The 70,578-nt window shown below is 34.2% G+C and overlaps 6 protein-coding genes across 9 annotated transcripts; 3 read left to right on the top strand and 3 right to left on the bottom strand.

The window, feature by feature from the left end:
* The first annotated feature begins 485 nt into the window (after positions 1-485).
* Positions 486-3,010, top strand: LOC109184015. The gene is made up of 4 exons (XM_019334045.1): positions 486-967; positions 1,056-1,170; positions 1,242-1,356; positions 1,507-3,010. The coding sequence occupies exons 1-4, from the start codon at positions 867-869 to the stop codon at positions 2,409-2,411; spliced, it is 1,236 nt and encodes a 411-aa protein (XP_019189590.1). The 5' UTR covers positions 486-866; the 3' UTR covers positions 2,412-3,010.
* An 18,462-nt stretch (positions 3,011-21,472) lies between these two features.
* Positions 21,473-23,161, bottom strand: LOC109184019 (cucumber peeling cupredoxin-like). The gene is made up of 2 exons (XM_019334052.1): positions 22,881-23,161; positions 21,473-21,841 (listed from the first exon to the last, which is right to left on the bottom strand). Exons 1-2 carry the CDS (start codon positions 23,056-23,058, stop codon positions 21,480-21,482), a joined length of 540 nt encoding a protein of 179 aa, XP_019189597.1. The 5' UTR covers positions 23,059-23,161; the 3' UTR covers positions 21,473-21,479.
* A 5,124-nt stretch (positions 23,162-28,285) lies between these two features.
* Positions 28,286-40,967, bottom strand: LOC109184016 (glucan endo-1,3-beta-glucosidase 11-like). Of its 2 annotated transcripts, XM_019334047.1 has the most exons (4): positions 40,963-40,967; positions 32,262-32,390; positions 30,379-31,418; positions 28,286-28,583 (listed from the first exon to the last, which is right to left on the bottom strand). In XM_019334047.1, the coding sequence occupies exons 2-4, from the start codon at positions 32,323-32,325 to the stop codon at positions 28,512-28,514; spliced, it is 1,176 nt and encodes a 391-aa protein (XP_019189592.1). In that variant the 5' UTR covers positions 32,326-32,390; positions 40,963-40,967; the 3' UTR covers positions 28,286-28,511. The 2 variants fall into 2 exon arrangements, with proteins under 2 accessions (XP_019189592.1, XP_019189591.1); XM_019334046.1 differs by lacking the exon at positions 40,963-40,967 and having other exon boundaries at positions 32,262-32,755.
* LOC109183950 (UDP-glycosyltransferase 78D2-like) lies at positions 34,252-54,126 on the top strand. Its single transcript, XM_019333978.1, has 4 exons — positions 34,252-34,767; positions 37,808-37,810; positions 45,481-45,484; positions 54,024-54,126. The coding sequence occupies exons 1-4, from the start codon at positions 34,287-34,289 to the stop codon at positions 54,124-54,126; spliced, it is 591 nt and encodes a 196-aa protein (XP_019189523.1). The 5' UTR covers positions 34,252-34,286.
* Positions 54,127-60,662: 6,536 nt separating this feature from the next.
* LOC109184018 (thylakoid lumenal 16.5 kDa protein, chloroplastic) lies at positions 60,663-63,203 on the top strand. Its single transcript, XM_019334051.1, has 4 exons — positions 60,663-61,165; positions 62,425-62,564; positions 62,718-62,790; positions 62,870-63,203. The coding sequence occupies exons 1-4, from the start codon at positions 60,793-60,795 to the stop codon at positions 62,977-62,979; spliced, it is 696 nt and encodes a 231-aa protein (XP_019189596.1). The 5' UTR covers positions 60,663-60,792; the 3' UTR covers positions 62,980-63,203.
* A 571-nt stretch (positions 63,204-63,774) lies between these two features.
* LOC109184017 (methyl-CpG-binding domain-containing protein 11-like) lies at positions 63,775-68,163 on the bottom strand. Of its 3 annotated transcripts, none has more exons than XM_019334049.1 (3): positions 67,985-68,163; positions 64,389-64,964; positions 63,775-64,292 (listed from the first exon to the last, which is right to left on the bottom strand). In XM_019334049.1, the coding sequence occupies exons 1-3, from the start codon at positions 68,069-68,071 to the stop codon at positions 64,179-64,181; spliced, it is 777 nt and encodes a 258-aa protein (XP_019189594.1). In that variant the 5' UTR covers positions 68,072-68,163; the 3' UTR covers positions 63,775-64,178. The 3 variants fall into 3 exon arrangements, 2 of the variants coding, with proteins under 2 accessions (XP_019189594.1, XP_019189593.1); XR_002054685.1 differs by lacking the exons at positions 63,775-64,292; positions 67,985-68,163 and adding exons at positions 65,623-66,006; positions 66,267-67,157 and having other exon boundaries at positions 64,877-64,964; XM_019334048.1 differs by having other exon boundaries at positions 63,775-64,964; positions 67,985-68,155.
* Between the last annotated feature and the right edge of the window lie 2,415 nt (positions 68,164-70,578).

The following is a 70,578-nucleotide window of genomic DNA, read 5'->3' as shown; positions in this document are numbered from 1 at the left end:
AATTAGAAAGATATAAAATAAAAAGTGTTTGTCATGCAAAAATAGTGTAATTAGAGCTGTCCCACTGTTACCGCTTTTAAAATATATTCTTACATAAATGAAGATAAATACAGATAACATGATATGAAATTATTATAATAATACGTAATAAAAGACGGGGATAATATGATCTAAATTTATTACCGAAAAAAGATGAGATTTGTCATTAAATTATGGCACCAGCCTCAAGCCATTATTATCCTAACTTGAAAGTGTGATGACCAAAACTTCCAAAGCTGCTTGACACCAAGACACACAACGTGAAGAGTGGGAAGAGAATGGACACATAGGTGAGCCCCCTTTTTACTTCCATAAGAGTAGCAGTTCTGTAGATGGTATGTGAGGGTGGGGTTTTGCCTTTTGTGGGAGGGAGTGGTGGGGCTTTTGCACACAATTTGAGGGATTAGCACATCGCTCTCCCTGCTGAAAACACCCACTACCCATTATTGTACTGCAAAAGCAACAAAGCAAGAAAGAGAAGAAAATAAAAATGAAATTTTTAATTTATTGATGTCAAAAAACCAAACAGTGGTAAAATAAAATGTAAAGAGAGAAGCATCCCATCCCTCTCCCCCAAACACTTTTCTCCCTCAAAAAGTACTTGTCTTGGTTGGGTGGGAGAGAGCTGCTGGGATTTTGAACCTCTGCCTCTTTTCATTTCACCCCCCCAGTTGTCCATGCAAAGATTGAGAGATTGCTTTCTTTGTAAAGGGGATTTTGTGTGTTGTGTTGTGATTGTGATTGTGTCTGTGTCATATGTAATGTAATTCTTGGATTTGTACTGTGTATAGCAGGAGAGAGGGGGGAGTTTTTGGTAGGTCAGAAAGATGCCCAGGCCAGGACCTAGACCATACGAGTGTGTGAAGAGAGCATGGCACAGTGATATGCACCAACCCATCCGAGGCTCAATCATACAGAAGATTTTCAGGTAATGGGGGGTTTGAGTTTCTGGTGGATTTTTGTTCTTGATTCTTCTTTTTTTAGGGTTTTTGAATGCCCACCATCTGTTTGATCAGAGCTGTACACGAGAGACACAGCGCTGCTACTAAGAAGAACACGGAATGGCAGATAAAGCTTCCAATTGTGGTGTTCAAAGCTGAGGAAATAATGTACTCCAAAGCTAATTCCGAGGTTAGTCTTCCTTTTTAACCTTTTTTTCTGTTTAATTCTTTTATGATGATTTGTGTTTTTAAATCAATCAGGCTGAATACATGGATCCCGACACGCTCTGGGATAGGGCTAACGAGGCCATTGATGTGATAATCCGGAGGGACGAGAGTACGGAGACTGGGCAGCTCTTGCCTCCTTGTGTTGAAGGTATTAGTTTTGCATCTTCATATAATTGTGTGCAAAGTTTTAAACTTTCTGGTTTTGGATTGTTTACCAGCTAGCTAACTAGCTAGCATATTGATTAAACGATTCGAGACCTGTAATATGCGTTTGTTTGTCATGGACTTTGGTGTTCAGCTGCTCTTGTTTTGGGTTGCGTTGCTGAAAGGACATCTCGGAGCCAGCGGAATTGTAAACCAAGAAATTACCTTAGCCCGAGAGCTCAGGAGCCTTGTCCTGTACCTCCCAAAGTTTTCAATCCAAGTTCAAATGAGCATAACCCAAATTCACTGTCTCCCCATTCTTCGAGTCAGCCAACATTTCGGAGACCAGCACATCTGAATTTGGTAACTTTGGCTTCAGAATCTAACAAGTCCGTAACGCCTAACATCAATAGTTTTAGTGCTTCGAGTGCTAGGAATCAAATTCTTCACGCGGAGGGTAACACTCCGGTAAACATGGGTTCAGTATATCCTTTGTATAACGGTACCAACTTGGAGCCAAAAGTCACCCAAACAGGCTTCCGTGAGCCTCAGAACAATGTGATTGTTGGCAAGCCTATTTACCCGTCAATTATGGGGCCTGCTGAAGTCAACTGTTTTCAGAGCTTATTCCCCAAATATATTATTGATAATCATGCTCAAGATGAAAGAGCAGTTCTCAGTGGAGGACCTCGGGAAGAATGTGATTTGTCGTTGAGGTTGGGTCAATCTTTAGACCATGGCTTGCATTTGGGAAAGGCTTCGGCTAGCGGTGGCCCTAACCTGAGGCCAAGTGATGATTCTAATGAAAGAGGCAAGTCCAAGGTTATATCTACCATTAATGACAGAGATTTTTGTTTCTTTAGAGCGGAATCTACGAATGATCCTTCTAGATTGCCTACAAGTTGGCGGAACCCAGAGGGTGAAGGTCAGGATATGGAGTCAATTCTTAGGAAGCGTAAAATGCCTTTTCATAACGCTGTTGATAATTCACAATTTTTCTCGCAAGAGGGTCGCACTTTCAACCATTTCACTGGTCAAATGAAAAGACCAGGTTTGTAGACAATCGGGATATGTTGTATTATAAAGTTTTTGAGGAAGAAAAATTTGAGATGCCATATACTTTCCATCAAAGTGCCCATTGCTGCTTCTGCATATACTCTGCTTAACTATGAAGATTTACGTTCTGTTAGTAAAGAGAAGGCAATAGTACTAAAAGAGAACAGAGACAACAAGAAAAGGATGCTTCTTATCAAATTAGGGGTTAATTTTACTGATCGTTACTGCACTAACTTATTTAACTGACAAGCTGAATTGGGTTTGGGAAGATGCCATTAGGGTGTGTTTTTTTGTTCAGAATATTGAGCTTCATTAAGTAATGCTAGAGAACATAAGCTGATAGTGTATTGAGGTTGTCTAATGATAAGAAAGAATTTGCTGAGACTGTTTGCTGAGATGCCCTGTGTTATGAAGTTCTATAAATTACCATACATCTTGTTTTGTGATTGAAGTACTCATACAATGAAAGTAACTTGTTCCTGTTTGTCATTGGAAAACTATTATATCGGTTGAACAATGAATCATGAATCTTCTGATGTAATTACACAGAGAATTTTCACATTGATTTTTTAATGACAAGGCAGATTGTGACTTTGTGAGTATACAGTTTTATCAGATTCTGATGTAATTAGATCTTGGTGCTTAGGTTTTGTTTTTTTAAAGTTTATGTTGAGAAGGAAATCTGATAATGCATCATTCACATGCATGCATTCATGATTTGCTGACTTACAAGTTGTACATTTTTCTTCTGACATAATATTATTTTATGTATTTGTATTTTTAGTTTGAAGTGAATATTCTTTTGAGTTCCCAAAATATGTAATGTGTCAGAAATGGCTATGGGCTTCTTGAATGTTCTTCCATTGCCTGTTGGTCCTCTTTGCTGTAAAACTAGAAATGTGAAAATTACTGAACTAGAAAACATGGACCACAATCTTGGGATTCTATTATTTTATTTATTTATATTGAAGAAATAGGATCCATACCTTAGCTAGGAGATGGTTGTTTGACATCCTTAGTGCTGATAAATTCTGTAATGGATCGAAGCTGGAGCTTATGGTAATTTGCATCTTCATATTGACAATTAGATACAAATGAACAGTTTATCTTTCTGTATTGCAAACTTCGGGTTTTTACTTTTGTGTCTAGATTATCAGTTTGGGTAGCTGAAACAGCTGCCAAAATCCTCCATTTACAGGTTATTAATTCGAACAAGATAGCCTTTCTGGATATCGAGACACTTTCAATCTGTCCTCATGTTTTAGGGTTCTCCTGTTTTATCATTAGTATTGTGCATAATGTGTTCTTTCTAGTTGATAAATTTTCATTCACAGGGTGTGGAGTATAACTTCTTGATTGTTTCAGCATGTTAAAGTAAGAAACCGAGAGGCCAATTTCTGATAGTGTTTCTTAGTACAACTTGGTTTTCCGTTAACCTTTGATTTTGAAGCTTGAGTGTTTGAATGCATGATGAGTTGTACCACCTTTCTTTCTCCAGAGAAAAGTTATGAATGCCTGTCCATATATTTCCAGTCCTAATTTAATGTGCTTTTGAGTTCCATAAATATATAATGTGCTTGAAATGGTAATTACCTTCTTTGAAGCCCTATCATTGTCTGTCAATCTTGTGATACATCTTGGCTATATATGCACCCTTTTCTTTCAGTCTTCCATTGATGCATGTAAGTTGTTGCATCATAGATACCCTTTGGTTTGGCTGAGGCAAAGGGCAATGGCCCTTTTGTTGTTCAATGTCCTCAAGCTACAAATGTGGATTCTCTTGACTAGCACGAAAGGATTAGAATCTCGAGGGCGCGTTTACTTCAATTCTTAGTTTCATGTCTTCCGATTTTTCTCTAGTTTTTCATTCTCCGCTCTCTAGTTTCTATTTTTGCAAGAAAATCTTGAACTTTTTCGGTTAGTAAGTTAGAAGATGATGCACCGCGACAATGTAGGGGTTTGACTGAAAAAGTTAGAATGGACTCGATTCGAGCCTCACACTGCTCCCACAGGGAACTTTGGGGGATCATTGGAAGACCTTGATCGATCAGAGGAGATGAAGACTTTTTTTCTTGTGCACAAAATGTATAGGCAAAGGTGAAAATTTAGAGATTGACTAGACATTTATTTTTTTCCACCAATTTTTTACTAGGGGCTTTGGAAGCTTAGGATTAATTAGTTTAACATAAGTTCGGAGGTTTAATGTGTAACAAAAAAAAAAAAAGAATTAGAAGATGATTATGGGATATGTATTGGTGATAATGAAGGTGGAAGATGGAGTTGTACAGTGCATTGAAGTGTTGCAGTTTGTGCTGACAATTTTACTAGTTAAAGCTTCCACTTCAACTAGAAAGCTACTATACAACCACCATGACACAGAATCCAAGATTTCAATTAACAATCTTGCTCAAGTAGATCATGGTTAATAAGAATTTCTTGCATTTTGCTCCATCAATTATAGGTAAAATTTTACTTTTGACCCTTGTGAAGGGTGGTCCCTCAATTACTTGAACTTAAAATGTGCCAACAATTTTTGATCTGTTGAGTATGACAACTTAGCAGTTTTGGTTGGACAGTTAGTATGGTAATCACAAGACTTCAAACCCTATAGGAGTTGCATGTTAGCCCGTCATCTTAGTTTGAGTCGGTCAACTGTGGACAACCTAGATTGGTTTATCACATTGTAGTCCTATTGGCTGACCTTTTTTGATTTGAGCTTATCAACTATGGATAACCTAAACTGATTTACCTCATTATGGTTATATTGTCCAACCTTCCTAGTTTGAATCGGTCAGGACAACCTAGATTAATTTATCTCATTGTGGTCCTACTGGCTGACTTTCTTGGTTTGAGTTGATTAGCTATGACGACAATCTAGACGTATTCATTTACCTCCTTGTAGTCATTTGTTAGCTAAAGTCACAAAGCAAACTTCATTCAAAGCGTACATTCAGATAATTGTTGCGGACTTACCTGTTGTGCATGCATCATCATCATGTGTTAATTAATTAGATAATTATTGTCATAAACCAACAAAACGTTGTAATCATGATAAGGCAATTAAACAAGGGCATTTTGTTTTCTTTCCATTTCCCACACCAACATGCCAGCTATATTTATATTACCTAGTTAGCTATAATTGCCATATAAGAGCAGGATCTCTAAGAACACTTTCACGGACTTCATGGACAAAACCATGGCCAACCAAGACTTGCACGTTGCAGTTTCTAATGTATGGAAATTGCAGACAAGACAAAAGCTTTGGCGTACATTCGTCAGCTTAGGCTTTTCTGAAAAAAATACTAAATATTAACATTATATTATGACCATCATTAATACATGTTAGTATAAGTTTGTATTTTGTATATACTGTGTGTTTAGATTAGTTGTACTATTCTATAGCCTATAGTTTAGGAACCTATTCTTATTGTATTATTGTATCAGGTTTCTGTTTGAATTGTATTATTTTTATTATTTTTTTTAAGGTCAAATGTTTTGTAGGACAATAATAAAAAAAAAATAAAAAATAAAAAATACACATGACATCCTAATCATCACAAACTTGTTGATAACCTACTAAAAATGCTAATTGTATTTCTTTACAGGTTTATGGATCAATTTGAAACTTATTCGAGTTCGGTGACTTAATTGCTATCCCTCAAATAGTTCAATACCCTATTTGTACATTTTTCCAATAAAAAATAAAAAATGGGAACAACATACGACGTCGGTTAACTTAATAACCGACATCATACACATTTTAATTTCTTTTTTATTTTTATATTTAATATACGACGTCGGTTTGTATTCAAACCGACGTCGTATAGTGTTATTTAAAAAAAAAAAACAATGAACTGATACAATGTTGGTTTTGATGATAACCGACGTCGTATCGGTTAATAAATTAAAAAAACAATTAACTGACAACATCGGTTATTCGAAATAATCGACGTCGTAGGTTTTTATTTTAAAACCCCTTCACTGCTCTTAGATCGAACGTCGCACAGCCACAAACCACCGCATAGCCTCTTATCCTCTCCGTCGCACAGCCACCACCGACGTTCTCATTTTCTCCCCTTCGTCTTCTTCTTCTCCCAAATCGAAGTTCGAACGCCCAACAACCACAGTCGCACAACCACCGTCGCACCGCCTTCCCGCTGCACGGCTACTCAATCGGCACACCTACATTGTAAGTTTTTTATATTTTTTAAGAACAAATTGCACTTTTGGTCCTGTGAGTGTTAGGGTATTGACAATTTGAGTACGTGACTTTCAAAAATCCCAATTTAAACCTTTAACTATGCATTTTTTGGCACATTTGGTCCTCCGGGCCAAATTGCCGGCCAATTTTGGCCGGAAAAACATAAATTGGTTCAAATTGTTTGTTGACGAGGGTAAAATTGTCATTTCACTCTCTTCTTCTTCATTCTCCCCCTTCTTCTTCGTTCTTCTTCTTCTTCATCCGGAAAAATGGAGGCTTATATTATTACTGAGCGGCGCCGGTGAGGAACGGGGTTGAGAGTTGAGATGATGATGATGAAATGCATTATTATTACTATTATTCCCAGTAATGGCTCTGGCACTCTCTTCTACTAATGCATCACAGAAAGCTCTGTGTGTGATAAAACTATCCCTCCTGCCATATCAAAACTAATATAATTGAACCCATTTTTGGTCAAGAAATTAGAAGAAAAGGGTGAAGAGTTAAAGATTAGAATACCTAGAAAAAAGGGTTCCACAGTCGCATCTATATTCCCTTGTTCTACAGGTTTTAGAGTGAGCCTTCCAATCAGACTGAACCGCATAGCGCTTAGAACATTTGTCACATTTCCACTTCTTCTCCCCATGTTTTCTGCAGAAATGCTTCTTAATCCCAGTGAGGTCTCCCAGGGCTCTAGATGGGTCATGGTGGACGCAGTTAGTTTCTGGGCAAACATGCATACACCTTCTTCCTCACAACATCCTTGCTGCTTCTCTGCTTCAACTTCAACATTCTTCGTTTTTCCGACAACGCATTGCCGACAACTAACGCATGAGGGTAAAATTGTCTGACCACTAAAGCATTGCCGACAACGCTGTTTCCTTCTCCTTTTTCCGGCCGCCGGTGAGCGAAGAAGAAGAAGAACGAAGAAGAAAGGGAGAATGAAGAAGAAGGGAGTGAAATGACAATTATACCCTCATCAGAAATTAATCCGAAGCATTAAATCTTTTTCCGGCCAAAATTGGCCGGCAATTTGGCCCGGAGGACCAAATCTACCAAAACTTGCATAGTTAAAGGTTTAAATTGGGAGTTTTAAAAGTCATGTACTCAAATTGTCAGTACCCTAATACTCACAGGACCAAAAGTGCAATTTGTTCTATTTTTTAATTATTATTTTAATTTTTGAATTTTTGGAGTTGACAATAATTATATTTGGAATTATTTATTAATGTATTTTGAATTTTAGGAATTATTAGGTATATATTTTGAATTTTATAAGTTATTGGGTATATATTTTGAATTTAAGAAATTATTGTATATATATTGTGTATTTTAGAATTATTATTATTATTATATTTTGAATTATTATTAATTTATTTTAAATTTTAGTAATTACTGTTAATATATTTGTATTTTAGGATTTATTGATATTATATTTCAAATTATTATTAATGTATTTCAAATTTTAGTAATTAATGTTAATATATTTATATTTTAAGATTTATTAATATTATATTTTGAATTATTATTAATTTATTTCGAATTTTAGGCATTATTGTGTATTTTAGGAATTATTATTAGGAATTGCTTACTAGGAATATAAATCAATAAATATTTTGTAAGAATTAAATAACATATTGACCAAAACATTAAATGAAATTTAATTTGATGAAATAATTTAAACGTGAAGATAAATGTAATATACGGGTTGTGAATTAATATACATGATGTTTCACCAACCCTTCATCACTAGCTAAGTTACTATGTAGTAATTTATTTTGTCCATCCACTTGTCTTTTGTATTCATTACTTAGTGTACAAAAAACTAATATTACTACCCAGTTTACTCTCACGACAACAATTTTAATTTTTACCTAACCAAACACATACTACACCTCTCTCATTATTTTTATTTTATGATAAGTAACGTTATTACTCTAAACTAGTATTTTCACCCGTGCGATGCACGGAATGAAATTGTTGTAATATATTAAGAATAATTAAATCGATAAAGAGTTAATTTCACCAGAGGTCGCTTATCTTTCCTGACAATTTCAAATTTAATCCTAGAATATAGTTATTAATTATTACGATTTATTCTATGTTATCATTTTTACGTTAATATTCTTACTATTATTATTAACACTTAATTACTTTTAAATATTATTTTTACCACTTATATTATTATTATTATTATTATTATTATTATTATTATTATTATTATTATTATTATTAGTTTCTTTTCAAGTTTTGTTAGTATATAATGGTCTTGAAGGCACACAATAATAATATAACCATAATTAAATATTCTTGTATTGTATTCCGTGAGTCACAATAATAACATAACAATAATTAAATATTCTTCAATTCTAGTATTCTTTTGGATTTCTATTACCATCATTAATTATTCCCTAATTTACCATAATTAAATAATTTGACCAATTATAAAGAGAGATTATTAAATAATGCACGGGAAAATTTCTTAATTAAAAAATTTAAAAATTCATTAATAAGACATAAGGTTCTCATAGTTTTTTCTTAGAAACTATTTAATAAAGCATTTTTTTTAGAAATTGATGGGACAAACCGCCTACGGCAGTTTGCGTTGGATAGATCTCGGAAAAATACGTGATTTTAAAAAAATATTTGTCCAAAACGGACAACCGAGTCAAAAGTTATGTCTTGCCGAACTTTTGACACATCACAACTTTAACCCAGAATTATTGTACCAATGGGAAAGTAGAAATCAATATATTTTATTGGGAAAAGAGATTTTTTAGGGATTGGGCGGGAAAGTTAAAATTCCACGATTTTGTTATTATATATAGTACAGATTAGATGTGCAAAGAGAATTGTATTACACTATTTTAAAATTTTAGAATATAATTTTTTCCCAGAATTATTGTACGAATGGGAAAGTATAAATCAATATATTTTATTGGGAAGAGAGATTTTTTAGGAATTGAGCGGGAAGTTAAAATTGCGGGATTTTGTTATTATATATAGTATAGATTAGATGTGCAAAGAGAATTGTATTACACTATTTTAAAATTTTAGAATAGAATTTTTACCCAGAATTATTGTACCAATGGGAAAGTAGAAATCAATATATTTTATTGGGAAGAGAGATTTTTTAGAAATTGGGCGGGAAAGTTAAAATTCCAGGATTTTGTTATTATATATAGTATAGATTAGATGTGCAAAAGGAATTGTATTACACTATTTTAAAATTTTAGAATAGAATTTTTACCCAGAATTATTGTACGAATGGGAAAGTATAAATCAATATATTTTATTGGGAAGAGAGATTTTTTAGGAATTGAGCGGGAAGTTAAAATTGCATGATTTTGTTATTATATATAGTATAGATAGTATAGATTAGATGTGCAAAGAGAATTGTATTACACTATTTTAAAAATTTAGAATAGAATTTTTACCTAGAATTATTGTACGAATGAGAAAGTAGAAATCAATATATTTTATTGGGAAAGAGATTTTTAGGAATTGAGCCGGAAGTTAAAATTGCAGGATTTTGTTATTATATATAGTATAGATAGAAGTACAAAGGGAATTGTATTACACTATTTAAAATTTTTAGAATAGAAGTTTTACCCAGAATTATTGTACCAATGGAAAAATAGAAATCAATATATTTTATTTCAAATTTTAGGCATTATTGTGTATTTTAGGAATTATTATTAGGAATTGCTTACTAGGAATATAAATCAATAAATATTTTGTAAGAATTAAATAACATATTGACCAAAACATTAAATGAAATTTAATTTGATGAAATAATTTAAACGTGAAGATAAATGTAATATACGGATTGTGAATTAATATACATGATGTTTCACCAACCCTTCATCACTAGCTAAGTTACTATGTAGTAATTTATTTTGTCCATCCACTTGTCTTTTGTATTCATTACTTTTTTTTTGAAAATTTTCTGCGGTGCTTCATTAGAAAAATGCTGAAATAATGTCTGGTGGGTGAGTATCCCAGTACATAGTATCAGGTTGCTGATAAGCCGTAGTGGCTAAAGCATGAGCTAAATAATTGTCCGATCTAGAAATATAATTAAAAGAACATGAGTGAAAATAAACGGCAATTTGCCTGCAGCTATCAATGGCATAGCCAACGTAAGAGCGAAACGCAGTGGTTGATGATGTAAGGTAGCGTTGTAGTGTCAAACAATCCGTGTAGATCTCAATATTCTGTTCACCTCGATCCTTTAGCCATGATAAAACTTCCTTACACGCCAAAGCCTCAGCCATAAGTGGTGACGTACAGGCCGGTAGCGGCGCGGTTAGTGCCGAGATATAGGTTCCATCTCCATCTAATAAAACGGCCCCTACAGTTGCATTCCCTGTCTCGTGTAGATATCCCGCATCGACCCTGCATCTTCTCACTGGCGGCACAGAGGATCCGGCGGCGTCGGCAGCACCGCGGCCGGCGGTGGGACTCGCCTGGGCAGCGTGGCGGTTTTCTGTCGGCAGCGTAGCAGTGGCAGTGGCAGCCACGGCTGGGCGGGACTGAGTCCATGCGGTCTTGGCTGCCGCTGCGGCTCTGAGTAGGGACCCCAGGCGTGGTAAAAACGCCTCCCAAACTGCACCATTTCGAGCTTTCCAAATATTGTATAGAATTGATGCTGCATATAACATTCCATCAGAATCTAAAATATTTAGAAGTTCCCCAAACCAAACATGAAAAATATCCGTGACAATATTGGGGATTGTAAGGTTGGATTGATCCCAAATGTTTCTTGCAAAATCACACAAGACTAATGCATGCATTGTATTCTCATGTGATATCCCACACATAGCACAATATGGGTTCACCTCCACCCTCTTTAAAAGCAAGTTCGTAGTTGTAGGCAAAATATCACAAATAGCTCTCCAGAGGAACATTTTCCACTTTGGTGGAATTTTTAGTCTCCATTACTTAGTGTACAAAAAAACTAATATTACTACCTAGTTTACTCTCACGACAACAATTTTAATTTTTACCTAACCAAACACATACTACACCTCTCTCATTATTTTTATTTTATGATAAGTAACGTTATTACTCTAAATTGTAAAACTATCTAGTCTACTCTCACAATAACAATTTTAATTTTTACCTAACCAAACACGTACTACACCTCTCACCTCTCTCATTATAAATTGTGTTGATATTATATTTTGATTTTTTTTTGAGTACTACGACTCTATTACATTGTAGTATCTGTTTGTCTATACTTTTTCAACCTATTGAAACACAAAGAGTGACCTCCCATATATGAGAGTCACTACATGCCATCAGAGCACAATGTGCTTGGCATTATATTTTGAATTATTATTAATTGAATTGTAAATTTTTTGAGAATGTTTGAAACAATATTGTTGTGAATTAATATTCATTTAGTATATTAATGTACAAATAAAACTTGTAGGTGATTAGTTTGATTCGAGGTTTGTTTATCGACGTGGACAAAACTTTGGTGAGGTAAGATCTTTATCTATTTATTTTCCTACGAACTTTTGACTTTTCCCTGTGCATTCGGTGATTGGTCACACCGTGATCTATGTTTATTTATATTTTCGGCTTTATCTTGTGTATCCGATAATTAACCACAACGTGGTCTATGTTTAAATTAGTTTTTTTTTTGAATGCTATTAAAAAATTTGTTTAGTTATTATTATATTATTATTATTTTAGATATTTGTTGAATCAATGTTAACAAAAGTTTAATTATGGTTAATATTATTTTAGATTGACTTGTTATGGATAAAAATGGGATGAATGCATCTCGGATTAGTAAGGAATATGAAGACGGAGTTAGAGAGTTTTTAGACTTTCAAAACGTCGTCTTCTGAATAATAATGAGAGGTTTTTTTGTCCTTGTAAAAAGTGTTGTAATCTAAGAAAATTAAGTGCAGATGACATATGGAGACGTTGGATATTTCTTGTTTGCGTTTCTTTATAAGGTAATAAGTTCTTTACTATTATTTGTTCATAGTATTTTTTATTTCATTTATCATAACTATTATATTAATAATATATATGATTGGTTGTATTTTTGAATAGGAGTCTTTATAACGAATTTGATTTGGCATCAAAGACCATGTATGACTTCTTAGATCCAAACTGGATTCAACCAAAATTGACAACAACGGATAGGGTATATAAATGTCACCATGCAATATGGGCAGAAACTTTGCTATTTAGCCACATATGTTTTAGAGTAAGTTTTAATTGTTTCAAATAAAAATAACTTATATATATATATAATATATTTCTATTATATATTATATTTACTTATAACTAATAAATTATTTATTTGTAGTGAACATTAGATGTTGATGGCAATTTGTCCTCTATTATATGAAATCTATTGGTTTGATTCCAATGGAGGCGAACCACGTGAAGACATTAAAGATATAGTTGAAATGTATGTTAAAACTTATATAAGTAATTAATAGTTATTATTAATAAAGTACGATGTCATAAAGCAAATTATGTATACTTATCTCTTATATTTATAGGTGTGTGAAAATGTTGAGTGGAAAGAAACCAACTCGTAAACCAAAATGGATTAAATGTTTGGTAAGTGATGAGTGTCGAATCTAACAAATAATAAATTACTTACTCTTATGAATTGCAATAGTAATGAGTAAGGTCATACCCACAGAGATTGGTTAAACTTATTTTTAACCAAAGATTTAATAAAGAATGAGATGAGAATTGAAAATTAAATAGCAACAATAAAAAGACAAACAATATGAAATATCAAATAATCAATAGCAACTAGTATCTAACTCAAGGCATAATATCAATTCAATTTTAACAAGACAAATCATTGATTTCCAAGAATAAATTATATTAACATTTAACAAGCTCTAATAACCTATCTTTCATTACTTTGTCGGTAATCAAAACAAGCTCTCTTTGATTATTTTGCCAGCTAATAAACAATCCTAAATAAGCTCTTAGGGGGCGTTTGGTTCAGGTTATATTACATAACCAAGGGAATGTGACAACATTCCCAAGCTTACCAAGCTTACATTCCTATGTTTGGTTCATATTCTCTCAGGGAATATAACATTCCCTCCATATAGGATTTTGAAGGGAATGTGATTCCCTTCATTTTCTTAGGTTATGTAAGATAACCTTGGATATTTATAAATTTTTCCATTTTAATTCTAATTATTTAAAGATATATATTTTATGTTAGCTTATTATATATATATATATATATATATATATATATATATATATATATAGATTTTGGATCTGGTGAGGTTACCTATGGCAGGCAAGGTGGTGAGGCTCGATCTTGTACGTCTATTTGGGTTGTTGGACAGATGAGATGGATGCTGCATTATGGGCACGTGCGTGTCTTTATGTGTGTGTGGAGGGACTTTGTTGTCTTTTTAGTTGTTTCTTTATTAGGTTGTACTAATTTATTAGCAGATTTTATGGGCTTTCCATTTCAACCGTATCTTCTTCTTCTTTTCGTTTTCTTCTCCCTAACCAGTCATCTACTGTGTTTCTTTCTCCATCACCTAGCGTTACACGGCGCTCCGATTTTCTCCTCTGTTTTTGTGTTCGGCATGGCGGGGTCTTCCGACCGGCGTTCCAAGCGGCTGAGGGCGGTGTCTTCCGGCGGCGTTCCAGGTATTGCTTCTGTGTTGTTGTGTTGCTTTTTGATGTGGGTCGCGTTTCCGGGGATGGGTTTGGGTTGGGTGTTTTTTTTTTTTTTTTTTTTTTTTTTTTTTGGTTTTTGGTTTTTGTTTGCAACCGCCGTGGAGGTTCTGTGCGGGGGGGGGGGGGGGGGGGGGGGGGGGGAGGGGGGAGGGGGGGTGATGGGTTGATGGGGGCATTGTGGGGCTTCAGAGGGTGTTGGCGTTTTTTTTTTTTTTCTTTTTCTTTTTCTTTCCTGTCAGTAGTCTGTCCGGGGTATGTGCGTTATATCATGTCGGCGTGTGCATATCGTTTCCATTTTGGAATATGAGCATATGGTCGGTAGGCGTTGGGTTTGTGCGTATTTGTTTTCTTGGTGCAATGTTAGTTTTATTTCTCAGTGTATCATTTTTTGTTTTTCACTAGTTGTGTATACATGTTTTGTTTTGTTTTTTTTTTTTTTTTAATTTTTTTTTTTTGTTTTTAAAAAGGCTTTAGTTTAGACGGTGGTTAGGGTGAGGTGGGCTTGCCGTGAGACGGGTGGTGTGTGCGGTATAAGAGTGCTGTGTGCAGTTTGTAAGTATGGTCTGTGCGTTTGGCTTATTTCGTTGTTTTATACGTTTTTGGTGTTGGGGGTGGGGTGGGGGGGGGGGTGTGTATGCGTTGTAGGGTTTTGGCGTGTGCAGTACGTTGTACATGCTATTATATGTGTTCACTGCTTTTTAATTTTTAACTTTGGAAGTGTAAAATAACCATTTAGTTATGTTTGTGTTTTTTTATTGTAAAAAAATGATGCTATGCTGTAATGTTTTCAAATTAATTATGCACTGACGCAAGGGGAAGCCTGTTCAAATTTAGCTTTCTCTTTAATTAATAATTATACACGTGTCGCATTTTGATCCCTTCAAATTTGAAAATTTAAGAAAACAAGTTTGCGTTGCGTTATGAAGGTTTTTATAGATTGGTTTTTTTTTTTTCTTTTTTTTTTCTTTTTTCGTACGTAAAGCTATTTTGGTTGGTGAATTTTAATTATAAATGTTGGTGTGTTGTTATTTTATATATTTATGGTGTGCTTTTCGTTGTTATGGCTTGTGCGATTGTGGTTTATATTATTATTATTATTAGTATTATTATTATTTTTTTTATTATTGTTATTTGTAAATATATTATTGTCCATGGACTACCTATGAAAGCTGTTTATTTTATTAATGTGTTATAAAGCATACCGTTTCATGTTCATGTTCTGTGTTTATTTTTATTTGCTACCTATGAAAGCTGTTTACTTATTCCTGTGTTATAAAGCATACCAGTTAATGGGGGTCTGTTTTAGTTAGTATGTGCATATAACGATCCCGGTTTGTGCAGTTGGGAATTATTGGGGGCCTGTTTTAGTTAGTATTATGCACTTCGTTTTTTCCTTTTGTGCAGTTTGGTCTTTTGGTCTGTACAGGTGGGTATTAGTTACTTGTTATTTTTTTTGCATGTGAATACATATTTATTTTGTGTTGCCTTGCCTTATTGTTCGTGTGTTTGGTTTCTTTTTTATTCTTTATGTCTGTTGCATTATCTTTGTTTCGTTGTTTTCATTGTAGCAGACGATTCTGATGTGTTTGTATCCCCGCCTGGTGCTGGTTCGACTGTTGTGCAAGTAGGTCAACAAGTTCCCCCCCCCCCCCCCCCCCCCCCCCCCCCCCCCAATTGTGATTTCACTACCTGCTCAAGTTCACCAACCTTGTGGAGGGGTGCAAATTGGCTGTGCACTGCACTAATATCCATTCTGCAATCTTTTTCTGGTTCCTTTTCACCGGTTGGCTATGCACTGCACTCACCTGTAACATATGTTTCGTATCCAGACAAACAACAAATCATGTAATTATGTTACGCTACAGTTGTTGAAATGCATGTTACTTTCATCAACTTTAATTTGCATAAATAATTTTTAGCAATTATAAAGTCAGTCGTTACTAATTGCTTAGTCGTAACATGCACGTGCTCACAAACTCAGTTGCCCAGCGTAAAGTCCTAACTTGCACATGGAAAAAACCTAGCATGCATGTTGTTACTTTCATCAACTTTAATTTGCATAAATAATTTGTAGCAATTACAAACTCAGTCGGGCCTGGAGGGGATGCGGGGGTTATAATCCCGTCTCTCAATACGCGTGGATCGCCCAAGCATTTGGTGTCTCAGTTTAAACACGACATGACATCATTAAATCATCACACTCATTTATCTTCCTTTGGGTTATTCATGCGTCTTTTTAAAAACAAAATCTCCAGACAAACATCAAATCATGTACATATGTTACGATACAATAGTTGAAATGCATGCTGTAACTTTCATGAACTTTAATTTCCCTAAATAATATGTGGCAACTACAAGGTCAGTCGTTAATAATTGCTAAGTCGTAACTTTCACAGGCTCACAAACTCAGTTGCACAGCCTGACGTTCTAACTTGCACATGGTAATAAACTAGTATGCACAGGCTCACAAACTCAGTTGCACAGCCTGAAGTTCTAACTTGCACATAGTAATAAACCAGCATGCACTGGCTGAAAATATAACGCTAATAGCCTTTTTGTGTCTTACTTGCTTAAGCTAAGTAATTCACTTGCAAAGGCTAGCCCTCAAACTTGCACAAGCATCAACCTAACTTGCATATTCAAATACAAAACTCCACCATGTTTTTCCCACCAATTTCTTGTTACCTAACCACATATCATATAAAAACACAATGTCTGATTGCCTATTCAACTTTTTTACCACTCAGTTGCACAACCTAAAGTTCTAACTCGCACATGGATAAAAACTAGCCTTCACAGGCTGAGAATATAATGCTAATAGCCTTTTGTGTCTTACTTGCTTAGGCTAAGCTAGCCATTCACTCGCAAAGGCTACCTCTCAAACTTGCACAAGCATCACCCTAACTTGCATATTCTAATACAAAACTCCACCATGTTTTTTCCCCCAATGTCTCGTTACCTAACCACATATCATATCAAAACACAATGTCTGATTGCCTATTCAACTTTTTGAAACTCGTGCGTTACATACTATACGTAATGTGACTTGTCTTAACCTCCTTCCTCATGCGCTAATTAGACACATGTGAAATTAAATGCACAGACTTCGGGTTTGCACCGCACAAACTTAATATATTATATGCACAGACATATGAAAAGCCAAAAAACAGTACTAAGACGGTCGCACATACCTATAACCGTTTGCCCCATCACTGTGGCCTTGAGAAACCACCTTGCACTGAGTTCCTGATTACGTATGCTTTCATTCAACTCTCACAATAATAATACTAATTTGTTGCCATTAATATATAATTCAATCCCATAATCAATTGATACTTTGCATGGAATTTATTCCAATTTATTTTTAACCATAAATAGCTCCAATATTACAATTACTTATTCACCCTTAGCTTATGCATAGACTACTACCTTAAATGCATAACAAATTTCTTTCAATCTCACCCCTTTATATGTAATGATTTAATGGATGAGATGAGGCCTCATGATCTCATCCATCTAGGTGACCTCATGGGATCCGGAGCATATATATATATATATATATATATATATATATATATATATATATATATATATATATATATATATATATATATATATATATATATATATATATACAAAAGCAGGTTTTGGATCTAAATTGATAATGAAATATAATATTTTTTAAAAAATACATACATACGACGTCGGTTAAGTGTATAACCGACGTCGTATGTATTTATTTATTAAAAAAAATTAACTTACCACGTCGGTTTATTTTTTTATTAAAAAGCGACGTGGTATAGTATTCTAAAAATTAAAAAATAAAAATAAAAACTAATATACAACGTCGGTTAATAATTGACGTTGTAAATTTATTTTTATAAAAAATAAAACTATACGACGTCGGTTATATATATATAAAAAAAAACAGACATCGTATAGTTTTATTTAAAAAAAATGTACATAACCGACGTCGTAGGTGATTTTTTAATAAATTAAAAAAATACTTTTCGATGTTGGTTTCTATTTAACCGACGTTGTATGTGTACTATACAACGTTTCTTTTTAACCGCCGTTAAAGGGTCCAAATAACCGACGTTAAAAGTCATTTCTGCACTAGTGCATGCTCCTTCCCCTTGGCCAGTTTGGGCTGGGACACAACGTGTAGCTTTGTAATAATAATAATATTAATAACAACAACAACAACAATAATAATTAAAAAATTGAATGAAAAAGAAGAGGAAGAAGAAGAAGCAAAGATGAATAATGAGAAGAAAAAAAGTTAGTTGTGGCAGAAATTCAAACTTTTAATCACTTTTTATTGGTGGTGGAAAATATCGAGACAATTTTCTTATTTTTTAAAGTGGTTAGAAATTTTTTTTAGTAATAACAATTACCTTGATGCCCATGTTAAAGACTACTGTCACAAAATTACCTTAATGTCCATGATGCATTAATTAATAAACCAAGTATTTAATTATTCAAAAAATTGTAGCCTGTAGATCAATCCAAAAAGACATTTTAGATTAGTCCACACTTCCTCACCTAATGATAGATCCTCATGGGATCCGGGACCTATATATATATATGAGATTAAATGCGGTAATAAGCTTTAGGTGTGGAGATGGGGTTTAATTTCAGCCATTGATCGAATCAAAACAATCCATATTGAACATAGATTATATTAACAAAACATAGTGGCAATTTTTTATTTTATGCATCTAGGTCAAATTTAAGGTGCGTAGTTTTCTTTCTTAAGGTACGTGTTTTTGAAGGTGCATGGTTTTTTTGCTCAAGTTGCATGGTTTCTGTGCTGTATGCTTAAGGTGCGTTGGTTGTTGAAACATAATGTGCGTCGGTCCAAAGCTTTAAGTGCGTGATTTTCCTTCTTAAGGTGCGTGGTCTGTGTGCTTAAGTGCGTCAGTTGTTGAAACTTAAGGTGCGTCGGCCTAAAATTTTAGGTGCGTTGTTTTCCTTCTTAAGGTGCATGATTTTCCTTCTTAAGATGTGTCATTTCTATAGTTTGTTTCTTTAATTGAAGACGTGCCTTTAAAAAAAAATTTCATTGATTTGAACCGTTGATTTAGATTTGATCAACGATTCAGATGTAACCGCATCTTCATATATACCCGGAACCTTCTTCGCATCTGATTTCGACCCTATATATATATATATATATATATATATATATATATATATATATATATATATATATATATATATATATATATATATATAATTCAACTTGCTTCCCAAATCATGAGTCCGACATGTATATGTAAGCTAAACAATGGGCGGCGATTTAGATATGGTTAAAAAGCAAGAAATTGTGTCATGGAGTGGTTATGACTTGGTAGGTTTTGATCAATTCAAAAAGTAATACTGTAGACTATATATAACGTTTTCTGGGTTTTAATTGGCCTTGAAATCTAATCTATTCAGATCTGATATCAGCATTTGTACTAAGTCAACTCCATTCATGAGCTTCACAATGTTTGGATAAACTATAGTTATCTTTTGTAGAAAATGTAGTTTGGAATATGTAGGTGTTGATCACACGCTTTCAAAAAGGTGTTGATCACACTATGATAGAGGGTACATTGGTCATTTCATTACTAAACAAAGTATAAAATAGGCACGGTAAAACTTAAGTGCATGTAAGACAGTGCCATTTATATCATGGATAAGGTACACATAACATTATGGACAATGGATTGAAATAACGAGTAACAGAACTCATACTCATTAGGTATAGAATTTTTATTTTTATTTTTATTTTTATTTATTTTTTTTTTATGAAAATAGAGAATCTAATTCATTAATCATAGACCGAAACGTTTACAATAAAGATCTACAGAATGGTAAAACATTCCTTACAGTCAGACATAGAAACAACTTCCCGCTACAGAAAACTTGATTGGCAGACTGTTTCACAAATTTAAAGCTGAATTCTTTAGAGAAACTTAAAGCTTCTTTAATGATTTGGTCAAACGTACACAAGACTGACACTGGTTGAATAGTCTTGCATACCACCTGAATATCTATTTTCATTCTGTTATTAATTGATCTAACAATATCTCCATCGGGCTGAACTTCATATCATAGTTCAGAGGAGTCTCTTTTTAATTATCATGTTTGTCACCCAGGATGAGATTCACATACGCCATGACCAGTTTTATCGTTTTCACGCTTTATGAAAATACAAAAATCACAAGACAAACACAGCTGCATAGTATTATGGATCCAGCTGTATTAAAAAGACAAGGTGCAGAATTCATACTTGTAAGGTATAAAATTTCATAACACAAGACACAAAAAATCATAACACAAGATACATATACATTTAAGGGTTTAATTGAAACATTTTTTTAGTTCGAGAGTCTAATTACATTTTGACATATAGTTGAAACTTGGATGGCTTATTTGATCATTATCCCAAAAAGTATCACAAAATAAAATTACACACATGCACACAATTTGTTTGAAAATTGCAAGTTGTTTATTTGAAAGGAGTTATTTGTTAATCTTGATATTAGAGATTTAGAGGTTCAAATTTTGAATTATATTAAATTAAGATTTTTAAATGTATATTTATTATTATATATAGAATGGACGAATGGGTTGGCCCACCACCTAGCGGGTTATGTTACATATTCTATAATCCGTTCAAAAATGGCCCAGCTTGGGCAAATTATTGTGACTATGGTCCACACAGTGTTATGTAGAGCATAACAAAATGTACATTTTTAATATACAAAATGTACATTATTCTTGTACTGAATATACATTATACAATATAATGTATGCTCAATACAAAAATAATGTACATTCCCTGAATACAATATACAAAATATAGTCAACACAATAATGATTGCCCAGCTCGCCCCACTTTCTCTCTCGCTAGTGATGGGCCGACTCGTATAAGTTTTCATGAGCCATTTTGACATCTCTAGTTAATAGGTCAGATTGAGAAACGCATCTAAGATAATATTTGTACTAGATCTAAGACACCGGCCTATGTCGTAATGGTACTTTAAAAGTGGGTTAACGTGACACTATAAAATGAAACGATGACTATTTATTCAATCAAATACATAATAGTATCAACGAACAATACATCAAAATGCACCACCCTAACACATAATCCACAAATCTCTCAACTCATCATCAGTCATCTATCACAACACTGCCAACAAAACTGGCAAAATTATTAGGCCGGAAAAAAAAGTTGCACTAGTGGCGGCAGACGGTGGCGGCGGAGGTGGGGGAGGAGACGAATTATTAGAGCCCGGAGAAGGGCTGGTTCCCGGCGGCGGCGGTGGCGATCCGTTATTATTATTAGTGGAACCAACGTTGACCGTCAGCTTTTGACCCTGGGAGCAATGGACTGTGCAAAAGAAGTAGTGGACGCCGGTAGAATTTAGTGGAATACTTGCCGGGCTGTTATTTTGGATGTTTGCATTTGCGGCGTTGCATGAGTCATAATCGTTCTTGTTGTTCACTGTAGCCACCGTGTGTAGTCCGGTGTTGAAATTGAATACTGCAAAAAAAAATGGTCGGAATTTTGCATATATTGTTAGAATTTTATATATTATCTATCCACACAAAATGAAAATAGTATCAGACATAATTATGTATAATATATCTTGTTATGAGGGAATCTATTGACACTCGTTTTGATAGCACAATTAGCATCAAATACAAAATAGTACTTCATCTGTCCTATTTTATCAGTCCTACCTTGATGGGTCAAACCAACTATTTTCTTTAGTATTTTTACTTTTTTAAATTTGATTTTTTAATGTTTAATTTAATAGTACTTTTAATTTAGTTTTTAAATATATAAATTTTTGTATACTAATATTAAATTTAATATTATAAAAAATTAAATTAAGAATTAATTCAATCAAGCTTCATTAATCAAACTAGACACATAAAATGAGACGGAAAAATGAGTACTAAGCAAAGAGTTTTTTGACTTTTCATGTAGAGTATAAAATTACAATGATTATATTATCATATATAAATATTTAGGCAATGACTAGTAGCTTCCCTTTTGGTGAATTAATTGTTTATTATCCCAAACATATTGTTGTTTATTTTATTTTATTTTTTCATTTCTTTGGGTGGCACTCGAGCAACAAAATCATGGAACTCCATATAAGCTATAGACAATTACACACACACATACATGTTAATCAAACATGAATTTGAGACAAACCACAATAGATCAAGTTTCCATCACTCGAGAAATGAAGACTGCAATTTTTATTTTAAAAAAAATTGAGAATATATTTTGCAAATATCGAAAGATAAGGGCTAAAATTACTAAAACTGCATAATTGTAGGACTGGAGACCACATTTTTTTCATTTAAAAATGGTATAACTGACTACAAAATAACATAAAAAATTTCACCTAATTTTTCACTTTAAAGATACTAAAATTGTAATTGTACGTAAATTGGATGTTCACAATTAATAAAACGTACAGCTAGCATGTTGTATGTATATGTCGGGACACTGATCAGATTGTAAGTATATAACGTGACAATGATAACGATATGATGTGTTTACATACCTAGAATATCTCCGGTGACAAACTGGTGCTGGTTGGCCCAAGCAGTGTAAGTAGAATCTCCATTAGAAGGTGTATTCCAGCCAGAACTATCCCCAACTGTGTATGATGTTGCATCTACATTACTTACAGCTGACAGAAACACTGTCATCACCACCAATAGTTCCATCATTTTAGCCATTATTTTTCAATGGTGTTCAAAAGGTTCAGGTCACCCCTGGGCTGTATTGTGGATGAGAAGATGATGAGGAAAGTGGTGAGGTCTGGAAATGGCTGATGGTTTTGCAGTCATATAAATAGATGAAAAGAAATTGAAGAGTCTCATGGAGTAGTTGGAACTTCCTTGTCAATTAGGCTAAAGTAGTGTAGGATTACTTGAAAAAAAGTTGTGTTTTTTTTGGGGGTTAGGTTGATTATGTTTGAGATCATGGACTGCAGTTTTTATATATGAATTAAAAGATGAGGTATCTCAATATATCACGTCAAATTATATTTTTAGTGTATTTTTATGTTCTACCCATGACTATTTGTGATGAATTGTGACCAAACCAATTTGGTTGATTCCTTATCATGTTTTAACCATCCATTATGTTTTTTATTAGAATCTGAATAATAGATACCAATGAAAGAAAACATTAACTATGCAATGACCGTTTTACCCTCGTCAAAAAACAATTCCAACCCAATTACGCTTTTCCGGTGAAAATTGGCCGGTTATTTGACCGGTAGAGCCAAATATGCTAACAATTGCATAGTTAAAGGACTAAGTTAAGAGTTTTGAAAGTCAAGTACTCAAATTACCAACACTCAAATAGTCACAGGACCAAAAGTGCAATTTGTTCTTATTTTAAGAGAAAATTTCAATTTTGGTCATATGACTATAGAGGTCTTGTTAATTTTAGTCCCTGACTTTTAAAAGTGTCAATTTAGTACCTTAACTATGCAATTTTTGTCAATTTTGGTCACTCCGGTCAAATTTCGCCGGAAAATTTTAATAATTAAAATAATGAGGATATTTTGATAATTTCACGTCTCTTTTCTCATCTACGGCGAATCCATCCCTTTCTCTCCCGTTTCCGGCGTTCTTTCTCCCTGTAAACCCTATCTTTAATATCATCAAGCATCATTTCCCCATCATCTTAGTTCATTACATTCACCAGAAACGGAAGAGGAAGGGATGGACTCGCCTAGGAAGAAGAAAAGAGACGTGAAATGATCAAAATACCCTCATTATTTTAACAATTAAAATTTTCCGACGGAATTTGCCAGCAATTTGGCCGGAGTGACCAAAATTTACAAAAATTGCATAGTTAAGGTACCAAATTGACACTTTTAAAAGTCAGGGACTGAAATTAACAAGACTCCTATAGTCATAGGACCAAAATTGAAATTTCCTACTTAATTTTTTTGTGTGTAAATGTTTAATAGTAATTTTGATGTAGTTTCTAAATATATAATTTCTATATACTAATACTAAACGTAATATTATGAAAAATTGAATTAAAAATAACTTTAGTCGAGTCTCGTTAATCGAATCAGACAAACAAAACGAGACGGGGGAGTATTAAGTATTTCAAGATATCACACCAAATTATATATCTTCTAGTGTATTTTCATGTTCTACTCATGAGTCATGACTATTCGTGACTTGACCAATTTAGCTAATTCTTTATTACGTTTTAACCATTCTGTTTCATATTAGAGTGTCAATTATTAAGTGATTTGAATAAAAATATACACAAATAAAAGAAAAAAATTAAGCATCTCAAAATATCACATCAGATTATATATCTTCTCGTATATTTTCATGTTTTACTCATCATGGCTATTTGTGACTTGGCAAATTTGGTTGATTCCTTATCACATTTTAACTCTTCTGTTTTTTATATATTAAGGTGTTAAATTGCTTTAAAAAAAAAGTGTTAAATTAATCGGTGATTCCAATAAAAAAATATGAACAAAATATTAGATTATAATTGGAAAATGCGTGGCATCCTAGGATACCTAACCAATGTTTCTTTTTCCTAATATAGTCATAAATAATTGTCAAACATAGACAGCAAGAGTGGAAAACAAACAAAAAATATATAGAAAAGAAAGATGGACTAACTAAAACATGTTGTTTCTTGTGTAGAATGATAACTTAGTTGAAGATGAAAAGTTTCCCCAGTTAATGTATATTGGCTTAGGCTTATCCACCCAACAACCCCACCTTCCTTCAAACAATTCAACAACTCATCCTTTATGTAATAATCCGCAAATTCCGTATGCAATAGAGATAAACTGTATTAAAAAAAAATCTTGCGTAACAAATTGAACTAAAAAGATGCTGACAAAAAATTAAACACATGACTTTTAGGTACGAGAATCATCTAAACAGTATATATTATTAATACAACAATTTTATACCGATGATACTAAACAAAATAAAATAAAAGGACTAACAAATGTATAGTCTGAAGCAGTATTGTAAACATCAGGCTAGGCAGTCACAAAGGCGTTAGGAGCCCTTAGGCCGCCGAGGCAATTTTAGGCCTAGGCGGTTTTTAGTTGGCTGACCGAGTCGACCGAATTAAGTGCTTAACTCAATCAAGTCGGGCACATGTACCTAACTCGACCGAGTTGGTGCCCAAGTTGGTCGAGTGGTTTTATTTTGCCTGCTAGGCTACTCCTCTTTTATTTTTCTCCAGTCATGTACTCAACTAACCATCTAACATATGCAGTTGACTAGTTCGGGGGATTAGAGCCGTCGAAACGGTCTCGCGAGGCGGGACGGGCCAAAACACACCAAAGCTCGTCCTCGTTGCGGGACGGGCTAGAAAGCCCGCCTCTTAGCGGGCTTGGAATGTGGCCGGCCTGCCCCGCCATGCCAAAGCCCGCTGGCGGGGCGGGTTAGCCCGCCAATCAATTTTTTCACTGTGTTAATTTAAAAAAAAAATCATTGTACAATATCCTTAAAAAAAAAAAAAAGAATCACTGTATAGACGTACAGTAACACTACCTAGTATTGTATTCCTATAAATCTATAATCCTATAAGTTATAACACACTAACACAATTACACAAACCAAAATAATATATATTAAATACTAAATATATATACAAAATATATATGTATTAGCAGGTCGCGGGCTAAACCCATGACCCGCCTAACCCGCCCCGCCTGGACCCGTGACCCAGGCGGGATGGGCTAAAATGCCCGCCTCCTGGCGGATCAAAATTTGAAGAACCCGTCCCCTACCTACGGCGGTACGGGACGGGTAGATCCGGCAGGTAAAACCCATTTTTGACGGCTCTACGGGGGATTATAAAAATCTAACAACTCCTAGCGCTAAGTGATAAAAGTGAAGAGGATATATTTAATCAGCCGCCTAGGCACCGCCTTGGTATTCTAGGCGCTAGGCGCCCCCGAACTTCTAACTAGCACCTAGTGCCTAGCGCCTTCTGCAACATTGGTCTGAAAATTGAATTTGATATAAATTAAAACTCATTGACTTTATTTATTTATTTATTTATTTATTTACTAGTGTATATAACTACGTACAAAATAGAAAGTTCTATTATGAATCTTTATACAACATTTATAGATTATAAGCTGAATATTCATTAAAATATTTTGTTGGATCGACCATGCTGGGAATCAATTGTTTTGAATATTGATATGTTTGAATTATGACTTTGATTAATATAATTTATCGTATATTATATTGTCAATAATGTTTGTAGCAAATATTAATTATTTGATGATTCGGAATGACCTACTAATTGCTAAAATAATTTTTAGTAAGCCCTTCTAAAAGAGGTGACCGAGTAAGTGAAATATGATTCACATATTAAAAAAATGTGTTGATTTAAAAAATAATAATATTAGAATCTTTATTACTGACATTTTTTTAAAGTTTCATTTTCCGATCAAAAAGAATTTCTTCAAATATCATTTCTGACAATGATTCTGAAAAAAAGCCATTTTAATCAAATCAAATAGGTTAGAAATGATCGAATCTGTCATACAAGATTTCCTTGGTAGAATTTACTTATTCAGTATAGTTTATGAATTATTATACAAAAGTGAGATTTATCCAATGCATACTCGTAGAAGGATTTCACTTGTCATAAAAAAAAAAGTTTTAAAAAATAGTTGAATAACATATAACAAAAATGTCACAAACTTTTAAAAAATAGAGTAAAATGTATTTAAAAAAAAAAAACTTTTTATATTATTAAAAATTATTTAGTTGCCAACGACACCATGCCATGCTTTCACTTATTTATTTTTAACAATGAACATGTACGCCATATCTTTGACTTTTTTATCCAAACAAAAAGAAGAGTTTTTATTTATCTATTTATTTATTTATTTTTGTGAATGAAGAAGGAGAGGCAGAGTTTCGAGTTAGCAGATTCTCCGAGTGACAGTCTCACCGCGTTCGCCAACAAAGTGTTACTAAGTCAATCGGAAGTCTTCTAAGAAAGTAGTTCCCCAATCTCCAGCATGTCCCATGTTGGTTAAGAAATCGGCACATTTGTTTCATTATCTAAAAACATGCATGACTCTAAGATGTGAGAACTTTGCAGCCAAAAACTTATAGTGTCGGATTAAGGAGGCACACTCTTCATCACCAATCCACTTATCTGACAAGACTTCCACCACAGCTTTGGAATCCACAATAATGTTCTCCAACCCCTTCTCATGAAACAACAAAAAGAAGAGTACAATATATCCAAATTAAAATTTAAATTTCACCCATATTTTCAAAAACACATCATCATATTTTATGATGAGTTCTACTATGGGGATTCTTAAATTCTACTCCATGAATTATACTTCCTAATGTGGCAAGCATGGATAGGACATTTTCATCTTATGATCCAGAAAGAGTTATCTATATCTAAGATTTGTTAGGAGTAAAAGTAATATTTTCCTTTTTACCAATTTTCAATTGTTACAATGGCCCTGTTTGGTAAAATGGCTGTTAGCTAATTGTGTTAAATAGAGAGTATAAATAGTTGATAAATTAGCTGATAATAGAAAAGTGTTTGGTAAATTAACTGTTAGGTGATAGCTGTTTGGTATAATTTCTTTTCTCAAAAAGCTAATTGAAAAAGTTGTTTGGAGTAGCTTTTTGAATTGTAGCCTTTTTGAAGTTGCAAAAAGCTAATTAACCAAACATTTATATTGATATTTTAACTAAATCAAATAATTAATAGTGATCAAATAAGCCAAAATTGGCCTGTAAGCAATTTTTTACCAAACATGGCCAATATCTTTTAAACTATTTATCATTTACTATTACTATGTTAGGAAAAGGGAGTTCAATAAATAAATAAGATTCGAGAGTGACTTCTTCACAATTCATCTTGTTGGTCCAAAAAAAGTTGTCTACATCCAAAGTGCATAGAGAAACATCATAGGAGAAAAAAAAGAGATTATTTCATATTGACAGATGTACATAGCTGAATGCATGAGTAAAGACAATCAGTCACCTCTATAAGTAAAAACCTGCATTCATGTATATCACTACCATCTATTCTGCCTGGATCTCTCATATCATCACCTCTCACAATTCCACTATAGAATTTCATTTCATTGTTAACTGGGTAACCTTAAACTAGAATGAGGACACCAAAATTGTTGTCATAACCATAGCAGCAGCAGTGAAGCCGAGGTTGCTAACAGCGAGAAACACAACCCTCGAGCTCTGAATCCCTGAAACATTGAATGTTTGCAGAACGGGTTAAGTTCATAACTCGACGTAGTGTAGAGAAGTAACAGAAGCTTAAAAAGATCAGTAATATAAACCGTTGTATCAGAAAGCAACATGACTATTTTGTTTCGAGAATAACAGAAGCTTAATGGTATATTTGGGGTGAAAGGTCAGCTATATATAGCGCTTAGAATCAATATCGGAAACACAAACCTATACCTAATGCCCCAAACGAATCGAACAGAACACTGAAAGAAATTATGAAGAACCCAACATTTAATCAATCCAGCTCTTCAAACCAAAAAAGCCTCCTAGAAACTTGAAAACTTCAACTCTTGAAATGAAATGGAAACGGAAACTAAAAAATAAGTTCACTAAGTTTCTAGCGATGTCAAGAGCCATCAAATAGGGAAAACTTACCTCAGCTCTTATTGCATAAGGCCACATAAGATATCCCGAGATATTTCACATTTTATCAACAAAAATGTAGGCTTAATTAACAGCACTTCTAAAAGGAAAATCTGTTGAGAATCTTCGTGGCATTAACACATCACACAACTTGCCAAGAAAGTATACTTAAATGTGTTTCCTGATACATTGAACTACACCAATGATAAAACGGAAGGAATCCCAATAACTTCTGCTAGTTAATTTCAAGGATTAGTTATAAAAAAGAAATATTTCTCTGCAAGACATGTCCGGGTTATCTTAAAATCACTTAAAGTTGAAGTTTCTACCTGATATTTCGATTATGTTAAATTCAAAAGATACTCCACAATAAAGAAATGGGGCAAACACGATTGGACCATAAATTATACTCGTAGCTAAACAAGTAAACAATTATTCATTTGACACTCCTCCTAAATGTGGTGATGTTAGGATTCATTACTAAATACTTATTCAGCTGATACTCCTCGATAAAGAATGAGGTAATGTTAGAGTTCATTAGAAGTCTTTTAAGTGAGGCATATCTAATGCAATGTATCTGTTAGATATGAATAGGCATGGAAGATAGACAAGCATGGAAATTACACCGGTCAACTCGCCTTAGTGAGTAGGTTCTGCCCTGGTATGTTTTGTGGAGTTTTGGGTTGTTGATATTCTGCACTTAGGGTTTGCGATTATTTCCTGGGTTGAACTTGAACATGGCAGAAGGGTATAATAGTCGAGGTGGAGGTGGTCGCCATCGAGGACGTGGTGGAGGAGAACGTGTAGGACCAAGGGTATGTTTCAATTGTGGAGAGCCAGGTCATTTCAGAAACCAATGTCCTAAACCACCCAGGCACCAAAGATTTGCTAACACAACCTCGGGGTCTGAAGGACATATAGTGGTTATGATAGATGAGGAGTTAGCAGTGTTCAATCAACTGAAGGTGTCTTCTTCTACGCAGTCTCCATCCCAGTTTCCATCCAATCAACCGCCTTTTTCTACAACCCTTGTCCAAACAGGTAATCCTGTTGCATGTGTTTCTTCTTCGTCTACACAGTGGGTCATTGACTCTGGAGCTAGTGACCATATGACAGGTAATTCTAATGTTTTCTCCATAACAACAGGCAAGTCAAGACATTATCTTAAAAGAATTTTCCATTAAATTTACACGGTTAGAAAAAAGCTCCATGCCCACTATGATACAACCATTAGTAAGTGCCCCATATATTAATCCAGTCATAATATCTCCTCCCCTCCCTCAATAAAGAAAGAAACATGCATGTACTTTACAAACAAAACCTAGCCTTTAATCTTGCAAGATTAGAGATAGCAGAATTAAAAGTCGAGAGACAAAATCGGCATCATACCTTCAAAGACAAAAGCGAAGACACTGCAGATGAATCTTCCAATCCATGAAAACCAATATCATAAGAGATGCTCCCATCAGCTTTGAACAACCCATAGTTCCTCTCAGATGTTGGGCCTGGCTTCGAATCCTCGTTAAACAGTGCAAAAATGTATGCCTTCAAAACATGTTTTGGCCTCATTGGAGTTCCTTTCCTCTTTGCAAGTCTTTTCCGCAAATTATAATTGAATGTCCTAGCATTGTCAGCTGTGGCAGCAGGTTCATTCTGGTCCCCACGAGACGCCCAGCCTGTCTCTGTTATTATAACTTCCATCTTTTTAAACCCAGCATCCTCCAGTGCTGCATAGGTCGCATCGATCTGTGCATCGAGCAAATTATCATAATGAAGATGAGTTGCATTATCATAAATCCCATCATTGGACTTAAAGAGAGCATAGTTAATATGAATCTTGTCTGGGTTGTATGTGTAGGCCAAGAATGGGTAGGCATTTAAACAGAACGGTGATCCTATCTCGGAGAAGAACTCCAAAAGTGGCTTCATGAGCTGGGAAACATCCTCTCTAAAAATACACGACGAGGGTGGGTATGAATTATTGAAAACGCCCTGCGAGTGTGCAGTTGTTATCTGAATATTATCGCTTATCCCTAGCTTCTTCGTGGCGTTGTGTATATTCTTTACAGCGTTCAACAAAGAAGTTGATAGTTCGTAATCACTCCCGGCCAAAATTTCATTGCCAACAGCAATCCCAACAATGTTTGTATCGGGCAGGAAAGCATTCACGTTATCTTTCACCCAATTCAGCGCGTGATCTGCATTAGCACTCACATCCTTCACTTCGCCATTAGTAAGCCCAACCACCAACTCAAGTCCAGTCCCCGTAAAGGCCTTGATGACACTGTGATCTGAATCATAAATTCTAACATTCTTAATCTTTGCTGCTCTAAGGAGTTTAACAACTTTATCTGGTGAAGGGATGTTATCCGCTAGTCTTCCATAATTAATCCCATAAGTTCCCGTGAACGCTCTTGCTGTTTGTTGAGCTGAAAATAAGGAAGACAGGAAGAACATACCATTATATCATCCCGTTACGAAATAAGCACCAGACATAAAATGATGCCAAAATGCTTCTTGATAAAAAAAGATACCAAAAAGGGCAATTAGACAAGATTTGCTTTCAAGGCAAGCAACACATACTAGAAATGTGCATCCATAGACAAAACAAATACCATTACACTAAAATAACTGGAATTTTTGCCTCCCCAAGATCCTAAAGTCACAAACTTTGAGTTGACCAATCAACCCAACCAAGAAAATTCACATTTGATACTTTGATGCATGAAAACTTTTAACATAAAAGATGAGGAATATATGTGTTTACTGATATAAGCTAAGAGATTTTTGGCTTTCACCATACAAGATGAGGAATGTTTTTACTAATAAAGAAGGTAGTTCACATCTCACAAGCTATACTTTAACCCAAGTTCTTTAATCAAGTGGTACTTCCCACAACAACAAAAGTTTCAGTAGCTCAAACCAACTTTAATTTCATCAAATTGGAGATAGCTAATTCTAAGTTAAAGTAGTAAGACATACAGAAAGTGAAGAATTTTCCTTTTTGGTTAAAATTCAAAAAGAAATCCCAAAATTTTGAATAGGCAAGAAAGGAAAACCCAAAGTCAATGAAGCAAAACAGTAATCACCCATGATCCAATACCAGTTTAGTTCACAGAATCATCACAGCAGTTGAGAATCAAACATGAAACCCATCAAAAGACAGAGTGAAGGAGATTTAAATTTTAAATTTTAAATTTTAAATTTTAAAACCATAGATTTGAAAGAGCAATGACCTATGAACTATCCAAAACACAGGCAGTAAAAGTTACCCTGATGGTTGAGGAGGATGAAGAGCAGAAGGATGGATCGGAGACACTTTAGCGGGATCCCCATCCCTCCGAAGCTAAAACGACGCCGTTGTGTCCCTCCGATGACACCCACGTTTTCTTTCTTTCTTTCTTGCTTTCTTTATCTCTGTCCACTACCCTCTGCCAAGATGATCATTAAAGCCAGGTACTTTACATGGCAAACGCAATAAATTTCCGGGTTTTCCTCAACACAAGTACAAGTGTAGCAAGGGCAAGGAAACAAAGAAAAGATAGAGAGTTTCTTCTTTTTATTCTCCCCCTCGAATTCTTGAATGTGGTGGTCCACGGCGGCAGAGAAGGGCGGTTTTGGGCCGGGGGTTTCTTGGGTTGGGTTTTAGGCGGTCGTTTTCCAGGGGAGGGTTTAGAATATGGAGTGAGAGAGCGTAAGAGGTGTAAAGATTCTGCCTTTGGAGTGTGAGAGTTATAAATAATAGTGTATGAGTGTTCTTGTTGAGAGTTCATTGGGTTAAGTTTGCTTTTGTCTCAGAGTGTGAACACATTGACTGCACCATCAAAGAAAGAGAGTTTGATTGGAAGTTTGGTATGTTGCCAAAATTGCTATCCTAATTCTTTCACAACTTCCTTAAGTTTATTGACTAATATAGATATCTAGTTTAAATATACTCCGTAATATTTTTCTTTTATTATTGTATTCAAAATTTAGAAATGATAGCGACTAGGGTCTAGGGTAATAATGGTTTAATTTTTTTTTGAAATTTCTTTTAGTATTATTGACGGATGATTTTATTGGGACCGGGTCCACTATAAATCCAGTATATAAATACAGAACGGGGTTAAGAAGGTAGTAGCTTTATGATCCAGGGTGCTAGGTTCAAAATAATACGTACAAAGCTCAAGATACAGGTCCAGAATGACGACAAGTACAAAGATCATGGCCCAAGGAATGGGCTAGCCCAAAATAATACGTACAAAGTCCGAGGTAAGTCCAAAATGACGGCCCAAGGAATGGGCTATGGTTAACTATGCCACTAATAGGAATTAAACCCAAGTAGAGGGGTTGAGAGTACGAGATCAAAACCGCTAGACCGCAGTGCGTGTCGTGTCTTTGTTGCCCTGTGTTAAGAATCCAAACCCCCTATTTATAGCATGCTCCCCCTATCTTCTGTCGTCCACGTGTACGCCATCGGATCGACACCCCCTGGCAAGCGCCACCTGTTCCACGTAGCACCGCTACACCCGCTATTTCCTCCAAGCCCCCTAGGCCGGCACACCCCACTTCCTGTGTTCATCGGAGCATACGTCCGCTCGGGAATCGCATCAGAACGTCGTGCTACCCCGCGCGAGGGCACTGGCAGTCACATACTGTCGCCCCCACGCGAGGGGGCGCTGAACCTGCGCGCCCTCGCCGACGACCTCCTCCGGCCACCGGCGCCGGCCACCTTCCTGGCGGTACCCCCACACCATCGACTTGCTCCCCCTTGGGTCCATCTACGGCCCCATAACTCTAACCCAACAAGTTTTTAACTCATGCCCAATATTGTCATCAGACTATTACAATGTAGTATCTATTCTATAATTTCTTAAACTACTGCATCCCAAAGAATCAATACACCAACACCGGGGTTTAATTATTTTTTTAATTTGAACTCAATGTATTTGAAATTATTCAAATATGTTTCATACCCAAATGAATACTATTCGTACTCATACTCGTCTCTAACCCATTTCACATTACCCATCAGATTTTCGGATATGTCCCAAACTCATTTGGTATATTTTGAACTAGAGAAAATTTCAATTTTGGTCACACGACTATAGGGGCTTTGTTAATTTCAGCACCTAACTTTCAAAAGTATCAATTTAGTACCTTGAGTATGTAATTTTTCTCAATTTTAGTCATTCCGGCCAATTTACTGATCAAATTCCACCGGAAAAATTAATAGGCACAAAACTGAGGGGCAAATAAGTCTTTTCCTGAGCACAAAACTTGTGTACAGCCGGAAAACCATTTCTCGCCGGAAAAAAATGGGCAGTTCAGAGTGCCATGTAGCGGTGCTAGCCTTCCCGTTCGCCACCCACGCGGCCCCTCTACTGAGCCTCGTGGAGCAGCTCTCCGCCGCCTTTCCAAGCGCACGGTTTTCTTTCTTCAACAATCACGACTCAAACTCCGGTCTGTTCAGAGGGCGGAACCCGGGCGCCGGGAACGTGAAGGCGTACGACGTGTGGGATGGGACTGTGGCAGGCGAGGCATTGGTCACCCACGAGGAGTTCATCATGGCGATGCCGGGTAATTACGTGAAGGCCATAGCGGAAGCGGAGGCGGAAACAGGGACCAAATTTGGGTGTTTCTTGACGGATGCGTTTCTGTGGTTCGGCGGTGACTTGGCGGCGGAAAGAGGCGGCGTTCCTTGGATCGTTCTTTGGACCGCCGGAGCTTGCTCAATTTCCGCTCACTTGTATACCGATTTTGTCCGTAGTTTAGTCGTCGCCACTCCAACCGCAAATGGTTTTCCGGCTGTACACAAGTTTTGTGCTCAGGAAAAGACTTATTTGCCCCTCAGTTTTGTGCCTATTAATTTTTCCGGTGGAATTTGATCAGTAAATTGGCCGGAATGACTAAAATTGAGAAAAATTACATACTCAAGGTACTAAATTGATACTTTTGAAAGTTAGGTGCTGAAATTAACAAAGCCCCTATAGTCGTGTGACCAAAATTGAAATTTTCTCTTTTGAACTATAAATAATATATAAAAAGAAAAATGACACTTTTAGGGGTCGTTTAACAAACTGGAAAAATGGAAAATTTTCTGGAAAAACAGAAAATTGGAGAAGTGGAAAAATGGAAAATGGAAAACTTGTTTACTAAAATCTATTCTCTAATTGCCTAACTCTTCTCCATTTTTCCACTTCATGTACATTTTTGGAGAAAGCAAATTTGGATATCTCCAAATGGAAGAATGGAAAAAAAAATGGGTGAACAGTAACTTTGGCCAATATGTCGTTGGTTCGAACCCTGTCTTGCTCTTTGTTTTGAATTTTTCTCCTTTAGCTTTCCGCCTCTTCACCTTCAGTTTCTTGACTTTCTTCCCAGTTCATAATAATATTATTAATGCTTCAGTTTTTCCCCTCTTTTTCAGATTATTATTATTATTATTATTATTATTATTATTGCTTCAGGTTTCCCCCTTCTTCAGAAGATTATTATTATTATTATTATTATTATTATTATTATTATTATTATTATTATTATTATTATTATTATTATTGTAGAAATGTAAAAATGATATATGAGATGATTGTATTTAATAAAAACAAAAAGTTAGAGAAATGAAGAACTAGAGGAATGGGGAATGAAAATTAGAAAATTGGAGAAATGGAAAACTGGAGAAATGGAGAAGGAAAATTGGAGAAATGGAGAAATGGAAAACTGGAAATGGAAAAACAGAGAAATGAAGTAAACGACCCCTTAGTCTTTCAATTATAGTAAAATAGCTTACTTAGCCCCTCAATTATTGGGGGCATCTACATTTAGTCTCTCAATTATATCTTGGTGGCCAACATAGTCCCTTAGTGTCAAAATTTGTTAAGGAAAATATCTTGGTAATAGATATAGTCCTTCAAATCTGTCATTCAAAGGACTATATATCCTCTATCGATATAATAATTGAAGGACTAACACTAGAGACTTCAATAATTGAAAGATTAAGTTATTTCATGCTAACTCGAGGGCTAAAAGTATAAATTTTTTTAATATAAAATAAGGAAAATGACACTTTTTCTCTCCAAGTTATATATTTATAGCATTTTTTCCTCCTCAATTATTTATGTAAGCACATTAGTCCCCTCAATTATTTTAAAAGTGGTAATTTTTCCCCATAATATATTAAATTGACGTTTCTACCCTTAAAGTAAACATTTTATTTATTTTACTTCTCCAACAAATTATTGCGTATATGTAGCGATTACCACAGTTCGGTTCGAACTGAACCAGACACTATAGCAAGCGAATTAAAAGTTTTCGGTTATGATTCAGATCTAGAACGCAATATTTGGATTTCAATTTATTAAATTTAAGAATAAAAAAAACTGGATCATGAACCGTGAACTGGCGGTTCCGAATCCGGTTCGCGATTTTGAACCGTCTTTATTTTAAAATAGTCTAAATTCAACAATAAATGTATTTTATTTTTTCAGTTCGGAACATGAACCGGTCATTCCGGTTCGCGATTTTAATAAACTCTAAATATTGTGTTTTGATTATAAATTGTAATTGGAATATTTTGGTTTGGTTGCTATAGTATCTGTTTGGTTTGAACCAAATTATAGTATTAATTTGTTGGAGAAGAAAAATAAATAAAATATTTATTTTAAGAGTAAATATGTCCATTTAACATTTCAGGGGGAAAAAGAGCCACTTCTATAATTTAGGGGGAAAAAGTGCTATAAGTATATAACTCGGGGGGGAAAAGTGTCATTTTCCCTATAAAATATTATATACAAACTATCATGTTTTGAGTTTTTAATGCTATCCAAACTTTTTATAGATACAGAGTATTTATTTATAGGGAAAAGTGTCAAATTAGCCTTCTAAGTCAAGTGGATACTGCAATTGGGTCCCCTAAGTGAAAAAAGCTCCATTCAAATCCCCTAAACCTGTAAAATTATTCAATTAAGTCCAATATGACTTGTTTAACATGTTAAATCGATATGGTGTTGACACGTGTCTTTCGTATTTTATGTTTTTAAATAAATACTTTTTATTTATTAAAAATATTATTTTTTATTAATTAATTAATTAATTAAAATAATAATAATACTTTTAAAATTTTTTAAAAAAAAAAAAAAAAAAACATCCACCTGACAGCCGGTGGTTGTCTTCTTTCTTCACGGACAGCCGTGACCGTCCGGCCACGGCCGTCTAAGGAAGACGGCCAGACGTCCATGGCCGCCTTCCTTAGACGACCGTGAAGAAGGAAGATAGTCACTAACTGTCCAGTGCAAACATCTGGTGGCTGTTTTTTTTTTTAATTGTTAATTATTATTACTATTTTAATTATTAATTTATAATAAATAATATTTTTAATAAATAAAAAACATTTGTTTTAAAAAATAAAATAAGAAGGACACGTGTCAACACCATATCGATTTAACTTGGTAAACAAGTCATATTGGACTTAATTGAACAATTTTACCGGTTTAGGGGATTTGAATGGAGTTTTTTTTCACTTAAGAGACCCAATTGCACTATCCACTTGACTTAGGAGGCCAATTTGACACTTTTCTCATATTTATATATCTGAACTCATTTTAAGGGTATTTATTAAAAATTATAGTTACTATTTGAGAATGTACATTAGATAAATTTTGTTCACAAGTAATAGGTATCAAATTATACAAGAATAAATCATACTATGAATGCTCTCTGTGGCATATTGATTGAGAAGTTGTTGGATGTTTGTCATCACTTGTTAAATTAAGAGATGCAATTGTGGGACCATTAAGTGCAATTATTATGCTTGACATGTTACCATTGCATAAGAAGTAAGGAAGTCATCTCTTCTTTCCACCATCTTTGTAAATTGTTCTAGTGAAGCAATAATTATTCTACCTTCTATTAATAATATAATTGTTTTTTCGAGTTTTAGTGAATTTGATTGCTTTTTAAAAGAAAATTTAGCTCAAATCTTTTTAAAATGATGTATCATTTCTAATTTTGTAATTGTATTAGAAGTATGTTTTATCAACTATTTACTCCAAATTCCTAGGTTTATATTATTCTGAATGAATTAGAACATATGTTAATCAAGAATAAAAATTAGAGTAAAAAATAAATGTATCAAAATAGGTTTGCGGTGATTAAGTATGTGGAGTATGATTCTCGTACCAAAATGTCATTAGTTTGATTTTTATCACACTTTTATTTATCATATTTATCGCATAAGATCTTTCTAATGTAATTGTGAATTTTTTTTTATCACAAAAGTAATATATATATATATATATATATATATATATATATATATATATATATATATATATATATATATATATATATATATATATATATATATATATATATATATATTCTATATGAATTTTAATTTTAATTAAAGGAATAAGATTTGAAATTACATATAGAATAGGGAAAGTGACACTTTTTTTCCCTGTGTTATTTACTAATAGCACATTTTCCCCCTGTGTTGTTTATGTAACCATTTTATCCCCTCAATTATTTTTGAAGTGGCTATTTTTTCCCCTCTATGTTAAGTAAGTGTTAGGGATGTTAAATATGAGGGTAAAAATGGCATTTCACTTATTATTATTATTATTATTATTATTATTAATGGACGACCCCACCCAACGCCCTAATATACTGCAGTACTCCACGCCTAAAATGCACAGTTATATTGCAAACCAAATTGGTTTGCAATATAACTGTGCATTTTAGGCGTGGAGTACTGCAGTATATTAGGGCGTTGGGTGGGGTCGTCCATTAATAATAATAATAATAATAATAATAATAATAATAATAATAATAATAAGTCCCACCCAACGCCCTAATATACTGCAGTACTCCACGACTAAAATGCAAAGTTATATTGCAAACCAAATTCATTACTAAATAATAATAATAATAATAATAATAATAATAATAATAATAATAATAATAATAAGTGAAATGTCATTTTTACTCTCATATTTAACATCCCTAACACTTATTTAACGGAGAGGGAGAAAATAGCTACTTTAAAAACAATTGAGGGGGATAAAGTGGTTACATAAACAACACAGGAAAAAAATGTGCTATTAGTAAACAACATAGGGGAAAAAGCGTCATTTTCCCTATAGAATAACTCATTTATTTATTAGTCACGTAACAAAGGGTCATATCATATGACATCAGAGCCTCAGAGGGATACAAATTTGAATGGTGGGCTTTGGGCGTGAGCTCAATTATCTAAGAAAGCGCGTGGGACCTATTCATTATATCAAAATAAAAACCAACAATAAACTTTGACCAGCCTCGCCTACCACTGTCGGATTTGGTACGGCATGACGAGGAAAGCCGTGTATCAGTGTACCCTACTACTAAGGGCTCGTTTGGTTCACGGAATGTTAGATTACCTTAGAGAATATTAGATTATTGGGAATGTTAGATTCCTGTGTTTGGTTAAAATTGAGGTATGTAATATAATCATGTTTGTTTTAGGGTTATCTTTTATACACACACTATAATATTCTTAACATATTTTTATATATTTTAATAAATTTAAAAATTAAAATAAATAAATAAGATAACGGTATCATATATAATTACATGATTTTAGAATATTAATTAAAATCTTGAACTTGAGAAACAAAATTATTTTATATGCTAACATAACATAATAAAAATAAAAAATATATAATTACAATATATAGAAAGGGAGGCAAATCCTCTTTCCAAACCAATGTGGGACAAAAGCTCACTCTTTCCCTTCATTTTCCAACTCAAATGGGTCTACTTTGAGAATCAATATCTCATTCACCCATTATCCGTTTTGAGCGTACAATATATCAATCTCTTCGTCTCACTATGAAGAACCCGAATCCACTTTGACCCGACCCAAATCGGAAGTGGACCCCACTGATAATTGTACCACAAAATAGCCACTTAACATGCCATTTTAAGCTATTTTTTCCAACAATCCCCCACATGAATGAAAAATTGATTTTCAGAGTATTTTGAAATCGGAAACAACTGTGTTCAAACGGTCGATCCCTGCATAGGATAGGTAGGGAGTCACTATACCCTTTGAACCTTCCCTTGTGAAGACATGTTTACTCTACTGGCTGTACGGTAGAACGCGATGTCTTTGAACCAACTGGTGTTTGTGTAGACGATGACATATCTCACACAGGAACCTCCCAACCATGCTCTGTTCTCACGAGTGTGCCCGTTTTGGTCGTGGGTCACCGTTCTTGGTTCTGCAAGAGTTTCTAAAGAATTGTGCCCACCAATTCTCCTTTGAAGCGACCCTCACTTCTCTCTTACATATGTGATTCTTTCTCGAGTTCCCGCATACCCAAGAATCATTAAAGCATCAACATGCTAGCCTCATGCGAGAGTCACTGTTTTAACGAGGAGTGGTAGGGAGTCCGAGACCCCCACAGTGATGCGCTCCGTTCCATAATTTAGTTGTCCCATTGAACCTAGGTGCCAGCTAGGTTGGGTATCCACTATAGAACTTTTTAGTCCAAGGGCATTAGACCCATTCCTCGTGCCAACTTCTCCACAACTTCTTTGCCTAACCCTTTGGTCAGCGGATCCGCTATATTGTCTTTTGACTTTACCTAGTCAATCGAGACAACACCAGTTGTGAGCAGTTGTCTAATGGTATTATGTCTCCGACGCATATGTCTAGACTTACCATTATACATATGACTCTGTACTCTCCCAATTGTGGCTTGACTATCGCAATGCACACATATTGGAGGTACTGGTCTTTCCCAATTAGGAATATCCTCTAGAAAATGGCGTAGCCATTCAGCCTCTTCACAACCTTTGTCCAAGGCTATCAGCACAAATTCCATCGTGGATCTAGCTATCACGGTTTGCTTAGAGGATTTCCACGCAACGGCTGCACCGGCTAGTGTAAATACGTAGCCACTCGTGGACTTAGAGTCCTTAATATCAGATATCCAGTTCGCGTCACTATACCCTTCAAGTACAGCGGGATATCTCACGTAGTGCAGTCCAAGATCACGAGTATACCTCAAGTATCTCATAACCTTTACTATTGCCTTCCAGTGCATAGCACTGGGGTTACTTGTATATCTACTGAGTTTACTAACCGCAAAGGCAATATCCGGCCTAGTATAGCTCATAAGATACATCAAACTACCAATAACCCGAGCATATTCTACTTGTGAAATACCTTCTCCGTGGTTCTTGGTTAGATGAACGTTTGTATCAAACGGTGTTCTAGCCAATTGACCATCATCCTTGTTAAATTTCTCAAGGATTTTGTCAATATAATGTGATTGGCTCAACACAAGACCATCAGGTCTTCTAATGATTCTAATCCCAAGGATTAAATCAGCCAAACCCATATCCTTCATGTCAAATCTCGCATTTAACATGTTTTTGGTAGACTTGATCATCCGATCATTACTACAAACGATGAGAATATCATCGACATATAAACAAAGAATGACGTAGCCGTCTATCGTTTCCTTAACGTAGACACATTTGTCACTTTCGTTTATTCTAAACCCGTTAGTTAACATCGCATGGTCAAACTTCTCGTGCCACTGCTTATGCACTTGTTTCAAACCATAGAGCGATTTAACCAACTTACACAATTTTCTTTCTTGGTCTGGAACCACAAACCCTTCGGGTTGTTCCATATAGATTTCCTCATCTAATTCGCCGTTTAGGAAAGAGGTTTTCACATCCATTTGGTGAACTTCCAAGTTCCGCAACGCGGCTATGGCAATTATCATCCTAATGGAGTTTATTCTCGTCACGGGAGAATACGTGTCGAAGTAATCAAGGCCCTCGCGTTGTCTGTAACCCTTGATTACAAGCCTAGCCTTATACTTCTCAATGGTACCGTCAGGTTTCATCTTCCTTTTAAAGACCCACTTGGATCCTAAGGATTTACTACCCGGAGGAAGATCAACAAGTTCCCAAGTGTGATTCTGTATAATAGAATCCACCTCACTTTTTATAGCCTCTTTCCACATTGGTCCTTCCGTAGAAGTCACGACTTCTACATATGTTCGAGACTCATTCTCTATCAAACAAGATAGAAAATCGGGTTCGTTTTCTAATAAAAAAGTTAGAGTACCCGAATCGTACTCTAACAAGTAAGTTAGAAAATCGGGACCGAATAATTTTCCAACTCTCGCCTGCTTACTACGTCCCGGCTCAAGCTCGGGTTCTTTCTCAGATTCCCCACAATCATTATCCATAGTTTTGTCAAACGTTCGTTTTGACGTACTTGGTCCCTCGTTGGACCTACAAGGAAATATATTTTCAAAGAAATATGCATTCCTTGATTCTATTATCGTGTTCTCATGTACGTCCAGATTATGAGACTCGTATACTAAGCACCGATAAGCACTACTATTATGTGCATAGACAATAAAGATACAGTCCACCGTCTTAGGACCTATCTTTACTCTCTTAGGTGTTGGCACCAAAACTTTGGCAAGACACCCCCACACTTTCAGGTACTGGTAGGAAGGTTTCCTACCGTTCCACAGCTCATAAGGAGTCTTATCGAGCATCTTGCGGGGTACCTTATTTAAAAGGTAATTACTTGTCAAAATCGCCTCATCCCACGCATCTTGAGGTAAGCCCGGACTTATAAGCATCGCATTCATCATGTATTTCAATGTACGATTCTTTCGTTCGGCAACACCGATAGATTGAGGTGAGTAAGGTGCCGTACGCTCGTGTATGATACCTACACTTGCACAGAAGTCACTAATCGGTGCTTCGTACTCACCACCTCTATCGCTTCTAACCTTCTTAATTCTCCGATTAAGTTGGTTTTCCACTTCATTCTTATAAAGAATGAATTTATCAACGGCTTCATCTTTGCTTTTAAGCAAATACACATAGCAGTATCGTGTGCTATCATTGATAAACGTGATAAATACTTATTACCACATCTCATTTGTATCGATCTAAAATTGCACAAATCGCTATGGATTAATTCTAGTGGTTCAGTTTCCCTTTCAATCGATTTGAAAGGTACTTTCGTTAGTTTTGCCTCAACACAAATTTCATACTTGTTATTTGTGTCAATTTGAAAGTTAGGAATATGGTCCATGCTAATTAATCTACGCATAGAATTAAAATTAACATGACCTAGTCTACCATGCCACAAATTGGAAGACTCAAGCAAGTAAACGGAATTAACTTTGCTTTTATTGATAACAAGAATTACACTGAGCTTAAAAATCCCATCAGTTACAAATCCTTTACCAACAAACATTCCTAACTTAGACAAAACAACCTTGTCTGACTCGAACACCATGCGAAAGCCATGCTTGTTCAACAGAGAGCCAGACACAAGATTCTTCCTCAGCTCCGGAACATATAGCACGTTGTTCAACGTCAGTTCCTTCCCGGAAGTCATCTTCAGAACCACCTTGCTCATGCCTTCCACAGCAGACTGAGCAGAGTTTCCCATCCACAACTTTTCACCATCAACGGTCTCAAAGGTGTTGAACATCTCTCGGTTGCAACATAAATGCCTAGTTGCACCCGTGTCGATGAACCATTCACGAGGGTTAGAGCCCACGATGTTCACCTTGGTCACCATAGCCGAAAGGCTAATCTCGACCTCCTTCTGGCTGCTATCTCCAACAACATTAGCTTCAGAACTCTTGTTCTTCTTCCTTGGAGCCTTGCATTCAGACGCTCTGTGGCCAGGCGTGCCACAATTGTAGCATTCGCCAAGAAACTTGTTCTTAGTAACACCACCTTTCGGACCTAGCTTTCGCTTGTCCTTCTTGTTCCTCTTGGAGCTTTTACCGTGCTCCACAACGTTGGCCTTAGCGCCAACAACGATAGGAACTTTCTTATCATTCGTCCTGTTCCCCTCCTCAATCCTGAGTCGCTGGATCAGGTCTTCCAGGTTCATCTCCTTTCGCTTATGCTTAAGGTAGTTCTTGAAGTCCTTCCAACCTGGAGGCAACAAGTAGATCACATATCCCACTTGGAAGGCTTCACTTAGCACCATTCCCTCGTCACGGATCTCGTCGAAGATTAATTGCAAATCTTCTACCTGACTTAGCACGAACTTTGAATCAACCATTTTGAAGTCGAGGAATCGGCCAACCACAAATTTCTTTGAGCCGGCATCCTCACTTTGGTATTTATGATCCAAAGCTTCCCACAACGCTTTTGATGTGCTAATCTTTCGATATACAACATATAGCGTGTCACACAATCCGTTCAGGATGTAGTTTCGGCAAAGGAAGTCCAAGTCCTTCCAATAGCCAACTGCCATCACGGATTGTGCATCTTGTTCCTTCAACTCAGGAACACTCTCGGACAAGAACATTGCCAAGCCGAGAGTTGCTAGGTAGAATAACATCTTTTGTTGCCACATCTTGAAGTTCGACCCAACACCGGTGAACTTCTCCGGCTTTTCAGCCGATCCACTCGGTACCGAAGGTACCCGAGTCATGGGAATATATCCCTCGGTGCTCCTACCGTCTTGTGAACCAATGTTCACTGGTGTAGCTTGGGAATTAGCAACATTGTTGCCGTTTCCTCCATTGTTGTCCGCAACAACATTATCCTCCCCATCGATTGGCAGTACGGGATGCTCCATTTTCTTCAAGGAAATTCGGAGAAGACCACCAACGGGAAAACAAGGAATAAAGTTTTAAGACTGTTGGAATCGTTGGTAGAAAACAAATAATAATCCAATAAAATAAGATTATTATTTTCCTGGAAAAAAAAAGTGAAGAAAAGATGGAGAATTTGGCTAGTGTTTGGTGTTGGTTTTTTTTTTGCAAGAGTCAAGCGATCACTCTTTCCTTAAAACCTTATTTGTCACCTCCCAAAAGTGCTAAGAGAGTTGTGGCCTAGACTTCCCAGGATAAAACTTGCTATGATTCAATGTTTGAGCACTCAAACAAGGAATCCGGCGAACAAAGCAAGATTATGAACACAGTAGGCTTAAGAAAGAGTAGAAGCAAAGAGTTTTGAGGCTGGAAAATAAACTTTCTTGTTGTTGTGTAAAATCTCTACTGCCCAACTCCTTCTTATATAGGGGTGGGAGATTAAATAGCTTTTAATAGGCACTTAAGGGCACCCCCCACCTTCCTGTAACAGCAACCATTAACATGTGTTTCAATTCAAAAAATTAAAATTGGAATTAATTCAAAGAATTAATTCCGTAACAGCTGAATTGACCACCCAACGGTCACAACAAGACAGGTTCGTGCAGGCCAAAACTGGAAGTTTCGACCACCAGGCCGAAACCTTCAATTACGGTGATGCATGTTGTGGCCGAAACCTGAAACTTAACTATGTTTCGGCCACTAAGCCGAGAATGTTCTTCTCGCGAAACCATCAGTTTCTTTCGTGCTCTCAGTGGATGTGTCGGAAAATTTCTGGACGACATTCATGCCGGCGCACACGAGCTCGAGCTTGAGTCAAGCCTTTTCGATCTCGTTTCTAGTTGGAAAACTACGAGCATAGAAAAGTGAGACGAGTTGGAACTTTTTTTTTTTTTTTTTTTTTTTTTTTTTTTTTTTTTTTGCGGTTGCCTCCTCAAAGGTTCCCCTCGGGTGCGGGGCCGGCTCATCAGACTGTCGGTATGGGGCCAGCTCATCAAATTGTTGGCGCGAGTTCGACTCATTAAAGTGCCTGTGTGGGGTCGGCCCATCAAAGTGGCAGCGCGGGGTCGGCTCATCAAAGTGCCAGCGCGGGGTCAGCTCATCAAAGTGCCGGCGCGGGATGGGGCTGGCTCATCAGACTGATAACGTGTAGAGCAAAGTACTGATAACGTGTTGTATACCACCTCCGATTCTCCTTACGAATATGTAGAGCAAAGTACTAATAACGTGTTGTATAATATAAACACAATAAGGAGAAGAAGGAATAGAGAATGGAGAGGGAAAACCAATCATCTTATTCATCTCCACATCATCATATAAGGTGTGTCCATTACAAAGGATATAAATATACATAATGAGCAATCAAAGCATCCGTTACATCCGTTACAAATGATGTCCACTAAATATGTTTATAACAAATTGAAGTTTTTTGTGGGCAAATTATGCTGTGCATCCGTATGCACCATGCATGGTGCATACGGATGCAAAAACGACGTCGTTTTAATAAAACGCGTGTCTCCCCTTAAAAAAAATCAGGTTCGATTCCCAGCAACAACATATGAACTATAATTCCATAATCGATGAACTATAATTCCATAATCGATGAACTATAATTACATAATCGATGAACTATAATTCCATAATCTAATCTATGAACTAAAAATTCCAGAATGAATGAACAAATTTCAGAATCGATGAACTACAGTTCCATAATCGATGAACTATAATTCCATAATCAATGAACTATAATTCCATAATCTATGAACTAAAATTCCAGAATGAATGAACAATATAATGTTGTTGATGGGAATCGAACCTGAATTTTTTTTTAAAGGGAAGACGCACGTTTTTTAATAAAACGACGTCGTTTTGGCATCCGTATGCATCATGCATGGTGCATACGGATGCACAGCATAACTATCGTTTTTTGTGAGTCTTTGGATGGGTTGGATGAGACAAAAGAGATAAAAATGAATTAAGATTAATTTAAATTTTTATGCTCCACGTAATAAATAAATAAATAAAAGACGGTCGTGCATTAGGATGGCCGCCAACCATGAAAACTTTTTGTTTTTTTGTTTTTGTTTTTGTTTTTGTTTGTTTTTTGTTTGTTTGTTTTTTTGTTTGTTTTTTTGTTTTTGTTTTTGTTTTTGTTTTTGTTTTTGTTTTTTTTTTTTTTTTTTTAATTTTCCTAACATGAGTCCCATTAAAACCCCAAAATGGGATTGAGCTATTAAGGTAGTTGTTATGCATAGATTATTTTCAGAGTTAATTTCATTTTTTTTTTTTTGTCTTAGATTTATAGGTGACAGTTCACTCAGTTTTATTTTTTTTTTTAATTTTTTAATCAGAACATCTATTTTGGTCCTAGTATTATTATGACATAACCAATTATGGTCCTCTATCAACAAAATCGTTGACATTTCATTAAATTGAAGGGACATTTTGAACTTTTAAGTACAAAATGGTTGACCCATTATATTTTTTATGTTTATTTTCTGAAAAAAATTCATAATTAAAGAGCGAAATGCCCTTGTATTTAACGAAATTTCAACATTTTTTTTATAGAGGACCAAAATTGGTCATGTCACAATAATACTATGTCAAAAAATGAATGTTCGGATAAATAAAAAAACTAACAGGGCGTTTGGTTGGAGGAAATTTAAATTCCCTTCCCACCTAATTCCAACGACCACTTAATTTCTTAGTTTGGTTGGAAGGAATTGCAATTTCCTCATTTTCATGGAATTAAAATCGCATGCCCCACCCCCCTCCCCCGAGATTTTAATTCCATGAATTTTAGGAAGAAAAAAGATAATCATGACACAAAATTACCCCTCACTTTTTTTTTTTTTAACTTAAAATTGATGCCGGCAACAATCATAGGCATTTTAGACTTTATACTACTTATTATTCCCTTTCAATTCCCATGTATACCAAACATTGGAATTAAAATTTTCAGTAATTATATTTCTATAAACCAAACACTGGAATTTAAATTCTCACTTTATTTCAAGTAATTCATCCCCCATGAAATTACAATTCCTTTTTCACGTAATTCTCCCTTCCAATCAAATGCCCCGTAAAAGTACGTAGATTGTCATCTATAAATCTAAAACCAAAAATGAAATTAAGTCGTTGAGCCAAGAATAGGATACTCTCTAATGACACTACGTTTCGCACTCTACTATATTTTATAACTTTTGACCATAATTTTTTCAAAAAAAAAAAAAAAAAATCAATTACAAATAATTTAAAATCGACCGATAGCGTGTTCTAATTTCGATCTCTTTTGTGGGATGTGAAAGCAATATGCACATACACAATAAAGTTGGATCAAGAAAGTACAATATATATATAGATCAAGAAAGTACAAAAAAAAAAAAAAATATATATATATATATATATATATATATATATATATATATAGAATAAAACAAAGGAATACACACATATATATGTATATAAAGGAATTTGATCACTGACACACCACATTGAAAGTCGAAACTTTGACAGAAAAGTTGTCAAAATAGATATAATGCTTAGTGACTACAACAATGTTTTTTTTTTTTTTTTTTTGAGAACAGTGACTACAACAATGTTGAAAGCTAAGTATGTTGTAAATTGTAATATACACATACAATCATCATCACAAAGATTCTTGGAGCTCCAGTTGGCACTTTTTTTTTTTTTTTTTTTTTTTTTTTTTTAATGACAATCCATATTTCTTAACTTCAACCGATTATATCATGGATCTCCATAAATCCACCTTAATGTCCATGAAGGAAGTACAATCGTTACGATGTACAACCCCACTGCATGGTGCACACGGTTGCAAAACGACGCCGTTTCATTTTAAAAAATAATAATCCTGTTCGGATTGTCGTTAACAGCGTTAGGCGGTTTCCTTTCGTATTCAAACAGTAGGATATATTCATAATTTTATAACTATATATCCAGAATTACATAACTATATATTCATAATTTGACAATAGTACATTTAGAAATAATAACTACACATTCATAATTTCATATCTATATATTCATAATTTCACAACTAGACATTCATAATTACATAACTCCATATTCAGAATTCTTAAAATGCTTGTTCACAGAGAACTATATCCATAATTGCATAACTACATATCCATTATTCCAAAACTATATATCCATAACTTCATACCTATATATCCATAACTTCATAACTATATATTCAGACTTGCATAACTATATATTTATAATTACACGTCGATTGGAGTTTTTGTAAAAAAAAAAATAATAATAAAAATTATTTGATTGGTCGAGTTAAACGGTGCTACTAATGGCACCGTTACTCCATCATAGTAAAACGATGTCATTTTGCATGGTGCATACGGTTGCACGGCATAATTTGCGAAGGAAGTAAATCCCTGTTGAGCATATAATATATAAACATAAATGTAAAATCCAACTATCATCTTAAACTTTTAGTTGAGATAGAACACATGCTTCAATTTGGTATCAGAGCCAACTCCATGCCAAAGGTCATGGATCGAATCTCCGCATCACCCGATAAAAAATAGACTGCGGTCCATGTGTTGTTTGGAACCCATCAAAAAGTAATCGGCCCACACATATGAGGAGGCATATTACGTTGAGCATATATAATATATAAAAATAAATGTGCAATCCAAGTATTAGCTTAGAGTTCTCCCACCATTTATACATCACTTCTACTCACAATAATTAAGTCTTTATTACCACTGCAAAACTAAATGTTGATTAGTCGAATACTTTATTTTAATACTAACAAAAGTTAAATTAAAGCAAGAAAGTATGGTTTTCAAAAAAAAAAACTAAAAAAAAAAAAAAGAAGAAAAACAAAAACAAGAAAGTATGTAACATACTTCAAAGGGGGGGTTTTTATCATCCAGGCTGGCTTTGATTACAATTTTTTCCCCTGCAGATAACCTTTTAGAGCTAAATATTCAATTTAAAGTACTAAACAATCTAATTAAGTAATTACTTCAAAAGTAACCAACATTATTAATGTGGAATTAATATATACACATAGGCTCTGTTTGGCAGAGCTTATTTAGGAGCTTATAACTTATTTTAAGCTACTAATAAGCTATAAGCTCTGTTTGGTAATGTTCCCAAAATAAGCTCCTAGTTTAAAATAAGAGCTTATTTTGGAACGCTACCTTAGGTAGCGTTTCAAAATAAGCTCCTAGCTTCCTAACTTTTTTTTCCATCTTTATCCTTATTATTTTAAAGAAATAACATAATTTACCCTTCTCAATTAAAACTCTTTTCTCTTCTCATTTATCCACAACTTTCACCGCAATTATTATTATTATTATTATTATTATTATTATTATTATTATTATTTTGAGATTTGCAACAATATTGCTACTCCATTATGAGATGCTAGATCAGGATTATGCTAATAGTTTTATTTCAAAATGTTATTTGTTTTAAAGACAAAATGTTAAATTTTAATATGTAAACAAACTAATTTAAATTTTAAGAAGATGTTCTTTTTAGTCTTTTTACATTTATCAGCTTATCAAAAAGCTAATTTTACCAAACACTTTCAAGCATAACAGCTCTTCAATTTTCAGCTCCGAGCTTATAGCTTTTCAGCTTTCAGCTCCTTTTCAGCTTTCGGCTCCTAGCTTATAGCTTTTCAGCTAGGTTTGCCAAACAGAGCCATAGGCTCGATTTGGCAAAGCTTATTTAGGAGCTTATAGCTTATTTTAAGCTACTAATAAGCTATAAGCTCGGTTTGGTAATGTTCCCAAAATAAGCTCCTAGCTTAAAATAAGAGCTTATTTTGAAATGCTACTTTAGGTAGCGTTTCAAAATAAGCTCCTAGCTTCCTAACTTTTTTTTTTCCATATTTATCCTTATTATTTTAAAATAATGACATAATTTACCCTTCCCAATTAAAACTCTTTTCTCTTCTCCTTTATCCGTAACTTTCACCGCAAATATTATTATTATTATTATTATTATTATTATTATTATTATTATTATTATTATTATTATTATTATTATTATTATTATTATTATTATGAGATTCACAACAATATTGCTACTTCATTATGAGATGCTAGATCATGATTATGTTAATAGTTTTATTTCAAAATGTTAATTTTTTAAAGACAAAATGTTAAATTTTAATATGTAAACAAACTAATTTAAATTTTATGAAGATGTCCTTTTTAGTCTTTTTACATTTATCAACTTATCAAAAAGCTAATTTTACCAAACACTTTCAATCATAACAGCTCTTTAGTTTTTAGCTCCGAGCTTATAGCTTTTCAGCTTTCAGCTCATTTTCAGCTTTCAGCTCTTAGCTTATAGCTTTTCAACTAGGTTTGCCAAACAGAGCCATAATGTAATATCGATGAAGATTAAATGAACCATGAAAAATTAAAAAATGTAATTCTAACCGGGCCATCATTAAGTACTAAAGCTTAACCAGAGGAAAAATAGAATTAGTTTTAGTATATATATATATATATATATATATATATATATATATATATATATATATATATATATCAAACTAATTTATTTTTATTCACTTGATCTAAAAATAAATTAAAATTTGATATGTTTAAATTAATTTGTCGTATAAAAAATAAATAATTTAAAGGTGTAAATTAGCTGCACCGAATTTCTAGATGAGGGAAATGTGTATTTATTACCTAAGGGTATGTACTGGTAAACATTACTCCTGTGTTATAATTTGCAAACCATATAGAAAAAGTAAATTTTAATAGAAAATTTATGTGGGTTAGACTTGTTGGAGAGGAATGACCTCTAATGTTAAGCAGATAGGACATTGAAAATAAGTGGATAACATATCTTTTTATATGTGATTGAATTGCAATAAATTAAAGTAGACCAAAATCCATTTGAGGAATGTACGTGGGATTACAGTATCGATCATGTTTCTCTTGCCTTAACATAGAAGGTACCGTTTTCAGATGCAGTGACAAAAGCAATCTCACAAATTTAAACTAATTGTTAATTATTGGCCTGTTTGATAAAATAATTAGCTTATAGACTAATATTAATTTAGTTTATTTGATCACTATTAGTTGTTTGACTTGGTTTAAAAATCAATATAAGTGTTTGGTTAATTAGCTTTTTGTACTCCAAAATGTTAAAATTCAAAAATTTACTCAAAATAACTTTTTCAATTAGGTTTTTGAGAAAAGAAATTATACCGAACAACTATCAGCTAACAGCTAATTTACCAAACATCTTTTTACAATCAACTAATATTATCAATTAGTTATACCCTCTAATTAACCCAATCAACTAACAGCTAACAACCATTTACCAAACAAGGCGATTGTATCATGCATGTAACAATTTAACATGCATGCAATCATAGATGAACCACGTAATAGATCAAATACTTCAAAACAATAATGTTGCTCCAAATTTTACTTCATAATTCATGGTGTTTATTTATAAGTAAAAATTTATTTATTAATCAAATATTTTTTAAAAAATCAAAACATGTAAGGAGGTAAAAATTAGTGGGTAAAATCATGAAGGGAATGTAACATTTCTCAATACTATGGTAGAGGTCGAATTTCCCAATTTGATTCTATTTAATAAATTAAGTTCCTTATTAAAGTTTTATACGGAGTAATAAATTAGAAAGGTTAAAAAGTTTCAACTTTCAATTATTTTATTTTATTTTACTTTTTTCCTTTTCTGGTGCCAAGGAATGGGAAGAAAGTGCAACATGACACTTTCAAAAGCATTTCATGCATATAATATATATATATATATATATATATATATATATATATATATATATATATATATATATTATTATAAGGAAGGGGGATACCCTACATATACACACTATTGCCTCAATTAAGGTTTGAACCTTACACCTCCCACTTAAGGGAGCAATCCGATACTAGTGGACTACAAGCCACTTGATCATGCATATAATATATAGAATCCTTAAACCTCCTCGCTTTAATTTATATTTTACTAAAAAAAGTAAGGAATATTTATACAAATCTAATAATAGCCGATAAAGCTAGGCACATAACCAAGTGGCTTGTGGTCTAGTGGTACCCGGTTGCTCTCTTAAGTGGGAAGTGATAGGTTCAAACTATACTTGGTTCATATTATTTTGATTTTAGTATTTTTTTTTATTATTACAATCTAACCTACACATAATATCTGTTCAACATGATAATGCCAACATCCTTTATTGACTATTCACAGTTATAGTGTTCATTTGCTTGAGCTAAATATTCCAATTTGTAATATATAAGTTTCAACCGAAACTTAAGTGCCCCTTATTGCTTATGTCTCGGTGGAGAATATAAATTGTGAGATGTGCTTTAACTATAGCTTTCAGTTCTTTAAAACAATGCCAAATCAATACCTATTTTTTAGTTCTTATAGGATCCAAACCTCGCACATTACAGCTGCTAGTCAAGCAAAATTTATGAACTTATTTTGAATTAAGTTAGTTGACCAGTTAAGTTATGTTCGAAGACATTAATTTATGTATTTCATTCGAACTAAATATTCAATTATTTTGAACCCAAACACAAAAAAAAAATATAATGAAAAACTTCAATAATTTTGATCTATATAATATTGCACATTAATTAGTCTCTGGCATGCCAAATCACTCCTGCTTAAAAAAAAAAAAAATTCATCTATAAAAATTAAAAGTTAATTAATATATAGAAAATAAAGTTACTGGAGATAATTAAAAATAATAACAATAAAATGAGAGGTCATGAAACTTTTGTTGGATGTCAGCAAAAGCAAAAGCAGTGTCATATATATATATATATATATATATATATATATATATATATATATATATATATATATATATGGATTGTTGCTGAAAAAGAAAGGAATTAGGGTCAAATAGGCCATTTAATTGTGCACTCAATTATAATTAGGTCATCGAATTAAAAAAAAATGTAATTGGGTCCTTAAACAACACAAACTCATGTAATTCAATCAAAAAATGACATGTTTACCTGGAAAGACGGTTACCGAATTTAAAAATATTTTTAAATAATTTTAAATAAAAAATCTAAAATTAAAAAAAAAAAATACTACGTCGTCTTCGCCGGAGACGAAGAAGTCTTCTTGTCTCCGGTAGAGACAAAGGTGGCTTCGTCTCAGGCCATCTCCATGGCCGGGGAGACGGCCCAAGACGAAGCCGCCACTTGTCTCCGCAGGCAACTCTCAGGGCGTCTCCATGGCTGAGGAGACGGCTCAAGACAAAGCCACCCCTTCGTCTCCGCCGGAGACGAAGTTTTTTTTTTTTTTTTAATTATTAAAAAAATATTTTTAAATCCGGTAACCGTCTTTTCAGGTAAACAAGTCAATTTGAATTGAATTGCATGAATTTGCGTTGTTCAGGGACCGAATTATATTCTTTTTGAGTTCGATGGCTCAATTGCAATTTGGTGCGCAGTTGAGTGGTCTATTTGACCCTGATTCCAAAAAGAAATATGATCTTTAAGAAAAAAAAAAGAGAACAAGAAAAAAAAAAAGACTTATAAATATACAACCATGCTCACTAAATATCCTTAAGTCAAAAACAAAATTGCAATAATAATAAATGTTTTCACCATAAATATCTATTTGTGGCAAATGATCGTAAGAAGGTAAATTAGTCTAGACTATCTTGTGCCCTAGTCGATAATCTTTTAACCCTAGCCGGTAAAGATTACAAGAAGGTAAATTAATTTAGATCACTTATACCTCACCTGCTTAAATAAAAAAAAAAAAGTTAATAAACAACTTGTATTGAGAGTCAAACTTAGAATTTGTGTTTATAAAACTATTTTTTTGATCAGTTTGATTGAGATTGCTCCATTACACGTTTAAATCTCTACTAAGTGGGGTTTGATTTAATTAGTCACTCATTTTATGTGAAACTGATACATTGATGTGTCGATACACGCATACCAGTCCCTTTTGTCACGTCATTCGTCAACATTATTGAGTACAAATCTAATTACTTACGTATTTAGGTGATTTGAGTTTATTTCACTACTGGTCCCTGATTATTATACATGAATCATATTTAGTTTTTAATATTAATTTTTGTTTTAAGTAGACTAATGATTATGTAACTTGTATCTCATTTGATTTTGTTGTCCAATTTATTAGCTAACTTTTACCAGAAGTGCTCATTTCGAAAGAACACTGCATTTGTTTCTTCAAGAAAGAGCACTTACAGAAAGGAGTACTGCATTTGCTTCTTCCGGAAGGAGCACTGCATTTATTTATTTACTTATTTCGAAAGGAACACTTCTGACAATAATAATTGGCGGACGGTATGACCAAATGTGATACAAATTACATAGCCATGCACCTAATTAAAAAAATTTAATAGTCAAGGACCAAATGTGATTCATGTATAATAGTCTGGGGACCAAAAATGAAATTTATTCTATCTAGTTTATTATTCATGAGTTAAATTAATTTTTTTACTGCTTACTTTCTAATTTTTTTTAAAAAAATTTTTAATTTAAAATTTTGTGTTTAACCGTATTTTCAATGTAATTTTAAAATATATAAATTTTATATATTAATACTAAATCAAATATTACAACAAAAATTGAATCGTAAATAACTTAAATTAAGTCTCATTAACTGAACTAAATGCATAAAATGAAACAGAGAGCGTAAAAAAATGAGCGGGTCTAGCGTGGTCTCTCCTCTAGTCCTAGTTACGTAAACATATGTTCATAATTTTATAATTTCACATTCTGAAGGTATAGTTATGAAGTTATGGATGTGTAGTTATGCAATTCTAAATGTATAGTTATTAAGTTATGGATGTATAGTTATGCATGCAATTCTGAATGTATAGTTATGAAGTTATGGATATGTAGTTATGCAATTCTGAATGTATAGTTATGAAATTATGGATGTATAGTTAAAATTATGCACAACATAACGCTCTATCCTTCTGATGTGTCACAGTCTTCTTCACTTTTTTTGATTAACACAATTAAATTTTGGCATGATATATATAACTTTCTTTATATTAATAATGGAATGTGTAATTTATAATGCGTTTTATATTCGAATTGTTTTATCAAATTAATTATGTTTCATATTTTGTTATAAATATTTTTATAAAATTTTAATATGTTTTATTTTTCGCTATATCCAACAATATTTATTGTTATACTTTTTAAGTATTTCATTTTTTTTAAACATTCTTTTTTATTTTAATTTTTTTTCCCTCACTAAAAAATTTTTCTGAATCCACCATTGAATCCATCCTTACTTCTTTGCCTCCCCTCAACATATTTTCTGGCTCCGTCCCTGCTTGTTAGACTCTATTATTAAACATACACACACGTGCCATATATATATATATATATATATATATATATATATATATATATATATATATATATATATATATATATATATATATATGGGTTCCCGTGTGATTGGCCTTTTCAGGTGCGGTTGTGCGGTTGCTTAAGTGCGTGGTTTATGCGCTTAAGGTGCGTTAGTATTGAAATTTAAAGTGCGTCAACTAAAGCTTTATGTGCGTGGTTTTCCTTGCGTTGTTTTCCATTCTAAGGTGCATGATTTGTATATTTAAGGTGCGTCAATTTTTGAAATTTAAAGTGCGTCATTTTAAAACTTTAGGTGAGTAGTTTGTGTTCTTAAAGTGCTTTGTTTGTATACTTAAGGTGCGTGGTTTGTGGATATATATAATATGATGGGTTTGAACTCCTGATATCATATTTAGACGATTTATGTCCCTACCATTTGAGCCAATGCTTTTCAATTAAAGACTTGAACATTGAATTCGAGATTTTATATATGAAAATCAAACTGCTCAAACCTATATAGCCTTGGTAGTGTGTATATATATGTGTACATACACACATATATATATAGAGAGAGAAAAGGAGTGGGAAGGGAGTAATGGATTCTCTTTTTGGGCATTGGCAAAGACACTGATCCACGCAAGGGGAATCTGCTTTTGACATGCATTCCAATTCTCACGGTTCAAATAAATTAAAGAGAATATATATATATATATATATATATATATATATATATATATATATATATATATATAGGGTAGGGTTCCAGTGAGAACACGTGCTTAGGTGAGAACATTAGAACACATCATGTATATCCATCTAATATTTTTTAATGGTATAAATTAGATTAAGTGTATGCGAACGCGCATTAAATGTGTGTAAACACACTTAGTCGCGTTTGCACACATTTAATGCGCGTTCACACACACTTAATCTAATCTAGACCATTAAAAAATATTAGATGGAAGTACACGATTTGTTCTCACATTCTCAACAAAGCCGGTGTTCTCATATGATCTTATATATATAGGGAAGGGATCAGGTGCGGGTGGTGTTTTCCGTGCGGTTGTGCGGGTGTGCTCACATTAAGCATTACACTGGCGCACCTTAAGTACACAACAGACGCACATTAAACACACAAACAAAATACATTCAGAACACAAACGCACGCACCTTAAGCACAAAACTTACGCACCTTAAGCACAACCCTCACGCACATTAAGCACAAAAAAAAAAAAAAAAAAAAAACACACGCACCTTAAGTTTTAACAACAACCACTACTGGAAATTATGGAATTTCTGACAACCTAAAAGTGATCTTAAATCAAGTCGAAAGCCTTATTCCGACCATTTTTGGTATCCGGAAAAATCTTTATTGCTATTTCTGACAACTTTTTACTTTCGACTTGATTTAAGATCACTTTCAGGTGGTTGGAAATTTCATAATTTCCAGCAGTGAACTCACATTAAGTACACACTCACGTACATTAAGTACAAAACTCACGCACCTTAAGCACAAAACTCATGCACTTTAAAATTTCAACAACTTACATTAAGTACACACTCATACACATTAAGCACATAACTCACGCACCCTTGGCACAAGACTCACGCACATTAAGTACAAAACTCACGTACATTAACCAACCGCACAACCTCACGGGAAGCATTCACCCGCACTGGAACTTAAACATATATATATATATATATATATATATATATATATATATATATATATATATATATATATATGTGTGTGTGTGTGTGTGTGTGTGTGTGTGTGTGTGTATATATGTCTGAAGGGAGTTTACGCGTGATTGAAGCATGATTTTAGTCAAAGTATGTCATACACAAGAATATAATTTATTAATTACATAATCTCAAGTAGTGATCACATATTTTCTTGTCAAAAAAAAAAAAAAAAAAAAGAAGGGGAGAGAACTACGTACCTTTGGAATGATTACCTAACATATGCGCTAACACTAGAGCATCCACATTAAAATTTTTTAGAATTTTTGGCAGAACAAAAAACTTGAGTGGGATTTTTAGACTAATTGACGGTAAGATTTTTAGTAAGATTTTACTCCTACAAATAACAATTTTTTGTTGGATGCAGCGAAAGGGAAAAGAAGTGCACTGTGCGTGTTTCTCTCATTTCTATCGCTCCTCTCTCTTACTTAGCATACAAAAAATTCATAAAAAACTTCAACAAATGAGATTGCTCTTACATTTACGAGATGAACTAGTCTTGTCCACGAGATAAACTAGTCTTCGTTTTTGTGTTTTGTTGGGTATACCCCCGTTTATTTTCCAAAAAAAAAATGAGATTGCTCTTACATCTCCTCCCTACTTAATTTGTACTCTGCAAATTCCTGAATTCCGTATAGATAGATCGTGGGCTGTCATAATTGAGAGGCCCACTTTGTTTAATGGGTCAAATAGCCCATTAACATTGTGGACATGCACTTTCATTCTGTTTACTCACTTTTAATTGCAATTTAATTCTTCTTTTTATTTTATTATTATTTCTTTTAAAAAACTTTGTATGAACAATATCTATTGCTAAGCACATTGTGCTAAGATATATTTTTGTAACTCTTTTTTTGGAAAGGTTACAGGATCAAACCCTGATGGTGAGATATTATAGAAAAAGTATATGTTCTATTGGGGTGGCCTAGTCACGGTTTTTTACAGCAATTATACTGTGGACATGGTCCAAAACGACAGACACTATAATGTATCTAAACTAATAATGTCTCACGTATTATTTTTATTGTATTAACAAATGAAACTGTAGTGTATACAAAATGAAACTGAATAACAATTTCACATATTTGAGTGTATATTGTCCAGCGAAACTGTAGTTATATCAAAATGATATTGTAGTTGTGTTGAAATGAAACTGCAATGTATTTGATGCTTGGACCACAATGCATTGTGGACTGCGGTCCACAGTATAATTTGCCCGGTTTTTATGATTCCTCCATTTTATTTGTTTACTTACATTGTATAAACTAGTATTTTTCCCGTGCGATGCACGAACACAATTTTGGAAGTATTGTTTTAATGTTATGATACTAAGTAGATATAATTTTATTAAACTACAAATATAACTATACAATGTTATATATATATATATATATATATATATATATATATATATATATATATATATATATATATATATATATATATATATATATATATATATAATTTAACTACAAAATGTAAAACTTATTCATTTTAAAAAGTTTATCTATGCAAGAACTATGTTATTTTTATATAGGGATTTCTCCTTTTTTTTTTTTTTTTTTTTTTTTACATATATATATATATATATATATATATAAAGTCCAATTATAATTGAGGTGTGGTTCAATTATAATTAACATTAAATACAAATCAAGATCTCTTTATACACGTAATATTATCGTTTAAAAGTTTCATCTAATTTTAGTATTTAATGAATTTATAATTTTGTATATACTTTTTAGCTTGTATCTTATATGTTGCATAAACCCAACAATCTTTTCATATATAAATATAAATAAATAAATAAATAAATAAATAAATAAATAAATAAATATATATATATATATATATATATATATATATATATATATATATATATATATATATATATATATATATATATATATATATATATATATATATGTAAACTTATTTTTGGGCATTACAAAAATAAATAAATAAAAATCAATTAACATTTTTTATAATATAATAAAAATAGAATTTTTAATATAACAAATGTTGGGTCAATACATGATTATATTTTTTTTATTTATAGCACAAAGCTAATTCAATACCTAAAATCCATTAAACCCATATTGACTATTTTTTTCCGCTAATATTATTGTTATTCTTTATAGTAAAGATTTATGGTTAATTAATGATTGTTATCTTTTATTTTTTATTTTTGAATCAATCGGAGGAAAGAAACCTCACAATACAAACCTAACCCAAAAGGTAGAAACTACATGGTTGGGAACCCCAAGCAATTATCCAAAGTCCAAATGATTGTTGGGTGTGTTTCGTTCGTGCAAGAAAATCGGAATCACAATGAGAATTTAATATTTGATAATGATAATGAGTTGTGGTGAATGTATTTTGTATATTTAGTAGTAAAGTGAAATTGCAACATTTTTACATGTCTAAATAATCGTGGTGAGTTCTATTAAATAACATAAATGTAATATTTTTCAGTGTACAAAATAAAAATAGTTATGAAAGAAGTGGTTGATGAATGGAGCAAGTTCAATCCATCACTTAAGGTCTTTTTAGTGCAATTTATCCTTCTGATGTGGTTTATGAGTTTCCCTCGAGATTCAAAAAAAAAAAAAAAAAAAAAAAAAGACTAGATAAAAATAGAAAATATTTAGTTCAAACTTCCCATAGTCAAAAGCAAAAATTTCTTTTATGGAAGAGTTCTATTACATGAATTCCCAAATTATACTCCCTCATTTGTACTCCCTAAGGTGGCAAACCAGGATTGGTTATTTTCAACATGTGGGTCCACAGAAAAGTGTCTACATCAAAAACATATGAGAGGGAGTACAAGTTGAGAGTATAAAATGGGAGTACACCAAGTATTTTCCTTTATGGAAGGTATAGAAGCTCCCTATTACGATCATAGATGACGAAAATGCCCTCATGCCACAAATCTCTTGAAACATGGAAATCCTGTAATCTTATCCTCTACACTCTCAAACTGCCACAACACCAAATTCTTTGCCACCAAAATAACAGAAAATAAACTAAGGCAAGACAAAAGATCAACCAAAAAAACTTCAAAAAATCAAAAAAAGATGGCAACTTTCTGTCTCTCAAATGCAAAATCCTTCCTCCCTTCACTCCAATCCTCTTTCCCATCTTCCCCTTCATCATCTTCACCATTATCAATTCATACCCAGAAGCCCAATTCAAGGAGACAGCTCATATGGTGCAAAGCTGTGAATGAATCGCATTTTCCCCCTCCAATTCTCATCTCCAAGAGAAGCCTGTACCTTAGCCTCACCACCACTTTGCTGCTCTCCTTGAGTGGCAGCCATGGCTGCTTTGATGCCAATGCTGCAATTCTTGAGGCTGATGATGATGAGGACTTGTTGCAGAAGGTGAAGCAGGACAGGAAGAAGAGGCTTGAGAGACAAGGGCTTATCAATTCCTCTGGTAAAGAGAGAGGTGAGAGTTCTTTCTTTTAAGGAAGATAAAGAGTAAACCCAAGAAAATGCATAGTTCATATGGAATTATGGAGATTTTGTTGTTTATACTAAGTTCTTGTTTGGATTTCAATAATTTCTTTTGTGGGTACAAATGCTGTAAGTCTGGGCTTGAATGTAGTAGATGTTTAGAAGGATAAACAAAATAACTTAAATGTCTTGTCTTAATTCATCTTAGTAATAGTTTAAACATTTAACCCAAGTGCAATGCTTAATTTGTAGTAGAATGTAGAAAAAAAAAATTGAACTTCTGATTGAGGTTTCAAGTTGGTTGCTGCAAATTTCTTGATTACTTGATTTCTGACCCTTTTAACCATGAAATGTTTGGCTAAGAATTTGAAAGTTTAGATTTTATCTGAGGAATGATGTATCCAATCAACATTTTACATTGTTCTCTCTCTCAGTATATGTTGGAAATGGTAAATAGTTCTTTCACTTCTTTGTTTTACTTTCCCTGATTGCTGCTGTATTATAAGCTAGGATTTCTAGTGTAAAGGCTATGAACAAAAGCACTTAGAATTTATGGTGGTTTGAGAAAATAAATTCACGCAAAGGGAACTCTTTGAAATTGCAATGATTTAGTTAACTTTGTAATTAGAAGACACCATGGCCAAAGGCCTTGTGGTCGAGCAGCATAACTGTGGCTATTTGAACCCCAGTGGGGGCATTGACTCTTTGTGCTTTAGTAGGTTGAGAAAGTATGTATGGACATATACTACAATGTAACAGAGTCAGTAGTACTCAAAAAAAAAAAAAAAAAAAAAAAGACACCATGAAAGAAACGAGACTATTTGTAGTAGTAGTAGTAGGAGGAGGGAAGCAATTTTGACACCCTGCTTGAATAAGGATTGGTTTAAGCACTATGATCTTTTAGTATAGGTTTGAAGAAATGATCTTCATTTTCTCTTTTTCGATGTTGTTGATATGTGCCCTCAATCTGGTGTAGAGGAACATTAGCTGCAAACTCCTAATTGATTGATTCTGGTCTAATATATGATCATATTAAACCAATGGAACCAGATTTAGAATGTTGTTCAAGAATATACTTCTTTCTCATTTTCAACATTGATCATATTTATGTCCTTTCTTCTATTGGAATATTAGCTGCTGATTCCTAATTGGTCGATTTGGTTTTCTGTATAGCTGATTAGCAGGATCTATGTTAATGTGTTTTTAGAAATGATACTGGAATTCATCTGATATTGCTAACTAGTTATGCAGGATACCTGCAAGATCTTGTCTACAAGCTGAGCAAAGTTGGCCAAGCCATTGAGAAAAATGATCTCCCAGCTGCAAGTGGTGTTCTCGGTCAAAATGTCGAGACAGATTGGGTTAAAAATGTTAATTCAGCCTTAACCAAGGTCTCTAGATCAATCACATTCTCGTTTCTTGCATGTGCTTCAAACTTTTTGCTGTCCTCTTGCTCTATCGAAAACAAGTCTTTCGGATTTTAGTTTCTTGTCCTTTTTTCTCCGAGGAATTTCTCACTTTTAAATGTTACTTTTCTCCAACAGTTCAGCATCAGCCCTGAGGAGAAGAGTGAGGTAGATGCTTTCAACTCATCGTTGGCTTCTCTAATTTCATCGGGTATGATGATTTCTTAAGACTATATTACGGGCATTTAGCATAAAGAGGCTTTAGTAACACGCAATATGATTTTCTGCAGTCATAAAGAACGACGTTGAAGCATCAAGAACATCGTTTGTAGCATCAGCAACTGCATTTGAGAAGTGGACAACCTTAACAGGTCTGGTTGGAGAGCTTAAAGGACTCTGAAGGGAAAAAGGAATGCTCATTTAGTATATCTAATGCGCCGAAGGCCATGGCTGACTCCAATTTTCCACTCGGATTTACTACATTGAGCTATGCATAGAATTAGTCTGCAGACAACAATGTTCAATGATCAGATTCTTGTTTACTACAGCTGAGTTTATCAGTATATTGTGTACCTCATTGTTTATCAAGGATATGGAGTAAATATTCTTTTGTTTTGAACTGAATATTCATTGTATTTCAAGTAAATATCCATCACAAAAGGCTCCCAAGAATGAGAATTCAAGAGTGGATCATGGAAGGTTAATGCAGCATCATTTTGGACACCCTGAATTCTGCTATAAGAAATGTATGATGACAAGGGAGCAACCTAACCAAGTTGGTCAGACTGTTGAATTGGTAATCATGAGATTTCAAATTCGACTTTTAGTAAGAACGGCCTATTGGCTTTCTTGATTTGACCTGGTTATATCGTGGACCAGGGTTCACAGTGGACCCTAGTCCACTACATAGAATTTGACTTCATAAGGTACATAATTTATGTTCATAATGCACAAAATTCATGTTCATTATATCGTGTTTATGTATGTGAATTATGAACATGAATTCTGTGCATTATGAACATGAATTCTGTGTTGGACCAGGGTTCACAGTGCGACCCTCCATGATATAACGATTGAGCTTAAGCTGGTTTATTTCCTTGTGGTCCTTTGCCAGCTAGGGTAATAAGGCAGGATTTACCCAGTGCACACCCTCAAACAGTGACTATGGGTTCCCCTCGTCATCGAAAAGAAAATGTATGACAAGATTCAGTAGGGCCATCTATTAACTTGTTTAGTTTTACATAATGAGTTCAGACATCATTTCTGCAACTTACAGGTCCCAGAGCATAACACAAGTTCTTTTACAACAACAAAGACACAATGTTAAGGACATATTCTATAGTTTCACATAAAGGCCTAAAGGGATTTCATGAACACTCAGACTATGTATCATTAACAACAACACTAGAATCATCACAAGTGTTATGGCTATGAAAAACTCAAATAGGTGCTCATGGACTGCATCTTTTGTGCTCCAGTGCGCCTAAGCACTACATATTTCACTTCCTGAACCATCATGAGCTTCTTGAAGTGAAATTTTGCGATGTTTAGGTGCTCTGGAGCACAACTTCCATGAGTGTTAATAGTTTATCGTGAAGGTCACCAACCAAAAAGACAACCAACTATTCCCTCGCTTGCTTCATTGTTCATCAAATTACTTTGTTCCTCCGCCTTTTTGGTTGTCTCACAAGTTTCCTGTTCGTGTTTCTCCTCTAACTCCTCGTGCTTGTTTTGATCAGCAGCACACGCCAATTTGTCGTTTTCCAATGTAGCATCATCCTCCTTGGCAACCTGAGCAGCGTTCTCGTCCTTCTGAGTTTCTTTAGCAACATCAGCTGCTTTCTCAACCTCGGCCATTTCTGCATTTCCCCAAGAATTGTTCACTTCGGGAGCATTTCCTTGTAAACCATCAACAATTTGGGTTTCGTTTTTCTCATCATCTGCATTACTCTTCAATACATCATTCTTAGATTCATCCTCCTTCTCAACATTGTTCTTGAGGTCTACATTTTCAGCAGCAACTTCAATTTCATCTTTTTTCTCGTCCTTCTCTCCCTCAACATCTTTTCCAGCAATTGCACCTGGAGGACCCTCGGGTTTCTCTTCAGCTTCGTTCTCATTGCCACCCGACTTCAATTTCCTACCTCGTTTTTTAGGAGGTTCACTGTCAGGAGGAGGAGGCGGAGCTGACTTCACCTTCCCACTGATTCTCGCGGATCTCCTAGGAGTTTCACCAGTTGCCCAGTCAAATTCAGATAACGGTGGACCACCGGGGTGTGATTTCAGATACTGTTTTAACTGGTTTCTGCTAGTGATCTCTTCCCCGGTAGGCGCAGTAAAAGTTATTTCACATTTCTTTGAAGCCCCTCCCTTTTTGTTTTTGAGCTGCATAAACAAGGAAGGATAAAAAAAGAGTGAAAAGATACATCATAACTGAATAGAAAAATCCAAACAGTCATATATAGTTAGAATACAAGAGCAAACAACACAATTAAACACTATAAGTTTACATAACATACTGCACAAATCAAAGTAACGCTAAGTATGATTGTGCCCAAAGCACATTTTTGGATTATGTTTCTGTAGGAGCACTCTATTAGTGCACATTGGCAAAACAGACCATTATGTTAGCGAGTATACCAAGATCAATATCGAGCTCGAATATGAAGAATGCATTATATATTTCCCTCTTTCCTCAATTACAGAAGCATTTAAACAATGCCCGAAGAAGTATACGAGATTACAGATTAAAATGTGCACCACAAGGCGGAATTGCATGTTAGCAAGTCTCAATAACTAAAAGCACCTAAAGGGCACGTAGAAATGATATCCTTAACCTTAGTGCGGAAATCCTAAACCTTCCAGCCAATTCTGAAACACGGAACACAGCTAGGAAAAGAACAATCATCAAAAGGTGACACTCAAAGATTATGGTTGGTTCCATTAAACAATAAAAGGCACGCATTTGATAAAAAAAAAAAAAATAGCAAGTGATGAATTTCAAGGTTATTGTGAGATCATGGGAGTGCAAAGAAGTCCATACCTATTTGGGAGGCTGACTCACCAGCAGATGAAAATGCTCATTTGGGACACCAGGAGAATTCCACTTATTGAGCTTGATTGGGCACCAAATAGTATAAGCAATGGTTGAAGAAGATAGGAACACCTTCACAAAGGGACTTTAGGCCTTTTGGTCACCATGCATTAAATAAATCAAAGAGGAAGAAAGAGTGCATTCTGCGAGGACGTCAATGTTTTGAAAGTATGCTTTCAAAAGCTTAATTTGAATGAATTATCAAAATTTGGTACAAAAAGGGGTTGGTTGCAATGAATCTAAAAAGAGGTTCCAGTGCTGGGTTTTGTAATAAATAAAGCAGTCGAGAAAATATTAAATGCAAATGCAACATCCTTTAAGAGCAGAATTAACCTATTCTGCCCCCACGGGCTTAGCTCACTGGTTCAGTATGCAATATTTGGGAGAAGAGACTAAGGTTTGAACCTCGGCAGCGGTAGTGTGGGGATTATGCCCAAAGTGGGCAGATCCCTCGTGCGCACCGGCATTTGACCCTCTCTGCTGACCCATTGAGTCACCGTGATTTACATCCTCCCAAATGCTCTGTCGGGTCGGGGTGTATGGGGCCCTTGGGGTTGGGGATTCCAACCTTTTGGGAGAGGAGAAGAATTAACCTATTCTAGGAAATTGCAAACAATATCATGACCCAGAATGCAGAGAAAATAAGAAACTTTTTTTAAACAGCCATGGCACTCAGCAATGACGTAAATGTTTGTTCCTTGTAACAGGGATGAAAAAGGGACTGTGGAAAGATTTACTAAAATGCGCCTGTTACAGTTTTTAGCTGCAAATTTACCCTTTTCACATACCTAAGATGAAATTTCATCTTCTCTTGTTGGTTTCGGTAGCTGCCTTAGGTTATGGGAAACTCATATATTTTCAGCTTAATAGTAGTAGTCAACAATAAAATAGGAAGAGAGCAGAGAATAATATGTATTATGGATACTTAGTTAACTTTCCATTTCACCAGAAGAATTTGTCCACAACCATCACTTATTCAAACTCGCTTTCTAACAAAATTCACTTCCTTATTGGTCCAGCACAAGGCAATCTTATCATATCATCATATCCATATTCTTTTATTCACACATTATTTGCATGCAAGAAAGCAGCATTCTGTTGACCCTAGACTTAAACCCGATGTATTTTAGTTGTTTGTCATCATCTCACTTTGTTATATAGACTATCCTGCAAATCAAGAAATGAATAACAAATATGGATGGCAATGTATTGTGGGGTTTTGCAGTGCTCCAATATATAGCCAAAACATTGTTGTTAGACTTCGACTACAGAGTCAGAAACTTCTACCACAGCCAATGTTCATAAACTGCCCAGTTTCCAAATATGTCAACAGATTACTCTTTATAGAAGCATTTCATAAATATGCCAACAGATTAATCTATATAGTTCTTTGGATGGCACCAAATTTGGTCGTTTTTAAGATATATAATCGCCTCAGCTGATTCAATACTGCAATGACAAATGTATAGAGCAAGTATAGAATGTTATGCCTTGGCTTTTAAGTTTTAAACTACCTCAGTAACTCCACATAGTTCTATATCAACAGAAGGAGCACACAGTTGCCAGTAAAAATATAATGACAAATTAACTAATAGAAAAGAAGTCGGTGAGCTCAACTTAATTTGAAAACTGTCAGATGAAATCAAGCATCCATTTCATCGAAAGTACTAAACTCGTAAAACAGTTGTGATGTTGTGCACTCAGAGGCAAACATGAATTGAAATATCCATCACATCTAACTCAACTATTCAAAAATGAAAATTAGCCATCTCATTATCCATGGTGGATATGTGAATATTTGCATTAGAGCTCGAGTCGAGAACATTTTAGTTCATGATCATAAAAACTCTTATATGCAGCAATTTGAGCATGAAGTATAGTACAATAACTGAGCAACAATTGAGTCTCCAAACCTCCATTAAGGGAACTATGTAACTCTTGACCTCACCTTCAAAATCTCCTTTTCTCACAACATAACCAAACCAAAACTAAAAATTATTTTTTATAAAAACCCTGAAAACTTCAAAATTACATAAAATTAAAGACTACCCAATATCTAATTCCCAAGACCCAAAACCAAAAATTCAAACTTGCAAAATTCTAGAAAATTAGACTTCAAGAAAGAACAATCTAAGCTCAAAACTATAGAATTACACTATGCCAAGAACTTATTTTACCCAGTTACTACAAATCAAGCTAATACTACACTAAACTCTTCCAAAATTAATCAAAGTTTTCACACATGAGCAAGAAAAAGTGAAAGCTTAAGAAAATTGTCAAAAAAAGAAAGGGAAAAAGGGGGAAAAGTTACCATTTTTTTCCATCCAGGAGGAGCAGGCAGTTCCAAGGACACAGCTTCTTCATTCTTCTCATCAGAGGTCGCCATTTTTGGCACCATACAAAGATCTTCAGAAGCTCAACGCTTTCACGCAAGTAAACTAAACCAACTAATCAACCAACCTCACCGACTTTTTAAATATTCATTAAATTGGATAAATAACAAATATAAATGGATGAGTTTACGTGTCCTCTCCGTCGCGTCGCATACACTAATCTCATAAAATTTTATCTTAAAACATTAAAAAATAAATAGTTTTTTTTTTTTTAACCATAAAATGAAGGACAAGAGTGGAAGCTTATAAGCTGGAATAAACCGCCACAAGGGTGGCTGAAAATAAACATCGATGCATCCCTGTGCTCATCCTCCAGTCAAGCTAAGTGTGGCGGAATCATCAGGAATGATCAAGGAGATTATGTTAAGGGCTTCACATACTCAGTCGGAGCATGCTCAGTGGACGCTGCCGAAGCCTGGGCGCTTCTCAAAGGTGTCCAACTCGCAATCTCCTTGAATATGGAGAGGGTCTGCTTCGAGAGTGATTCTATGAGTATAGTCAACGCAATTAATCACAATGGGTTGGTAGGTAATACCGCAAGGAACATAGTTCATGCATGCAACCGAGAGCTCACAAACATTGCCAACTGGGTAGTTTCCTATGCTCCTAGGGATCAAAACCGCGCTGCAGATTGTATGGCCAAACTGCGGGACTGCCCATCAGGATTGAAGATCTATGAGACCATACCGGACGAGCTATGGTCTATCCTGGAAGAAGAGAAAGTTGGGCTACCTGTTTGGAGGCAAATGGACAGCCCATCCATGTAACTTTTGGGTTTCCCCCTTCCTTAGTTTCTAAAAAAAAAATGAAGGACAAGAGTACAAGACACTAATCCAGTGAATTTTACTTTTATACAAAATGGCTAAGCTATATTTTCACAAATAAGGTTTCAAAAAATATTTTCACAAATAATGATTTTTTTTTTTTTGTTTTTTTTGAAAGAGTAATGTTAGTTTCATTTTTTCTATTAAATTATTTTTTTAGTACAATAAAAATTTAAAAGAAAAAGGACAAAAAACAGTGTATTATTGAAATTCGATTTTATATTTTAGAGACAAGAAGTTGGTTTGCTCGTGAAATAATAATTTTTTTTTGAAAGTTACTGGCTCTATTACATTGTAGTATCTGTTCATATATTTTCTCGAGGCTTGAACTCATAATCTTCCAAATGGAAGTCCAACCCGGGTACCATTAGACCACATAGTCCCGATTTTCGGATAATTTAATTTGTCACATATAAATATGTAATGTTTGCAAATTTTCAATTGTCTGATACTTTTAACTAGGACCTAGGGGTGTAAACGAGTCGAGTCGAGCCGAGCTCGAGCATGGGTTGACTCGAGCTCGATAAGCATAGTTCGACTTGAGCTCGAGCTCGGCTCAACAATTTTTCGAGCAGCTCGATTGTTCGAGCTCGATCTTGAAATCAAGTTCGAGTTCGAGCTCGAGTTCGATTTTAATCTCGAGTTTGACCTATTTGAATTCATATTTCAATTAATAATAAATATTATTTTATCCATACATAAATAATAAAAACTTTAAAAATTCAAAAGTCCAAATTTCGGTAGTGGCATATGATCTGATGCTCCTCCTTATCGGCAGAAGTGGCGTCTCCAGGGAGGCACTGAGAAATTTAGGTATCGGGTATGCAAACGCAATAGATTTAGGGTTTTCCTACTTTGCGAGTTTTAAGTATATACATACATACATACATATATATATATATATATATATATATATATATATATATATATATATATATATATATATATATATATTTATTTATTTATTTATTTATTTATTTATTTATTTATTTAATTATAACTCGCGAGCGGCTCGACGAGCCACGAGCCTAGAATATTTGAGCTCGAGCTCGGCTCGTTTACTAAACGAGCCGCTCGAACCGAGCTTTGACCGAGCGGCTTGTGAACCGCTCGCGAGCCGCTCGCCTCATTTACACCCCTACTTTTAACTTAGTTGGATAATTGACTTAATAACTATTTCGTATAAGCTTCTAAATTTGATTCTCTGTGAGAGATGTTCTATTTATTGATCTTCTTAGTTTAATCCAATAAGCTATGAGCAATCTCGACACCTTCACTTAGCGACTTATCACTACATTAAGTAGCAATTAAAATTATGTTTCAATAAATACCAACAAGAAATAGTGGGGGAAGGGGGAGCCCTGGATTGATTGGAGGGAATTACAATTTCTTCAAACCAAATAATAGAATTGTGAGTTCAATTGAAATTAGTAGAATTTGAATTGCCATTTTATGGCAAATTATGTTGTGCATCTGTGTGCACCATGCATGGTGCACACAGATGCAAAAACGACGTCGTTTTATTAAAAATGCGCGTCTCACTTAAAAAAAAAAAATCAGTTTCGATTCCCAGCAACAACATTATATTGTTCATAATTTGAACTATTTATTCAGAATCAATGAACTAAAATTTCAGAATCGATGAACTAAAATTCCAGAATCTATGAACTAAAATTCCAGAATGAATG

The sequence above is a fragment of the Ipomoea nil genome, unplaced genomic scaffold, assembly GCF_001879475.1.
Source record: "Ipomoea nil cultivar Tokyo-kokei standard unplaced genomic scaffold, Asagao_1.1 scaffold1237, whole genome shotgun sequence".
Taxonomy (NCBI): Eukaryota; Viridiplantae; Streptophyta; class Magnoliopsida; order Solanales; family Convolvulaceae; genus Ipomoea; species Ipomoea nil.
Note: the sequence above shows the minus strand (reverse complement) of the source record. Positions and strands in the feature narration are given on the sequence as shown.

Coding starts and splice junctions, on each gene's coding strand:
- LOC109184015 (XM_019334045.1), top strand. CDS start 867: ATGCCCAGGCCAGGACCTAGACCATACGAGTGTGTGAAGAGAGCATGG. Junction 968..1,055: donor ATCATACAGAAGATTTTCAG/GTAATGGGGGGT, acceptor CTGTTTGATCAG/AGCTGTACACGAGAGACACA. Junction 1,171..1,241: donor ACTCCAAAGCTAATTCCGAG/GTTAGTCTTCCT, acceptor TAAATCAATCAG/GCTGAATACATGGATCCCGA.
- LOC109184019 (XM_019334052.1), bottom strand. CDS start 23,058: ATGGCTAAAATGATGGAACTATTGGTGGTGATGACAGTGTTTCTGTCA. Junction 21,842..22,880: donor TGTCACCGGAGATATTCTAG/GTATGTAAACAC, acceptor TTTTTTTTGCAG/TATTCAATTTCAACACCGGA.
- LOC109184016 (XM_019334047.1), bottom strand. CDS start 32,325: ATGGGGATCCCGCTAAAGTGTCTCCGATCCATCCTTCTGCTCTTCATC. Junction 31,419..32,261: donor CATCCTCCTCAACCATCAGG/GTAACTTTTACT, acceptor CCTTATTTTCAG/CTCAACAAACAGCAAGAGCG. Junction 28,584..30,378: donor CTTCGCTTTTGTCTTTGAAG/GTATGATGCCGA, acceptor TCAATGTTTCAG/GGATTCAGAGCTCGAGGGTT.
- LOC109183950 (XM_019333978.1), top strand. CDS start 34,287: ATGGGCAGTTCAGAGTGCCATGTAGCGGTGCTAGCCTTCCCGTTCGCC.
- LOC109184018 (XM_019334051.1), top strand. CDS start 60,793: ATGGCAACTTTCTGTCTCTCAAATGCAAAATCCTTCCTCCCTTCACTC. Junction 61,166..62,424: donor TTCCTCTGGTAAAGAGAGAG/GTGAGAGTTCTT, acceptor CTAGTTATGCAG/GATACCTGCAAGATCTTGTC. Junction 62,565..62,717: donor TTAATTCAGCCTTAACCAAG/GTCTCTAGATCA, acceptor TTTCTCCAACAG/TTCAGCATCAGCCCTGAGGA.
- LOC109184017 (XM_019334048.1), bottom strand. CDS start 68,071: ATGGTGCCAAAAATGGCGACCTCTGATGAGAAGAATGAAGAAGCTGTG. Junction 64,965..67,984: donor CTCCTGGATGGAAAAAAATG/GTAACTTTTCCC, acceptor TTGTTTATGCAG/CTCAAAAACAAAAAGGGAGG.